The sequence below is a fragment of the Armigeres subalbatus genome, chromosome 3 (assembly GCF_024139115.2).
Source record: "Armigeres subalbatus isolate Guangzhou_Male chromosome 3, GZ_Asu_2, whole genome shotgun sequence".
Classification (NCBI taxonomy): Eukaryota; Metazoa; Arthropoda; class Insecta; order Diptera; family Culicidae; genus Armigeres; species Armigeres subalbatus.
The window spans coordinates 144,607,577-144,679,665 of record NC_085141.1 but is presented as its reverse complement, the minus strand read 5'-3'; the positions used below and the strand labels follow the sequence as shown (position 1 = coordinate 144,679,665).

Here is a 72,089-nt window from a genome sequence, read left to right as displayed (position 1 = left end):
GCTAATATCATCTTCCAAACCATATCATTTTAAGCCTTCCAAACAACTTTGTAGCATACGATACATCTCCATGTCTCTCAGATTTCGATAGAACTAGCTTAACTGGTAGTATCATGTACACTAAAGTCGCTAAGTTATACATTTCAAACTAAATTTATTTCAACCAAAATAAATGCTTCCATGACCCACCTTGGGATTTTCTAGTTTGTCAACTTTTTGACGTAGGACTACGTCTGTGTTTTCTATATTGGGGTACACTTTACGATTGCGAAAATCGGGGACCGTCACGAAAATATGATAGACTTTAAACTTTAATATCTCAGCCGTTTCTCGATGGGTTTTCAATTTTTTTGGGCCATTCGATCAAGGATGAGTCAACGCTTGTTTGTATTTATCTGAAAATACAGATTTTTAACTATTTATTATCAAAAATTGATAAAAAGTTTAGAAATAGGTCAACCAACCAATCACGTACATGCATCACTAGCACAGACATAAAAAATCAATCACTTGCGGGTTTGGATCTAATCCTCAGTTTGAACAAGATTTTACGCATAGCAGACGCATCAAAGCGATCGTAGCGGAGCGGACACAGCATCACGGAGGCGCTAATGACATTTTCAAAGGAAATCCATCGCATTGGTGGTGGTGCTCGATGTGTTGCTGCAGATCATTCAACCTCAACGAACCTGAATGTCATATGAAGAAAAGGTTGACCATAAAAATAGCATCTGTGGCGATCCCGCACCGCCAGTGCCGATGCTGAAAATGTATTACAAATTGTGGTGTCAGGTAGTTGGAAAGGAACATTGGGAAAAGAAATTGGGTCTTCACAAGACCAACATTTTACGAAAAGAAAGAGTTAATTGCGAAAAGGGGCTGTTTCTGTGGCATCGGGTTTGGCGTGGTAGTTTGGTTGTTGTTAGTGATTCCATCCATTCAAATTTACTACATCATCTCCCTCCGACGCGCTATCAAATTCGCTATTTAAGATTGAGTTTTGCACTTTGAAGAAAGTTTATTTTGGATAGTCGGATCAACCTTCTTTGTATAAAATGAATGAAGACGCCACCTCAGTGGAAACTTTCTACAGCAACCACCCATCGGTGAACGTCGCTCGGACAGACAGATGGCAAGAGATAATAATTGGTAATATGGAGAAACTTCGTCTTGAGTGAAATTTCTGCTGTTATTCCTCGTAACAATACACATCTAAGATAAACTAAATCATAACCAAATTCAGAATCGAGAAAATTTCATAGGATTCTTAGACTTTGTCATTCTCCGAACGGTCTGTTGTCTGCGAAATCCTGATCGAAATGGCTCGCGCGCTGAAAAGCAGCTTTCTTATATCTAATAGTATTTCTCATTAGCCCCGCCCCTTCATTAATCGTTATGAGTGCACATTATATTCACACCCATATCAGATCACAAAGTGGCGGGGCTAACGTTCTTAATTTATTAAATCCAAGAAAGCTGCTATTCGGCGCGCTCGAGTCGTTTTGATCGGGATTCGGTTCGACATTCGATGCAGCGGAGCGTATACAGCAGCACGAAGGCGGTCGGACAATTTCAACGCAAGGTGCTGTCAAGCATTTGGATGCAGTTAGTTATTGGAAAGACGCATTGGGAAAAGAAAATTGGTTCTTCTCAGGACCAGTATTTTATGGAAAGAAAGAGTTAATTGCGAAAATGGATTGTTTCGGCCGCATCGGGTTTAGCGTGGTAGCTTGGTTGCTGTTAGTGATTCCACCCGTTCAAATTAATTGCATCATCTCCTCCACTGCGCTATCAAATTTATTAGTTACGATTGAGTTTTGCACTTTGAAGAAAGTTCATATCGGATTGTCGGATCAACCTTCTTTGTATGCATAAAGACCTTTTTGGAGGACACCATCCTCAAAAATGGCCGAAATAAAGGAGAACTAAGCAGAATCAGAAGTGGCGTGAAACCAAACTCAAATATATTTATATGCAACGTTTGGTCTTCGCCCGCGATGTAAGCGTTCGTGGCAAAGTAAGGATTGTGATGTCCTGACTGAAAGCCAGTCGAGTGGCTTCAGCGGCCAATGTGTCATGTTAATTCCGCGGTTAGAGTCTCAAATTCCATCCAACTCGTAACAACTATTTGTCTTCTTTATTCAGTTGGCCTCCGAGCAGTTTGCTCAATGTTAATAAAACGACACAACTTATTATGGCAAATACTATCAATTTTGAATAGCTACGTAGTCCTACGTCACCTTTGCGTACAACCCGATTGGGCTGCACCTTTGAGTTTTTTTTTCTCGTCAGTCTCCCAGACACGCCTTATGGTATTGCAAACCACAAACCAGCGGTCTCTCATGCTTTGTGATTTTTCCAACCACAATCCATTTTCCAGCGGTCTTCCAGACGCGCTTTGTGGTTTTCCAAACCACAAACCATTTTCCAGCTCTTCCAGGTGCGCTTTGTGATTTTCCAAACCACAATCCACTTTCCAGCGGTCTTCCAGACGCGCTTTGTGATTTTCAAACCACAATCCTTTTTCCAGCGGTCTTCCAGACACGTTTTGTGATTTTCCAAACCACAATCCATTTTCCAGCTGTCTTCCAGACGCGCTTTGTGATTTTCAAACCATAATTCATTTTCCAGCGGTCTTCCAGACGCGCTTTGTGATTTTCCAAACCACAATCCATTTTCCAGCGGTCTTCCAGACGCGCTTTGTGATTTTCAAACCACAATCCATTTTCCAGCGGTCTTCCAGACGCGCTTTGTAATTTTCCAAACCACAATCCATTTTCCAGCGATCTTCAGCGTCGGTAACATGTTCGCAAGATGGTGGTAGAGAAGTTAGGCGATAGATTTTTCAGAAAAATGTTCAAGCTGTTACGTCTGTTTGTCTGTGGTTCAATCTTACGCGTATTATTGAATAATATTGTCAGATTTTCTGGATATGATACACTGCGCGGCGTTTGTAGTGTTCCCAAATGGGTACTTGCACAAAACTTCACGCGGCGAATGACTGTCGAAAGGTACGGCCGCGCCAAACGATACGCCGCAATGCTATTCACCCATAAGAATCAAGTAAACGGGGTGCAGAAAGCGCGGCGGTACCTTTCATGAAGGGTTCGCCGCGTGTAATTTTGAGAAAATCAGGCAATACGTCACTCAGAATTGACATGTTTGTTATGGTCCTACCTTGTTTTAGTTGCATTTTTGCTGCATCGCCAATAAGAGAAAACAAAGAATAGTAAATGGTAAGTAACTAAATTTTTATTACCTTTACAATAAATATGCAAACAAACCCTGTAACGTTAAAACCCTTCTTCTTCTTCTCTTCTTCATTGGCATTACATCCCCCACTGGGACATTGCTGCCTCGCAGCTTAGTGTTCATTAAGCACTTCCACAGTTATAAACTGCGAGGTTTCTAAGCCAAGCTACCATTTCTGCATTCGTATATCATGAGGCTAACACGATGATACTTTTATGCCCAGGGAAGTCGAGACAATTTCCAATCCGAAAATTGTCTAGACCGGCACCGGGAATCGAACCCAGCCACCCTCAGCATGGTCTTGCTTTGTAGTCGCGCATCTTACCGCACGGCTGAGGAGGGCCCCTTAAAACCCGTTAAACGATAAAACCCGAAAACCAAAAAAACATGCGCTTTGTCGACCAACCTAGATCAAGCTAACTTTTTTTTCCTTACGAAAATCGGTTTTTCTTTGAATATATTTTTATGTATTGATTTTTGAGGGATACTTTGTATGGGTCACACTTTTAAAGGCACATCTTTTTGTTGAAGGCCTATGGACCTATCTCGTTTATTTATCAAGTTAAAGCTGTTTTTTGATTAGAACATTTTTTTTTTCAAAATCAAATAAAATTCAAGCGCTCTTTCATTTTTCCTATCATAAATGAAAAAAAGTGAACCATAAGTAATAGAAAAATGGTTTCTTCGACAAAGTTGCTCAAAATTTAATGCTCTACAACTTTGTGGAACATTGCACAATGTTCCTATGAATTAAGAAGTTGATATCATGAACTCCTGAAATATAATTTCACTACATGGAGAAAAATCGTCAAAAATTATGTTTTTATTTTCCTGGGATACTATATATCTAAAACTAATAGTTTAGGCGCTGGGACCATTGTGCAGTAGTGGGAGCACCGGTATCGGTTGCCGGGAAGTTGGTATAGGGTACAGTATCCCCCCGCTTATCCGGACCTCGCTAGTCCGACGACTCGTTAGTCCGGATCTCGCTAATTCGGAATTTTCCGGATTAAAAAGTATCAACACCCATTTAAACACATTATGCTGTCAGTTTTCAAATTTGTGCTGTGATTTTGTTTTGATTCATTTGTATGGATTTGACAGTCGGATTAACGAGAGAAACCCCGCTAGTCCGGCCATACATTTGTCGGATCAGCGGGGGTATACTGTATATGGCTCAAACCTTAGCCTATTATGCTGTGGTTGAACATATTCATCGATTTAAATATTGATATATTGAAGATACAACCGAAATTATGCCACCAAACGATTTTCTTACTTTTGGTTACTACGCTAAGTAGTTAAAAACAACAATAATTGTTCACAATCTATTATTTAATCCAAAAAAGTTTCGTGTGAAATGGACTTTATGTTCGGCCAATTTTCCTAATCTCGGCTCTGGTGTTGGATGCTTTTTCGACCCATGAAATGTTGGTGCATTAATCACTGTAAATCGTTCGTATAAGGCGTGAGGTAGGCAATGTGCTGCTTCAAGTGAAAATCGTCAGCTATATTTTGGCAACGAGTGTTCTAATATTGTTCAAAAAAGTTTTGGTTAATTGTGTCACTATACTAATAAAAATAGTGAATTTAATATGAATGCTAAAATAGTGTGATTGTCATCCGTTCATCTAATGTGAGGAAATAGGTAAGTCCATTCCAAAAACTACTTAATTTGTCAAAAAAAAATCTTTTGCATTGCCTGCCTACTTAAGTGGTTGCTAACAAACCGAGTCAAAGCAGTTTTTCAGTTTATTGCGTTTATCAGTTGAAGAATTGCATGAATCTTGCGTTGCGTAGTATAAATAAAGTCGGCTTGATACACTTTTTCAAAGAAGCAATGATACATATCTCTCTTCAAAACGATGTATTATTGTTGAATTATTGCGTGATGAACCAACGTTGCATCCAGGCCTAACATTACCTCCCGTCACCCTAGTCGGAATGTTCAAGGTGGCACTGCTTCCCTCTTCGGCTGCTTTCTGGTTGATGTTATTTTCTGGATCAGTCCTTGGTCGTAGCTCAATTTTTCGCTCCGTAGTTGACACACTTCAGATCCAGTTCCTCTATCCGTTCGCTATCATCAGTGATGTGATTTCCACCATTCCAGCGGGAAGCCATGCTACAATTGCGGGTACCATGACCGAACTGAAAACATCGCCGTCACGATGCACAAAGTTGTACTTACATCACTCGATAATAGTACAGTACAGCATACGCAGGAGGTCGTGGGTTCAATCCCAGGTCCGTTCCATTCTACTACTTTGTATCTTTCTCTATATTTCCCATGTTCTAGCAATCGCTAGAACTGGAAATGGACTTCCATACCGTTTCCATTACTATTCCTATACCTTCAACTTGAGTATTCTAACAGTAATCTGCTAGAATTGGAAATGATCTATAGAGCTCATTTCCTACATCCAATTAGAAATTCCATCAGTTTCCTTCTCCTATCTATCACATTGGCAGCTCGTTAACCAAGACGGACCTCTGCCTCTCGAACCTAACCCAAAAAAATCCAACAAATTCCGCATGAACTCGTGGCAAGTGCAGAGGTATATACGGCTTGCAGTGGGCGAGTGATTGCATCATCATTTCCTCGCCCTTTCCTACATTGATTTGCATTCTGTACATTGTACATTGTACTTGTACAATTAGGAAAGCTTTGATCATCATGATTTTATCGAAGATTGTTAGCTATCGTTCAACGGTTGATAGACGTGGCGATCACTGTACCAAGACAGGCTTGTCTGTCTTGGTACAGTGATCACCACGTCACTATCCAAGCCGTTCCTGGGTGGACGTTAGGCAGAATAACAGCGATTTCAACAATGTTTGTTCTCTCATATGGCCCTCTGCTAATCTTCAGTTTCTATTCATTTCACACTTGCCGCTCGCTTGCGGTGTCAATCGAATCTGTATCTTCATTACTTTCATCTACTCCCTTTCGCTTTGAGTAGTATAATTATCACCGAAAAAAGCCAATAAATTAATTTCGATTGTACTTGTACATTGAAGATGTGAGCTAGTCCCAAGCAAACATCTGTTGGTTCCCTGTGCAAGAACAGCCGATCTGGTCATAATGGAGTAGCAACTACGAGCAGTCAATCAAGCTCAAGCTCAAGCTGTCATGAAAAGATATCTTGTGCACGTTGGTTGGCTTCAAACCGCGCAGCTAGAATTCCTCGACAAGGTATTTCCTTTTCATGTCGTCGAGGCCACGGAGTACCACCTTGAGAGATTTTGTTCCAAGTCATGAGGGAAATATTCCCATTCCTTTTACTCGCAGAACCCCACCGCGCTGTCGAATGAGGCCTTGCGGTCGACCGTTAGCTTCATGCCTTTGGCGCACAGCAGAAATGTGATGTAGTTATTCGTGATCATAACACGAATTATTAGGAAAAGATTCGATGTGTCTCCCTTGGTGTAGATCGGCGGACAACGCTCTTTCCGATCACGCAACTGGTCATTCTGCTGCTGTTGGGCTTCTTACCCTTACCTTATATTTTTGAAGGGGTCAACTGAAAGTTTAATTAAATCCATAGGCCATCCATAGAAACAAAAAGCATTCCGCGTGAAAAACGATCCAAGTGTAATGCTTTATGTCGGTAAACTACAAAGAAAATATGGATACCTATTAGATATTGTTACGAGCTCTTCTGGACTTTTAGTGATTGGCTTCATGTGGCCGATTCCATTGCCAGTGGTTGCCAGTTTTCAACACCATCCAATTAGAACGGTGAAACAATATCTTTGATTACGAACCTAATTTGCACTTCCATTGACTTATCAATCAAATCCTCCCTCGAAAAGTACCGCCGGAGTGCTCTACAAACAATCCCAAAACTTAGTAATTACACTTTCCTTACTCAACTTTGATGTAATTGATTATTCTTTTCACTTAAATCAACAGTCCCACTCGGAAAATAAAGTCCCAAGGCGACGACGTTGGCTGGCCACGATATCTCTGCGAGCATATTCCATCGGCACAGATGATGACACCGAAAACTGTTGGCGGAGGTGGTGGTTTGTTGTGCGGTGGCGTAATGTTTCAATTAGTAAACAGCCGCCAGAAATTAACACCAAGCCGCAAAATGCAGATGAGGCACACCAACTTTGTCAAAGTTTAATTTATAATCTAGACAAATTTGCTCCCAGGCTTCGGAAAGGGTTCAACTCTCCACACTAACCCGAATTGTGTGAGACCCAGCTAGAAGGTGGGACTATATCATTGGGAGTAGATTGTAACGTCGCTTGCCGCGAGCTCGACCGGCTAACCCCTTCCCTGGCAAGGACAACAAATTTTAATAGATTACACACAATGCTTCTTGTGCTTTTCCCCTGGGAGGCAGGACGGGTCCGTTCGGGTTCACTCGGAAGCAGCGCAACGATCCGAACGCGAGGTGACAGTGATAAATTAATAATTTAATACTTCCACCAGGGGAGGTAGCAGTTGTGGAAATTTTAAAATATGCTGATAATATTGTGTAACAAATCAGAATAGTTCTTCTTGTATTTATCGGCGTATTCTCAAAAAAAAAATGCATTAATTGAACTAGGGCAAACAAATGGTTTGCGGTTACCAATTAAAGTAAGCTTCCTTAACTGATTTAATGTTTATCAGTATTCGTGATTATCATTGCTAGAACGTCACTCAGGTCTACAGACTATAGATCGCTATTTGAGCCCTAAATCCTTTTAGAATTGTGTAAGTTATCGCTAGAGCAACACCTAGTCTGTTAACCGCCTTATCACGCCAGTGACTGCAACCTATCTCAGACAACCAACAAATAGCTACGATCGCTTTCTAACTAGCGCGACCAGCTTCCGAAGATTTATATGGATGGAACACGCACAATCACTGCGCCCCTGACGATGGTCTCCGATGCTGAACAATTGCCACTGACTTTCCACCGTGCTGCTTAATATTCCGATTCTAATTTATGAGCGGAATCAGTGAACATCCCTCGCATTGTAGCGTGGCAAGTGCGCTCGAAGGCATTTGATACTTACAAATATGCCCGATTTCCGCTTGGCAAATGGCTTCGCCGCGCGGGGCGTGAAAATTATCGCAGGAGTAGAAGAGGCACTTGAGGCACCCTCCCGTAACCGTGGTCGAAGGTTCAAGAGCGACAAATTTCCTCGCCATGATGACTGTCCTTGCAGTGCTTACCACAGGCTACACCAACAATAACGGTAATTCTTGAAATTTTCCGATGTGAAAAGAATCTCCTGCGAGGCGATGATTTGCATAATCAAATTTATTTAGCTAATTAAATATTCCGGTCGCTCGGGAAGAAGCCGTGGAGTGTTCTGTTTGAAAGGGAACGATATCCTTGATTTGCTCGCGGCGGTTGATTTGTAATCTCGGTGACAGGTTTGAATTGGTTGTTCGGATTTCTGATAATGGACATGGGGTTAAGTTACTGAGCTGCTTTATTACACAGAGCTGACGTCGGGCAGTTATTACTGTCTTATGCAAGATAATGAGATGATGCGAATCTTTTATTGTTCTTATAGTGCTGATAATAACAAATAATTCCATATTATCGTTACATGGTACACTCAATTTTATTGTAGCCGAACGTTGCAAACAAGAATAACGTACATGTTGGTAAAGAGCATGATAGAGATTATTCGGTGATGCGTTATCGGAACAGATTTCATTTTTAGTATTCTCGAAAATATGATCCTATGAAGCAATAGACCTGTCGATGGCGTCATTAAGTACTGACAGAACTTGAAAGCATTCTAAAATTTAATTTTCAATGTAAATCTGGCAATTCTGACCATTTGAACACTATTCTTGAATATAACAACCAGCTTCAATCTGGAGCTGCGACGACAAAGAGAAGGTTGTCAACTGGAACGAACGAAACGAATGCTACCGAACAAGAAAGTAAAAAAGCGTGTGGAGATCGATGTTGCCAATATGAACAGGAATGCAGCGAAGAAAACTCTTCAGATGCAGGGTGGAAAATCTATAATACTAGGTCTAAGAAGAAATTATTTGAATTGTAATGTTATGAAATATTAGACAGACATTATTCCACTTCCCCGAGTGTATTTTATACAGAATAGTTTTCATTATTTGAATGTAGTAAAACATGTCGCACTCATAATTTGAAACAAGCAACAAGATCCACTTTTCAAACTTGTAACGATTTTGTTCAAACGGGACCCCTATCCGTTTTACCCCCACATCACCTACATACATAACAAAAGACTTTAACATTTGTTCACATAAGAATAATTTCAAGATACTCCGGCCAATTTGTCTACTTGGGTTTAAAAGCTGGGTATGGAATTCTCTCCGGAGAAAACTGAGATGGTTGTCTTTTCAAAAAAACATAAGCCGACAAAGTTCCCGTTTGAATTGATGGGTAAGACAATCACTCACAGCATGTCTTCTAAATACCTTGGGGTCTGGGTCGATTCCAAATGCACATTCGGGAAGCATATTTTGTATCTGACATAATAATGCCAGAAACAAATCAACTTCATGCGAACGATAACGGGAACATGGTGGGGGACGCACCCAGAAGATCTTATCACGTTGTACCAAACAACCATCCTGTCGGTCCTCGAATACGGCAGCTTTTGCTTCCAGTCCGCGGCTAAAACACACATGCTGAAACTCCAACGGATTCAGTACCGCTGTCTCCGTATCGCGTTGGGTTGTATGAATTCGACTCGACTTCGTATGAATTCGAATTCGATGAGTCTGGAAGTACTTGCCTCTGATAGATCGTTTCGCGGAATTGTCGCTCCGGTTCCTCATACGTTGTGAGGTTCTCAATCCATTGATCATTGACAATTTCGAGAAGCTGCTCGAACAAAACCCTCAATCTCGATTCATGAGTATTTACCACTGGTATATGACGCTGGAGGTAAGCCCATCTTCGGTTGACACCAATCTACTAACTTCTCAGACTCTTACAGTTCTTCTGTTACTTTTGATCTGTCCATTAAGCAGGAGGTTCATGGAATACCAGATTTTCTTCGTGCGGAGGTTATACCTCCATTATTCGCAATTAAATACGGGCACGCCAGCGAGGAGAGAATCTTTTTCACAGACGGGTCAAAAATGGATGACTCCACTGGTTTCGGTGTTTTTAACGTTTTTCATAGCGCCTACTTTAAGCTGAAAGAGCCTAGTTCCGTGTATACCGCTGAGCTAGCAGCTGTACACTATTCACTTGAGCATATTGCATCCCTACCTCCTGACCACTTCTTTATCTTCACCGACAGTCTAAGTACCCTGGAGGCTGTTCGGTCAATGAAATCTGTAAAGCACTCAGCGTATCTTCTAACCGGGATACGGAAAGCTTTGAGTGCTTTTTCAAAACGGTCATTCTTGGGTCCCTTCTCATTGCTCGATCCCGGGAAAAGAGAAAGCGGACTTTTTGGCTAAGGTGGGCGCTGTGGAAGATGATATTTACGATCGGCAAATCAGCTTTTTCTCATTAGTTCGCCAGAATACCTTGATGAGCTGGTAGCAGAAATTGACAAATGGGGAGTTGGGTAGATGGCTGTATTCAATTCGCCCGCAGGTGTCGAAGCGTCCATGGTTCAAAAAATTGAATACAGGGCGAGACTTCATTCGAACCATGTGTTGTCTAATGTCCAATCACTATACTTTAAATGCACACAAGAATGCACATCTTTTTTGAGTATGGCTCTCAGAAATCAATCTCTGTGTTTGCGGTGCAGATTATCAGGACGTGCGAGGAGCATCGTGGCCCCAGTTCTACGCTATCTGAACATCATCGGGTCCGAGGAAAGCAGCCGAAGCCTATTAGGGAAGTGTTGGCGGGTCTTGATCTCGAATACATCTTCCTTTTCCACCAATTTTTGAAAGTTGCTGATGTTAGACTGTAATCATAGTCCATTCTCCCCTTTTTCTGTCGTTATATGGGCTTTTAAAAATGGCAATATTATATACAATTTAGCGTATTAAAATTGTGATTTACTTTCCATTCAAACTATTCCATTATTAAAATAGAATATTTCGAAAAAAAGTTTCGTCTGAGGGAGAAAAAGCATTAGACCACTAAATAATTAATATTTATTATTATCATACCAATGTCCGATACCTTCATATCGCTTCTTAATATTCCAGACTAATATTTGGTCGGAGTTCTGCTCAATCACACCAAGCACCAATAAAAAAACTCAAAGGTGCAGCCCAATCGGGTTGTACGCAAAGGTGACGTAGGACTACGTAGCTATTCAAAATTGATAGTATTTGCCATAATAATTTGTGTCGTTTTATTAACATTGAGCAAACTGCTCGGAGGCCAACTGAATAAAGAAGTCGAATAGTTGTTCCGAGTTGGATGGACTTTGAGTCTCTAACCGTGGAATTAACATGACTCATTGGCCGCTGAAGCCACTCGACTGGCTTTCAGTCGGGACATCACAATCCTTACTTTGCCACGAACGCTTACATCGCGGGCGAAGACCAAACGTTGCATATAAATATATTTGAGTTTGGTTTCACGCCACTTCTGATTCTGCTTATTTCTCCTTTATTTCGGCCATTTTTGAGGATGGTGTCCTCCAAAAAGGTCTTTATGCATACAAAAGAAGGTTGATCCGACAATCCGATATGAACTTTCTTCAAAGTGCAAAACTCAATCGTAACTAATAAATTTGATAGCGCAGTGGAGGGAGATGATGCAATTAATTTGAACGGGTGGAATCACTAACAGCAACCAAGCTACCACGCTAAACCCGATGCGGCCGAAACAATCCATTTTCGCAATTAACTCTTTCTTTCCATAAAATACTGGTCCTGAGAAGAACCAATTTTCTTTTCCCAATGCGTCTTTCCAATAACTAACTGCATCCAAATGCTTGACAGCACCTTGCGTTGAAATTGTCCGACCGCCTTCGTGAATCCCGATCAAAACGACTCGCGCGCGCCGAATAGCAGCTTTCTTGGATTTAATAAATTAAGAACGTTAGCTCCGCCACTTTGTGATCTGATATGGGTGTGAATATAATGTGCACTCATAACGATTAATGAAGGGGCGGGGCTAATGGAATTACTTTATTAGATATAAGAAAGCTGCTTTTCGGCGCGCGCGAGCCATTTCGATCGGGATTTCGCAGACAACGGACCGTTCGGAGAATGACAAAGTCTAAGAATCCTATGAAATTTTCTCGATTCTGAATTTGAATATGAGATTTAGTTTATCTTAGATGTGTATTGTTACGAGGAATAACAGCAGAAATTTCACTCAAGACGAAGTTTCTCCATATTACCAATTATTATCTCTTGCCATCTGTCTGTCCGAGCGACGTTCACCGATGGGTGGTTGCTGTAGAAAGTTTCCACTGAGGTGGCGTCTTCATTCATTTTATACAAAAGAAGGTTGATCCGACTATCCAAAATAAACTTTCTTCAAAGTGCAAAACTCAATCGTAAATAGCGAATTTGATAGCGCGTCGGAGGGAGATGATGTAGTAAATTTGAATGGATGGAATCACTAACAACAACCAAACTACCACGCCAAACCCGATGCCACAGAAACAGTCCATTTTCGCAATTAACTCTTTCTTTTCGTAAAATGTTGGTCTTGTGAAGAACCAATTTCTTTTCCCAATGTTCCTTTCCAACTAACTGACACCACAATTTGTAATACATTTTCAGCATCGGCACTGGCGGTGCGGGATCGCCACAGTGCTATTTTTATGGTCAACCTTTTCTTCATATGACATTCGGGTTCGTTGAGGTTGAATGATCTGCAGCAACACATCGAGCACCACCACCAATGCGATGGATTTCCTTTGAAAATGTCATTAGCGCCTCCGTGATGCTGTGTCCGCTCCGCTACGATCGCTTTGATGCGTCTGGTATGCGTAAAATCTTGTTCAAACTGAGGATTAGATCCAAACCCGCAAGTGATTGTTTTTTTATGTCTGTGCTAGTGATGCATGTACGTGATTGGTTGGTTGACCTATTTCTAAACTTTTTATCAATTTTTGATAATAAATAGTTAAAATTCAGTATTTTCATATAAATACAAAGAAGCGTTGACTCATCCTTGATCGAATGGCCCAAAAACATTGAAAATCCATCGAGAAACGGCTTAGATATTAAAGTTTAAAGTCTATCATATTTTTGTGACGGTCCCTGATTTTCGCAATCGTAAAGTGTACCCCAATATAGAAAACACAGACGTAGTCCTACGTCAAAAATCTAATTGTTTTGCCAAAGTTTTCGAGAATTTGATCAATTAATAACAAATCGCATCGGACATCGTTCAACTTCTTAACTGATGATATCCTACAACAAATGTACGCATGAATTGACATAAAATACTTTCCGTTTTCCTTCTCCGCACAAAATATCACAAGGCAGTCAGTGATCAGTTATAACTTGAATTTTACCATACCTAAGTTTCGACCATATTGATTAACAGGCTAACAAATTATTGCGGTGACACCAAAATGAATTTTTGGAAAAAAAAAAGGTTTTCAGATATATAAAAAACTACAACTCTTAGTGTATAAATGTCTTCAGCAAACTTTTTTTAAATATCAGAATTCGCATTTTTGCTGAACATGCCATTAGTCTACAATCTATAGAACTCAAGATATTAAAAATATATTTGTATGCCAAAAAAATCATAGTATATTTTGGTATGATGAAAATTACTTAAGTTTCAACATCATTGGTATGGCCAAGTTACAGCCGGGTTCTGGTCAAATTTTCAGCAAAATCGGTTCACGGGCAACCGAGTCTAGAGCTCCAAAGTTGGCCATTTTGTACAGAGAACGGTAAGTATGCACTTTATAACTCATTTTGACGTAGGATTACGTCTTTCCGGAACATTGTTTGTATTTATTTTCGTGCTCCAAATATGTGCATGAAAATAAACGTTAATTTACAGGAAAAATTATACTATGAATGTTCTTCCGGATTATGGTACGACAAGAATACATACAAAAAACTAGTGTATTATTTTTTGTCTTGATTTGCATTAACCCTCTACAACACAAATTTTCGAGCCAAGTCGAGTTAAGTACGAGACACTGAAGACGACCTTACTGTTGAGGTCAAAATACGTATCTGTCAAGGTACAATCAAGTGGTGGAATCAAAAGGGATGGTACAAACTCGTCTTATTACAAGTGACAAATTTTCGTTTTCGCTCAAAATCACTATTTTGCTTTCTAAAATCGATCTAAACACAGTTTGGGCATTAAATTTTTTTTATTTATTTCGTGTTTTTATCAATTTTACACTTTGATTTTTTAGAATTATTTTTTTTCAAGTTTTTTATCCAATCAAATATGTTTTTGAATCTAGTCTTCTTTTTTGATTTTTCAAAATATTTAGAGTTTGAAAATTCCTATTAAATGCTGACTAATTGCAATTTTTTTAATTTTTAGTGTTTATTTTTTATTTTTCGTGTAACGAGTTGGGTAAATATTTTAGAGTATATCATTCATCACTATAACATTGCATTGAATAAGGTCAGTTGTAGAAAAATATTAAACTCCAAATATTTCACTCTTCAGGTATACGAAGCGAAAATACGGAGGAACAAAATATTACTTAATTTTCAATATTTTTTTGGAGAGCTTTGAAAATTGACTCCAAAACCCATTTAAACATGCATTGAAGTTTATATTATTGATCAACATCAAAACTTCTCGAAATCTGGTCAATCAAAAATTACAAAAAATAATCAAAATACCCCGTCTATAGGCGGTCTTGGGCAGTAAAGGGTTAACATAGCTAACTTCTGGTTTTCAACCTTTCTCCAGCATGGTTTTCCGTTTAGCACCGATCAACTTTGGGAGTGTACCATCTTTGCTTGGAATAAAAAAAATCACCATCTAAACTTGTTCGCCAACTTCTCCCTTGAAGAATAAACAAACATCATCTTGACATCCATCCGCATACCAGCATCATCGCCATCAGATCTTCAATTAGCCCAACAGTGCAACCTCTGAACCGTTAATGTTCATCAGTTCAAACGGTCAACGGCAGCATCATTGCCACCGGAAAATCTTGTCCAACTGGTAAAAGATGACCGGACGTCGGGCGATGATATTCAAACGAAGAAGGGTCACTCGGCGGCGCATTTGCATCCCTCCTTGCATCTCAATGCTTATGATCTGGTCAGCTTGCGCAAATGTATATTTTTATTATGCAAGAGGGACAAGTCGTCATAATGCATCGGAATATGTGTGCGTTTAAAGAGCGATTAAAGGTCCTTCCCGGAGGAATAAGAAAACCAAAAGGAGCAGATGCTGAGGTCCTTCAAGGTGTGACGGGTGATAAATTTCGTGGAAAGTTCGTTGATCGTGTTGACCAGCATATTGTAATGAGCTGACCCTACTTGTTTATCGTGGCGAAAGGGACGAATGGAATAAATAAACAGAAACCGTTGTTATTCAATAGATTTTAAGAAAACTTGCAAGCACATAGACAGACATAATGAAAAAAATATTAATCTTAACTAGTCTATTAATTGTATTTTTTAAAGTCATTTTTTGGTAGCATTGGCAATTAATGGTTTTGTAGCAGTTTAATATAATAAAATCCGTCTAATAGAATCTTCCTCTCAATTTATTTAGTGATTCCGAATTCTATATCCTGACTTTCGTTGATTCTATGAACGACATTATAGGAGACAACAAATACGGAAGCAATACACTTGGGTAATTAAACATCCAATCGTCCTTTTCAGAGTATACAGCGGTGTAATTAGCAATCGATAACGACAACGATCTGTTGACTGCTTATTCTGCACACACTCCTTTGCGGTCCGCAATGCCAAACTAAAACGGCAAGAGTCAACCAAAGTGGATGGCTCTCCGTAGTTTCCAGCGTACTCGCCATGGTTCGGTTTCTAACATTATGTACGTATAGGAATAGGACATCCATCCACCATGCATGGTGTGGGCACAGATGATCCCAATCATCATCGGTACCAGCAGCAGCGCCATTCCACCCATTTGGGAAATGAGGAAATGAGATGCTATCAGAACGGTAATAAGCGGTAATTTGAACTGCTCTGCTTAGCTGGAGCCCTCCAGGCGCTCAATTGTAAGGACTCTCGCTCTTTTGTCTGCGAAAACCAGCGAATCCGCCTACCGTACGGCCCAAAGTTTCAGCAGTCAGTGTGCAGTTCATGAATAGTGATTATCGCAAAACGGGATGCCTGGTGGGGGAAGCAGTTCGAATGTCGGCAAAGACACGCAACATAGTTTTGGCTGGGATTGGTTTGGCGGTTTGGCAGTTTGGCTCAGCATACACGCAATCAACCCCTTTTTGACTTGTCGCTTCCCGACAAGTTCATAGGCAGAGTATAGTGCAGTGGGGTTGTACCGCATCCGTTGACACAACATCTGGTGCACATGTCATCAAATCATCCATCTCGTTTGCCGCGTGGCCGCGTAGAATGATTAGACGCGGAGTGGTGAAGAGGATTCGCAGCATTCGTGAATGGTTTGTCATTTCATTGGGGATTTGGCGAGTATTGGTTGACAAGGTTGATTGGTTGGCTGAGATGGGTATCTGTGGAAGCCGTAGTGGATCCGACAAAATGCAATGAACCAGATAAGTACGTTATTACTGTGATATAGAACATTGTTGACACAATTCGAACATATTCAAATACATATGGAATAAGGTTTATACATTGGTAGGAATACGAATAAATCAAATGGGCAATAATTACAACAGATATCGAAGTTAGATTACACAATTAAAACCAATTATAAACATGAACTCTAATTAATCCTTCAATGGGTGATGATGCCTCGTGCGTACGATGTGACTGAACCTAGTCGCACTGAGTGAGAAGCAGAGATACCAAGTATTCAGCCAGGCTCAGTAATATTATTTACAGGTGGGTAAAAATTAAATATTAATATAGGAGTTGTGTGCAACAAGTTGATTCAAAAGTATAAAATTGCTAATGTCGTTCCTGTTTGCGTGACTAACATCTACACGGAAGAAATAAACTACCCAATAGTGAGTTTAATTCACCCAACCTCGAACATCCGTACGGGAAGCCAAAATTTAGTAAGTAGGGTCGAAGTAGTTTGCCTTTACTCCCATGTTAAAAAGTACCCAACGGAAAATTTATTTACCCAAATGTAAGTTTAATTCACTCAATTTCGACCTCAGGTAATAAAACTCAAAATTGGCTTCCCGTATTGAACTGGCGTCGTTGGATTGTTTGGCTCTTTTGTTTTTGACAACAAAAGAAAGAGTGGATGAAAGAGAAGAGAAAAAAATAACTCAAAAGTAAGTTTAAAAATACTCAATTTTGGGTACTTTTTTTTCTTCCGTGTAGGTTACTTTGACCTGGCAGCCAAAGTACCGGTACTATAAGTGTCAAACCGATTTTGTTGATGGAATTAAATATGCACTACAACATGATGCATAAATTATGGCCAATCAATGCTTGTTGAAGCATAGTTTGGCAAAATAATTTAAATGACTACAGCGCCACTATCGTTCTAGTACTTATGCTTCTACTGTGTAACATGCCCTGGAGTTTTAATATTTATTCCTACGGGTAAATGGTCAACAGCGTTAAAAAATACAGGGAATTATTAACCTTTTATCTCTGCTCTGGAGTCAATATGACTCCAAGCCAATTTAAACAGCTGGTTTTTTTTTTCAAAAAGATTCTTTTTATTTCATTGTTTAACTTAATTGAACTTTAGTCTATCCACTCGGTAAAAACTAGCTTCACAGGCAAACAGACATAGCACTCAAAAAATTCTCATCGATCACTAATTTACTGGTCAATTTAAATAATCATTAGTTAGCCAATCGTTAACTCGGGGCTAGGCTGACCATACGTATTTAACGGGACAGTCCCGTTTTTCAGACCTGATTGGGCTGTCCAGTCGTAATCTAAAAAATCCTCAATTTGTCCTGTTTTTTATTGATTCTTCCAAAAAGCTCCAAAATATTTTTCAAACAACTTCAATATTTTAGGAAGAAATCTAAAATCAAATACGAAGAATAGTAATTTGTGCAACTACACGGAGAAAAAAATACGGTAGAATCAACCGAGTTCAAATCAACTATATTTTTGCATTGATTTATGAATAACAATATTTATTGTTGATAAAACCACAAATAGGATTGAATCAACCATACGCGATAGTTGATTCCATTCTCGAATATATTTGTTTCAACCATGCTTTCCAGCTGTCACTGTCAAATAATTGAAATAATTGAAATGCGATGCAAGATTGAAACAAAAATAATATTCAATTGAATAAAGCATGTGAACATGAATAAACAACAGCATTGAAGGTTGAAACGACAATATTCGCGTTGTTAGATGCAACAATCGGAATAGTTGTTTCAATTTTGCAAGATTCTTCTGCGTGTACAGTCAAAAAATTAGAGACCAAATGGTATATTCGACCAAACAACTTTGGGCCTAGTGGCATTCCGCCAAACGAACCTTCCCGACAAACCAAACTAAGTACAAGCCTATCCAGCATACCCTGTTTAAAAATAACTTTAACGAATTGGGCCTTTTAGGATTTAAGATAAGGTAACTGAAATGAATTATTAGACCTTTCTGCACATATTACGACTCGGACACAATGTTCAAAAATGAGCTAACCGCGGTGGATGTTGGTACTCGGATTCTGATGGCTTTTCCGCAAATGTGACCTTCAAGTAGTCTTGTTGTGTAGGGGTTATCACGACTATCTAGAGAGTAGGAGGTTGCGGGTTCGAGACACGTGGATTCTTTTTCGCAAATTTCATATCAATTTGTCCATTTCGAAACATGTGCAAAAATGTATCATCTTGTTAGTCTTATGATATTTATTTATTACCAGACTAAGGCTGGAGTGGTCTTTGCAATACATAAAAGTCTTCTCCATTCAGCTCGGTCCATGGCTGCACTTCGCCAACCACGCAGTCTGCGGAGGGTCCGGAAATCGTCCTCCACCTGATCGATCCACCTTGCCCGCTTTGCACCTCGCCTTCTTGTTCCCGTCGGTTCGTTGTCGGGAACCATTTTCACCAGATTACTGTCCGATATTCTGGCTACGTGCCCGACCCACCGCAGTCTCCCGATATTCGCGATGTGAACGATGGATGGTTCTCCCAACAGCTGATGCAACTGCACCCCACCATAGATGGTACGCAGCACTTTCCTTTAGAAAATTCCCAGTGCGCGTTGGTCCTCCACGAGCGGTCTAATGAGCGTTTTGTAGATTGTCAGTTTGGTACAGCGGTGAACTCTATTCGATCGGAGCGTTTTTCGGAGTCCAAAGTACGTACGTTTTCCTGTCATGATGCGTCTCCGAATTTCTCTGCTGGTATCGTAATCGGCGGTCACCAGTGAGCCCAAGTACACGAATTCTTCAACCACCTCGATTTCCTCACCACCGATAAAAACTCGAGGTGGGTGGCCTACGTTGACTTCTCTTGAACCTCTTCCTATCATGTACTTCGTCTTCGACGTGTTGATGACTAGTCCAATCCGTTTAGCTTTGCTATTCAGTCTGATGTAGGTTTCCTCCATCCTCTCAAAGTTACGTGCCATGATATCAATGTCGTCGGCGAAACCAAATAACTGGACGGACTTCGTGAAAACCGTACCACTCGTGTCAATCTCTGCCCTTCGTATTACTCCCTGCGAAGCGATGTTGAATAGCAGACACGAAAGACCATCACCTTGTCGTAACCCTCTGTGCGTTTCGAAGGGACTCGAGAATGCCCCTGAAACTCGAACTACGCACATCACCCGATCCATCGTCGCTTTGATCAACCGTATCAGATTATCCGGAAATCCGTTTTCGTGCACTAGCTGCCATAGCTGGTCCCGATCGATTGTATCATAAGCGGCTTTGAAGTCGATAAATTGATGATGTGTGGGCACGTTGTATTCGCGGCATTTCTGCGAACACCTGGTCTGTGGTTGAGCGTTTACCCATAAATCCCGCCCGGTACTGCCCCACGAACTCTCTTGCAATTGGTGTTAGTCGGCTGCATAACATTTGGGAGAGTATCTTGTAGGCGGCGTTCAGCAATGTGATTGCGCGGTAGTTGCTACAATCCAGCTTATCGCCCTTTTTGTAGATTGGACACACGACACCTTACATCCACTCCTGCGGCAGAACCTCATCCTCCCAAACCTTGGTAATTACCCAGTGCAGCGCTCTAGCCAGTGCCTCACCACCTTGTTTAAATAGCTCTCCTGGTTGTTGGTCAACTCCAGGGGCTTTGCTGTTTTTCAGCCGGACGATCTCCTCCTGGATTTCATGGAGATTCGGAGCCGGAAGTCACCACCTTTGGATCACCTCACGCTCGTTTGTAAGAAGGTTCTTGTTTATGTTCTTACACATATCGGCCCTTACGTGAACGGTTTAACTTCTCCCCTTGAAGAAGACTCGAAATAGAGTCGAAACGTCGGGAAAAATCTAAAACATTCGTTTTGATTATCCAAGACTGCAACGCCGTTAGAAGTAGCTCCGATAACTTCTCACAGAACTTTCGTGCGTTATTAACGCGGTACAGTTAATAATATTTCATTTATTTATCATTTGATAATATACATAAACACTTAACATTAATTCATCTTCTTATTCACCTATGTCTAACTTTAATCCACAATGAACAATTCTTTTTAAATTCCGAAATATTTCTTGCACTTTTTTTTTTGACTAATTTTATTTGCTAATTATCTAATACATGCATTCATCTCTTAGACTAGGTGTTCCGTGTTTTCTTAACACTATCATCCTTATTTGCTATGTTATATTTTTAGTTATTATTAATACATTTCAATTGCCTCTGGCAGTTAGAATTTTTCCTCTGGTTGAATTGAACCATGTTGGAATTACAATGTTTTCAACTTAAACTAATCTTAACCTATTTTATACTAAGAGTTCAAGGAGTTAATCGTTGCAATAGAAGATTTCAACGATTTTTGTCTAAAATTGGAAATTATTTTGCTGGACATTTGTTGCAATGTCTCAATATTAGAAATTCTATGAAGTTCATTGGTACTATACCACGGAGGCAACATCAGAATAATTTTCAGAATTTTATTTTGAATCCTCTGAAGTGCCTTCTTTCTGGTATTGCAGCAACTAGTACATATTGGCACAGCATACAACATGGCAGGTCTAAACATTTGTTTGTAAATCAAAAGTTTGTTCTTAAGACAAAGTTTTGATTTTCTGTTTATAAGTGGATATAGACACTTAATATATTTGTTACATTTGGCTTGAAGGCATTCAATGTGATTTTTAAAGTTAATTTTGATCTAGCAGAAGTCCTAAATATTTAGCTTCGCTAGACCAATTAATTGGAACCCCATTCATAGTGACAATATGTCTGCTGGATGGTTTCAAATAAGAAGCTCTCGGCTTATGTGGGAAAATTATAAGCTGAGTTTTGGAAGCATTCGGGGAAATTTTCCATTTTTGTAAGTAAGTAGAGAAAATATCCAAACTTTTTTGCAATCTACTAAAAATGACACGAAGGCTTCGCTCTTTGGCTGAGAGCCCGTGTCATCTGCAAACAAAGATTTTTGACACCCTGGTGGTAAATCAGGTAAGTCAGAAGTAAAAATGTTAAACAATATGGGTCCCAGTATGCTGGCTTGGGGGACACCAGTTCTTAGATTATATCAGATTTGGAATTCTGATAGTTTACCTGAAGTGAGCGATCTGATAAATAATTTTGGATCAGTTTGATAATGTACAGAGGAAAATTAAAATTCATCAATTTCACAATCAATCCTTCATGCCAAACACTGTCAAATGCTTTCTCTATATCAAGAAGAGCAACTCCAGTCGAATATCCTTCGGATTTGTTGAGCCGAATTAAGTTCGTAACTCTTAATAACTGATGAGTGGTTGAATGCCCATGGCGAAAACCAAATTGCTCATCAGCAAAAATAGAATTGTCATTAATATGAACCATCATTCTATTTAAAATAATCTTTTCAAACAGTTTGCTTATTGAAGAAAGCAAACTGATTGGGCGATAACTAGAAGCCTCAGCTGGATTTTTGTCCGGCTTCAAAATTGGAACAACTTTGGCATTTTCCATTTATCTGGGAAGTATGCTAATTGAAAACATTTGTTAAATAAATTAACAAAAAAGGATAAAGAGCTCTCAGGAAGTTTTTTTAATAAGTATGTAGAAAATACCATCATCACCCGGGGCTTTCATATTTTTAAATTTTCTAGTAATAGATCTCACTTCATCCAAATTAGTTCCCAACGAAGGGTCAAAAACATTATCTTGGTTGAAAATGTCTTCGAAGCTTCGTGTAACCTGATTGGACTAGTGAAACTTAGACTAAAATTATTGGCACTCTCGAACTGCTGAGCAAGTTTTTGAGCCTTTTCGCCATTTGTTAATAAAATTTTATTTCCCTCTGGAATTGGCTTTGGAGGTTGTTTTTAAAAGAATTTTCGTTCAAAAGGGTTTCGAACTGGGTTCCAACTTCGAGACATTATTCTCAAAGTTGGTATTTCTCAAAATAGCGAAACGTCTTTAATTTCATTTTGCAAATCTCGCCAAATAACTTTCAACGCGGGATCGCGAGTTCTTTGGTATTGCCTTCGCCTCACATTTTTAAGACGGATCAGTAGCTGAAGATCGTCGTCAATAATAATGGAGTTGAATTTAATTTCACATTTAGGAATTGCAATGCCTCTGGCTTCGACAATTAAATTTGTCAAAGATACGAGCGCATTGTCAATATCACTTTTGGTATCCAAAGGAATATTAACATCAAAATTCCTATCGATATATGTTTTATATAAATCCCAATCAGCTCTATGATAATTAAAAGTAGAGCTGATTGGATTATAAATGGCTTCTTGTGAGATTTCAAACGTCACAGGAAGGTGATCAGAGTCAAAGTCAGCATGAGTTACCAATTGGCCACACAGCTGACTTGAATCCGTTAAAACTAAATCAATTGTAGAAGGATTTCGACTGAAAGAAAAACAAGTAGGGCCATTGGGATATTGAATAGTATAATATCCCGCAGAACAATCTTCAAATAAAATTTTGCCGTTGGAATTGCTTTGAGCATTATTCCATGAACGGTGTTTGGCATTGAAGTCACCAATTACGAAGAATTTTGATTTGTTGCGAGTCAGAATTTGAAGATCAGCTTTCAACAAATTCTTTTGCTGCCCATTGCATTGAAAAGGCAAATAGGCTGCAATGAAGGAAAATTGACCAAAATTTGTTTCAACAGAAACTCCCAAGGTTTCAAAAACTTTAGTTTCAAACGAAGAAAATAATTTATGTTTGATACGTCTATTAATGACAATGGCGACCCCACCACAGGCGCTGTCAAGACGATCATTTCTGTAGATGAAATAGTTTGGATCTCTTTTAATGGAGAGTCCTGGTTTTAAATACGTTTCAGTAATAATGGCAATATGCACATTATGAACTGTTAGGAAGTTGAATAATTCATCTTCCTTACCCTTTAGAGAGCGGGCATTCCAATTTAGAACTTTCACACAATTATTTAGATCCATTGAAACGGAGTCCGATAACAATTTTTTGTGTGTACTTTATACCAACCTGAACAGCTTCAGGAATGGTATTTGCTTTGAACATTGCATCAATCATGTGATGCAATTGTTCAGTTAAAAAATCAAAATCGGAAGCAGTCATGCTATCTGAATCGGCAACATGACCGTTATTTTCCGTTGGGACATGGGTATAAACCTCATTTTGAGAAGAGAAATTTTGTCTACCAGCAGCGATATTTGCATACGTAGGTACATTCGAAAAATTGGAATTTACTGAAGTGCTTGCTACCCGTTGACGAGCGGCAAAATTTGTTTGTGAATTGTGGTGGGTATGAATGGATCTACCGGTAACTGGTTTCGAAATTTGAGCGTTTGAAAATTTCTACCCGTCGAATCTGGGATCCGATTGGAATTTCCCGTCATCAATTTTGCACGGGAATTCAAAACTTTTGCGTGAAGGGCATTCCCAGAAATTGGATTTATGATTGCCCCCACAGTTTGCGCACTTAAATTTATTGGAATCTTCGCTCACAGGACATGCGTCTTTGGCGTGAGAGGTTCCACCACAAATCATGCATTTAGCATCCATGTGACAATGTTTGGTTCCATGACCCCACTTTTGGCACTTACAGCACTGGGTAGGGTTTTGAAATTTCCCCAGGCCTGCGGAAATGTTCCCATGTAACTCGGACATGAGACATAATACAGGCCTTTTCCAAACTTTTCATATTATTTAGTTCACTTTTGTTAAAATGAACTAAATAAAATTCTTGAGAAATGCCCCTCTGGGAAGTACCAGAGTGTGATTTCTTTTTCATCTTAATTACTTGGACTGGTGAAAATCCAAGTAATTGAGAAATTTCATAAGAAAATTATTTTGAGCTTTTTAGTGGAATGTTTTCACCTGTCATAAGACGAGTTTAAACAATCCCATTGAATTCCACCACTTAATTGTATCCTGACAGATACGTATTTCGACCTCAACAGTAAGGCCGTCTTCAGTGTCTTGTACTTGACTCGACTCGAGTCGAGTCGAGTCAAGTACAAGACACTGAAGACGGCCTTACTGTTGAGGTCGAAATACGTATCTGTCAGGATACAATTAAGTGGTGGAATTCAATGGGATTGTTCAAACTCGTCTTATGACAGGTGAGAAATTTCAATTTTAATCTCATCCAGTGATTTATCATCACTGGGGAGACCTTTCAAGACGACTTTGAACAATCGCTCAGTTTTGTCGTCGTATGTGAAGAATATATGCCGCTTCTGAGTTCAATACTGAAGAAGATGCTTGCGATCGCCAAAGGACCCCTGCAAAACGCGGCAGTCACCCTCCCTGGCAATCTGAAATGAAACCTTGATCCCCTGAAGGTTACTTAAAATCTTATTCCTGAAGCGAGAAAACTCGGTAACAGATACCACAATTGGCGGAATCCTTTGGTTTTTCGCATGAATCGAATCACCTGGGTTAGAGGTATATTCGATTTGCTCAATTTCATCAATTATCAAATCGAACTGATTGCTCAGTTCGATTGGAGAAGAATTATTTCCGATATTAGAGTTAGAAGGAATATCTGAATTCTCCAGCTTCCTTCTATGTTTTCCGCGCTTTGGCAGGACGGTCTTGAAACCTTGTTTCTTTGAAGGAAGTGGAGAATTCAGAGACTCCCCCTTCCTCTTGTTTTTATTAATGCTCATGGCTGAGCGTGGAGACGTGACCTTCTAAGAGGTTTTTCCCAGAACGGTGTCCCTGCAGGATTACCACCGCTTGTCGGAATTTTACTTCAGCAAACGGGTCCAACGTAAAACGAAGGCACGGGTCCTTGCAAAGATCGTAACGGGATCAGTGGGTACAAATAGCGCTAAGAAGCACCGTTGAAATTAAAATAGCTTCGGGTAGTATTAAAAACTTCCTTCCGCAAAGAGAGAAAGAACCGCACAGCACGAAAGCACGATGCGGTCTGATTTCTTGCACTTTTAATTTCATCTGGTAGCTGATTATGCATCTTTATTCCATTATAATAAACCGATTTTTGTGTACTTGTCATTGTGAATGGAACAACTCGTAGATCGTCAATCTGTCTAGTGCTATATGTATGTATATTTCTTCCACATGTAATAATATTCGTCAGGTATTCTGGCAAGAGATTGAATTTTAATTTATAAACCATTGTCAGTACGTTAAATATAATTCTTTCTTTGATCGAAAGCCATTGTAAGGCATCTAACATGCACAAGACAGGAGTGTATTTATTACAGTTGAGAATGTGCCGCATAAATTTGTTTTGTAATCTCTGTAATCTCTTCAGATGTGTATCATGAATAATACGGAAGAACAATAGTCAATATGTGGTGCCACCAGAGTCTTGTAAAGAAATATCTTACTCCAAAATATCAACTGGCTTTTCAAACGGACTAACATTCCATATTTTTTAGCAACTTTTTTAATTAACTTGTCAATGTGTTCTTTAAATATTAATTTGTTGTCAATGTAAACTTCTAGATATTTAAAAATTTCAACTTGTTCAATTTCTGATTCGGAATAGTTCAATTTTAATTCGGAATAGTTCAATTGTTTTCTGTTACTTATAATCATCACTTTTGTTTTTTGCACATTTAATTTAAGTTTTTTAATTTTCAGCCACTTGCTTAGCAATTTAATATCTTCCCTTATTTTTCTTATTGCCACCTTCTCATCTTTTTCTCCAATGAACAGAACTGTGTCGTCAGCAAACAAATTAATGTCACAATGACGGATGGCTTTCTTCATGTCATTAATATATAAAATAAATAAAATTGGTCCTAGAACGCTGCCTTGTGGAACACCAAGAGGTACCAGTTTCGGTGCTGAAGAAGCCTTCCCATATTGGCATACTTGAGTCCGTTTGGATAAATAGGATTCAAACCACTTGAGAACGTTTCCTCCAATTCCATATTTTCTCATTGTTTTTAACATTATCGATCTAGATATGGTTTTAATGGTTTTCTTCTCTTCTATCATTCGCTTCCATTTGTACAATAATAAATTCAAGGCAGATTCACAAGAATGGTTTTGTCTAAATCCTGATTGCTCACTTATTAAAATGTTATGTTCGTTCAAATATTCAAGCAGTTGCTCTTTTACAATAATTTCCAACAATTTTTCATAAACGGGTAGCATATTAATAGGCCTAAATTCCTCCGCTTTTGTAGTTCCATTCACTTTAGGTATCGGTATTACTATTGATTGTTTCCAACTACTAGGGAACTTACCCTGAATGAGAGACTCATTAATTATGTCCAGTAGATATTGTCCCGTTATTTCTAAAGAATCTTTGAGTACTTGTAAATTGACATTATCTATGCTTGAAGAACTACCTATTTTTCCTATAGCCTCACAAAGATGTTCATACGATATCTGATGGAACATATTCCAACTCTCAGGAAACTGGTTGCAATCATTCTCAAAACAGTCTTGCAAATCTTCTATAGTATTATTAATTATTTGAATACTATCTAAGAAATAGTCGTTGAATTTTTTACAAATTTGTTCCTCATTGGCTTCATTTTCTCCGTTAAAACTTATATTATTCGCATTTTCCCTGCTTTTTCACAATGATTTCAGTGTTTTCTATAGCAATTTGCTGTTACCTTTATTTACCTCAATTTTCCTTTGTATATACTCTGCCTTTGCTTTCCTAATCGAGTACGAATATTCGTTCCTTACAACTTTATAATGTTGCCAGTCTACTTCCTCCCAACTCTCACATGCTTTTTTGTATGCTTCATTCCTTGCCATTTGCAAACCTTTCAACTCTATCGTATACCATTTTTTTCTGTTGCTGCACTTTATGCTTTTAACCATAACAAGTTTATTTACACATTCTTTCAATACAATACTCAGTACATCTGCTTTTTCGTCTAGCTGTCTTTCAGTGTTGCTTGGCATACTACTTCTAAGAAGCGATATGAGTGCAGCCTTCGAATAGTTTTTCCAACTCTTTATGGTCAGATAGGTATCTACTGTTTCTGAGATTTCATTAAAGCTAACCTGAAGCGTTTCATGATCAGAGATTTTATTGTCTGTATCAATAGATACGTGTATCTCATCAAGATTGCAGAATACTAAATCAATTATAGTTTCTGATCTTACAGTACGACGCGTAAATTCTTTTACCTTCTGATCTAAATCAAACGATTGCATTACATTGCGAAGATTTCTGCTACCATTGTTGTTATTCCAATTTATATTAAAATCTCCTGCAATTAGATTCATTCCACTATCATCAAGTATTTTCTCTAGCCAGTTTTGCTCCAAGTGATCTAAAAACTCTTGGTCATTCACACTATGTGAATGATAAAGAAGTCCATATACACCAGCTTTTAGTCCCTTGCCTACTTTTATAGCCATGAACCAATTGAGGTCGCACGATGAATTGTCAAGAACAATATATTTCACTGAATCGTGAACATACATTATTAAGCCTCCCGTATGTCTAGAAAAAGAGTAACAGCATAGCATGGTATAGCTTTTAATACTGTACTCACTTGCTTCAATGTCCATAGTTAAATGTGTTTCAGTAAGCATTACAATCTTAGGTCTCCTCCTGCTGATCATTATTTCCAACTCTTCGAAATGTGATGTGATGCCAGCAATGTTAGTTATAATGACATCTACCACACCCTGTGGTTGCTATGCATCATAATTTATCCAAGTTTTCGAAATCGAGACTTTTCTCAAATAAATCGGACAATCAATGCTCCATGACGAATGGTAACATCAAATTTAGATCTTCTTTCTCTATTAGAAGTAATACAATTAATACAAAATTCTTGTTCAGACGAACACTCTTTTACATCGTGATCTTCGGAACATTTGGCACAGTGAAGATTACTTTTACAATCACTTGCTCTATGTCCATATCCGCAGCATTTGTAACATCTCATAACCTCTATACTCTCAAGAACTCGACACCTTTCAAAGTCAATATTAATCTTATCTTTGAGTATCATTTTCTCAAAAGTGACTGCATCAACTTCGCAAATAAGCGAAAACTCATTTTCCGTTTTTCTCTTTGATTGAATACACTTCAGAACTTTTAAAAATTGAACATCTTCAATATCATTTTGATCTCTCAACATGTCAATCAATTCATTCGAATTATACTCACCATCAACACCTAAGATTTTAATTCTTGGTCTTTTGGGTTGCTCCGTCTCTTCACGGTTTCGATCTTTCTGCTGGCGCTTTTTCCTCCGGAAAATCGAGTTTTGTCTGTTCCGCGCCCGTTTGTATCGTGCCTCGTTCGTCCTCATTCGGTGTTGCAGCAATCTCGCCCATGCAGCATTCTTCTCCTCAACTAACTGTTCACATTCGCCGTCATACCAGTCGTTTCTCTGATCCGGAGTCACCGTGCCTAGTGCAGCGGTTGCGGTGCTTCCAATGGCGGATCGAATATCTCTCCAACCATCTTCAAGAGACGTTGCGCCTAGATGCTCTTCCGTTGGGAGTGCCACATCTAGCTGATGCGCGTAGTCTTGGGCTAGTCTACCGTATTGTAGTCGCCCAATGTTTAGCCGCGGCGGACGACTCCGACGCGTGTTGTACACCGTCGAGAGTTTTGAGCGCAGACATACTGCAACTCGCATTTAACAACTGTGAAATGCTTAAGGAATACTATGCTACGAGGCGGGAATGTCCCAGTGGGCGATGTAATGTCAATAAGAAAAAGCAGATATATATTGCCGAGCATAACAGTATGGTCCTCACATGATCTTACGGGTCGAAATCCAGCTTGCTGCCGTCTGATAATTGTCAACCTTTTCCTACGACCAAATTAGGATAACTTTGCGCTGAACTTTGAAAACTATGTACGATAATATGATGTCTCTCCAGTTGTTGCACTCAGACAGATCGCCTTTACTCAAAACTTTCACTAAGCACGGTACGAATCATTTACTCGTGAGGTCCTGCTTAACGGTGCTTTGTCTGATCCCATTCGGATATATGCTGATGTGAGTGTAGGACGCATTTTATTGGAAATTGACCATTTACCATTCCCTGATCTGCTTTGGAGGTTAATTCGAACGTCTGGATTTCGAAAGTAACATAAATGCCATCAAATACAGACAAATAGATGTTCGAGAACATGGAGCTATTACGAGGCAGCTTAGATAAAATCTGTATGCAATAGTCCTTTCAATATTCGTGACCAGATAGGATATATGTAGACTATTTATGCAGGTACAGAGATATATGATCGTATTTTCATTAACAATTCTTTTGAAGATAAATTACATGTGTCGTGCCGAGATAGCGTGAAGCGTAATGTTCAAAAAATAATAAAAATAAAAATTGTTCAAAAAATTTGTACCCCCCTCCCTCCCTCGAATATTTTTGGAAAGCTTAAGAGGGCGAGGTGAGGGGGAGATGACATAAAAAAATATTTCTATTTTTATATTTGTATAAAAAAATATTTGTATTACAGGATTTCAATTCGAATTGATCAACACTTGGGTTCAAACACGCCCAAACAACTTTGGTCAGAAATGCATTTTTCGCATGCACCTTTGAGCTTGAGCTTGAGCTTGAGCTTGATTGACTGCTCGTAGTTGCTACTCCATTATGACCAGATCAGCTGTTTTTGCACAGGGAACCAACAGATGTTTGCTTGGGACTAGCACACATCTTCAATGTACAAGTACTGGTGATCTCATTTGTTAGGTCATACTGGCGCCTGCCACGTCAGAATGCAAGTCAATGTAGGGAAAGGGGGAGGAAATGATGATGCAATCACTCGCCCACTGCAAGCCGAATATACCTCTGCACTTGCCACGAGTTCATGCGGAATTTGTTGGAATTTTTGGGTTAGGTTCGGAGGCAGAGGTCCGTCTTGGTTAACGAGCTGCCAATGTGATAGATAGGAGAAAGCAACTGATGGAATTTCTAATTGGATGTAGGAAACGTTATTAGTTCATTTCCAATTCCAGCAGATTACTGTTAGAATACTCAAGTTGAACGTATAGGAATAGTAATGGAAACGGTATGGAAGTCCATTTCCAGTTCTAGCGATTGCTAGAACATGAGAAATATAGAGAAAGATACAAAGTAGGAGAATGGAACGGACCTGGGATTGAACCCACGACCTCCTGCGTATGAGGCAGAAGCAGTAGCCATATGACTACCAAGCCCGCTTACATTTTTCGCATGCACCTTTGATTAAATAAAGTAGTCATTGAACTACAATTATTGTATTACAGCCACTAGCTGAAAATTATTTTACCAACGCAAACGCATTCCTTCAAACGCAGAAGATTATAATCGAACCGAAAACGAAGACTAAATGCGAAAACAACAGCACCAAAAGCGTAAACAATTCCCCCTCATCGAATGCGATTGACCATCGGCTAGTTTTGTTATCCTTTGCTGCTGGCCGAGCAAGAAACCGTTGTTTAGTTGTTGCGTCAAAACGCATACAGCTCGGTACCGTCTTTTTCTTCGGCGGTTGGTTCCCTTTCTCTAATGCACAGAGCATACAATCTCGTTCTGATGCGCCGGACTCGTGAGAAAATTCCTTCACCATTTCGGGACCGGTCAGCGTCGAAATCGAACACACAAACCTTTCCACAGTCCGTTGTGGTGAATGTAGATTTCGGATTAGGACATTGCGCGGCTACTAAGGACAAACACAACTAGGAAGGGGGAACATAAGGGAGGTTCTCGCATTTTCAATGGTCTAGGAAATCCGACGCGGCTTGTCTTTATGCCGAAGAGATTTTAAGACCCTGATTTTGTGGATGTTTATTGATTTGCGTTGCAGAATGGCGGAACTGATCGGTGACTGATTGCAGCGGATTTTAATCTGATGGCCATTGAATGATGATGCGTGAGAATGTGGACTAAAGATAATGTGCCTCAGAATGGAGAATAAGATGACCATCTGGTTATAATGCACAACCATTCAAAATGTTCAACTCCAAGACCCATTAGAAATGCAATATAACACTTTATAATTATTTTTTTTTATTTCTGCAACTGTGAAAATATGCTAAGCAAAGTTAACCATGTGGAACCATTTCGTATAGCTCCCATAAAACAAGAAAAAGTTGCATTTAAAAAAGAAATATGTATTCACAACAAACAGGAACATGTATCAAGTCTTTTAACAATCAGAACTTTTAACTCTGGTTTGCATCAATCCATTCTTTGAACTCGGACATCCGAGTGAACACGTCTGGAGATCCGATACCGCAGAATCGCGTTCCGTACGATACCACTCCGACAAGCTCATCGTCGCAAGCCAACGGCCCACCTGAATCACCCTATAAATAAAGTATAGTAAGTTTAGGCAAAAATTTCCATCTGATGAAATTAAATTACCCCACAGGCACCTTGTCCAGCTCTTGTGAACGTACAAATCTCCGTAGGATTCACGGGGAACCCACGACTGCGGCACTCTTCATTAGTAATCGTCTTCACGTAAGCCTCTTGTAAATCCTGCGGTGTTCTACCGATCCGAATTGGCATTGTGTAGCCCCATCCAGTTAGAAGGCATTCTACTCCACCGCCTACCTGTTTTTCGGAGAACGATATCGGTTGAACCTTGGCACCAAATGTGAAAGGTTCCACCACCCGGATTAGTCCGATATCACTTCGATTCAGCTCGATATAGTCCGGATGAATCAGCGTCCAGTCAACCAAATGACGCGTTCCTTTGTTTCCGTTATTGCGAAGGTCGTTTGTTCCGGATACCACCGAAAGCCGGGCAGGATCAATACCATCTAGGCAATGAGCTGCCGACACCACATATTTTTCGGAAACAACAGAGCCTCCGCAATTATGCATCCACTCCAACGGTCCGAGCCCATAATACGATCTGGTCATAATCTGCAGAGATATTTGATATGGAACGCGACTCTGGGATGACTGCCCTCCAACAACTTTGGCATCATTTCCTGAAATAAAAAAAAATCATTCCAGAAATCCGGAAACAGTTCGCTGGATAAGCCTTGAATACGAACCACTAACAATCACTACCGTCAGACTATAAAGCAGTAGAACGCCAAATAGCGCTAAACTTTGCGATAGACCTATCATCGCTGTGGAATACGACTTGTAGTTCGCCCAGTTTTAGTTGATGCGTGACAATTACTCTCCACTATTCACGGACTATAAAACACTGAAAAACTCAAAGCACGGGATTGGCGTCGGGAATCCGTCAACCAGCTGGCCGTCAACAAATCTCCAAATGACCGGCTCGGAGCCAACCCTAATGGCATTTATATTGTTTTACAATCGGCCAGCAATAATTATTATAGGTATGCAAAGTACGTGAACGAATCGGTTCGCCAAACTGTGTTATCATTCCAGACTGTCAACCGGCGTCTCGCCTTCGATTTATAGCGGAAGACGGAAGGTGGCGAGATTGCTTCCAGTGGAATTTCCTTACCAAACACTACTGCTGCCGGCACAGTTGGATGCATTTTGCGCACCGCTGGGCTTTTTACGACTGCCTACCCAGAACGAAGACGGCACCTGGCCTGGTCTGGAGCGAGCACCAACACTGGTTCTGTCGATGCTTCACTTAGTGCGAGCGATTTTTAGCATACGAACGTGTCGAATACGCAAGGTTAAGGGTGCCGTTGCGTTGGACGTATGACTTACGCGATGCGGGTGTCGCTGTTTGGCATAGAAATTCACCGAAGGCGGAAACAAATTCACGCGACAATTTGTGATAAGCATGTCGGTTCGAATTAATTGTGCGTTATGAATAATTGATTTGTTCGTTGTTTCATGCATCTGATGGGAAGAATAAGGGGAATTGGTAGCATGTCGATAACATTATGGAATATCGAGGTTTGCTACCATACATAGCTAATATTTTACTGTGCTACGATGCTGTAGGAGTTGGGTTTATATAGCTTCTGTCTGAGTAAAATCAAATTCTAAACAGGGGTTGTATAACTTACTTGATACTGAATGGGCTACAGCTCCTTGACGAGCTTACGCCGAATGGACGCCAACAGGACTCAATCCTGGGCCAATCGCTTCCAGTCGCCCTGAACGTTTAGCGCCCTCAGGTCCTCTTCAACTGTAAAAAGTAGTCGCGTCGCGTACGCGGCCTTTCTACAGCCTCTTCTGGGTTTTCTACTGAATATTATCTTCGTTTGACGCTTTGGAATCGTTCAAAAATTACGTCCATCGTTTTTCGGCATTTTCAACCCCCCTCCCCCCTCCTGTCACAATCTGTCACAAATCACTAACTCCCCATCTGTACGTACAACTGTAAATTGATTAATGGTTCGTCTTCTTTGTACACTACTTTTACATGAAATTTAGTGAGAACTAACTCCCTTAACAGCAAATAAAAATATTTTTACCGTCTAAGACGAGTTGAATACGGTTGAATACATTCCACTAAAAAGAGCTTCAAATATTTTTTCTAAAATATTCTGTAATGAGAAATTTTTTCTTGTAGAACGTAACACAAGACGTGACCCCCCCTCTCCCCGTGCCACAAACTGCTATTTCTGACCCCTCTCCCCCCTCAAATATTGGACGTAAATTTGAACGATCTCTTTCCCGGCATACGAACAACAATTTAGCGCCAATTTTGTCCTCGTTCGCAGACAACTTACCCTTAGCTGGTTACGTGGTCCGCAATAAGCCCTATTCGTAGATGAAACCATGGACTGCGACCATGTACTTCGTTTTGCTGATATTGATTGCGAGTCCAATCCTCGCTGTATCTTTCCTCAAAGGCACAAAAGCCTCTTCCATGGTACGGCGATCAATCCCTATAACAACGATATCATCCGCAAAGCCCAAGAGCATATGCCATCTAATTTATGATGGGGAAGGACCGTTTGGCCGAATATCGTTCGTTCGGATGCCATTTTGCCGAAAGCCACTAGGTCGAACGTTGTTTGGCTGAATATACCATTTGGCCGTGCTGACCATTAGGCCGAATGGGTCATATAGCCGAATAGATCATTAGGCCGAGTAGGTCATTTGGCTGAATAGAACATTTGGCCGAATAGGACATTTGACCGAATAGGACATTTGGCCGAAAAGGTCATTTGGCCGAATAGGTCATTTGGCCGAATAAGTCAATTGGCCGAATTGGTCGTTGTGCCGAATGTGTCATGTGACGTCTCACATCTCACTTCACACTATGGAAAGTTAGAAGTGATGATTGAGAAGTGAGGCGTCTCTCTTCTCACTTTGCTCTTCTCACTTCACGCAGTGAGTAGTGATAAATGAAAAATGATGGGTGACACGTGAGAAGTAAGACGTCTCACTACTCACTTCTCATTTCAAGCATCTCGCTGTGAAAAGTGAGAAGTGAGGCGTCTCACTACTCACTTTACACTTCTCACTTTTTATAGTAACAGGTGAGAAATGAGGAGTGAAAATGAGACTTCTCATTTCTCACTACTCATTTCCCATTTTCCACTTTGCACGTCTCACTACTCGCTTCTCACTTCTCATTTTTCATAGTGAGAAGTGAGAAATGCGTAGTGCGAAGTGAGAAGTGAGATGTCTCATTACTCATTACACGCTTCTTAATTTTTACAGTGAGGTGAGAAAAATGAAGAGTAGCGGGCTCGGTAGTCATATGGCTACTGCTTCTGCCTCATACGCAGGAGGTCGTGGGTTCAATCCCAGGTCCGTTCCATTCTCCTACTTTGTATCTTTCTCTTTATTTCTCATGTTCTAGCAATCGCTAGAACTGGAAATGGACTTCCATACCGTTTCCATTACTATTCCTATACCTTCAACTTGAGTATTCTAACAGTAATCTGCTAGAATTGGAAATGAACTATAGAGCTCGTTTCCTACATCCAATTAGAAATTCCATCAGTTACCTTCTCCTATCTATCACATTGGCAGCTCGTTAACCAAGACGGACCTCTGCCTCTCCAACCTAACTCCAAATTCCAACAAATTCCGCATGAACTCGTGGCAAGTGCAGAGGTATATTCGGCTTGCAGTGGGCGAGTGATTGCATCATCATTTCCTCCCCCTTCCCTACATTGACTTGCATTCTAACGTGGCAGGCGCCAGTATGACCTAACAAATGAGATCACCAGTACTTGTACATTGAAGATGTGTGCTAGTCCCAAGCAAACATCTGTTGGTTCCCTGTGCAAGAACAGCTGATCTGGTCATAATGGAGTAGCAACTACGAGCAGTCAATCAAGCTCAAGCTGAGGTGAGAAAAATGAAGAGTGAAAAGTGAAACATCTTACCTCTCACTCAGATGTCCTATTCGGCCAAATGTCCCATTCAGCCAAATGTTCTATTCGATCAAGTGTCCTATTCGGCCAAATGTCCTATTCGGCCAAATGTCCTATTCGGCCAAATGTCCTATTCGGTCAAATGTTCTAATCGGCCAAATGTCCTATTCGGCTAAATGTCCTATTCGGTCAAATGACCTTTTCGGCCAAGTGACCTTTTCGGCGAAGTGACCTTTTCGGCCAAGTGACCTTTTCGGCCAAGTGACCTTTTCGGCCAAGTGACCTTTTCGGCCAAGTGACCTTTTCGGCCAAATGACCTACTCGGCCGGAGTACTTTCGGTCATATGGGTTTCGGTTGAATGGGTTTCGGCCAAGCGATCCTTCCTCCGTCTATCAGATATGCTTTACTGTGGGTGCACTTTAAACTATTGTAAACGCGTGTGCCATTTATAATCACAAATAATGAAGAAGAGTAGAAGAGAAGTAGAAGAGTGAAAAAGGAAAGGAAAGTGAATTAAACCATATTCTTCGATTATGCAGCGGTGTGTAGTTAAATAGGGGCCTTCCTTAGCCGTGCGGTAAGATGCGTGGCAAAGCAAGACCATGCTGAAGCTGAAGGTGGCTGGGTGCAATTCCATTGTATATCGTTAGCCTCATGATATACGAATATAAAAATAGTAACTTGGCTTAGAAACCTTGCAGTCAATAACTGTGGGAATGCTGAATGAACACTAAGCTGCAAGGCGGCAATGTCTCAGTGAGGATGTAATGCCAGTAAAAAGAAGATGAAGTGTAGTTAGATCATCAGGCATCAACATAATGTTACAATAATGTTACCACCGGAGACCATTTTGTGTTTAACCCCAGTCTGTTTGTTGGGACCTCCACAAGCATTCTTCTCAGTAGAAACCTCCTCCATAGGTGGCAGCACTGATGAAGGAATCGCCCCCATGTTCTGAAAACTCAGATGTGAATATGTACGTTATGTGGAATATTATGACTTGAAAAATGTATTGGAGGTAACCACTTCCCTTCGAAGGGACTCGAACCCACGACTCTCAGTACGCTAGACTGGTGCTTTTAATCAACTGAGTTACGAAGGACCTTCGTCGGCCTTCGCAACATAGCGGCTACTGTATGAGCCCGAGCTTCTTCTTCCCGAGTGGCGCTCATAAATCTTATGTACCAAAACCAACCTTTTTTGTACATTTTATTCTATTCTCTTAGTAAGGCCGGGTGACACCGACCTGAAACGGAGAATCGGCTAATGGCCAGGCTGTCTTCCGTCCCCTAAAACCGTGGCGGGCCTTGTAGCACGCTGTACAATCCTGTGGCGCAGCTGGTAGCTGAGTGAGAGTAGGCTCAGGTGCTCCTTCCTGACTAGCGCTGATCTGGCTCTGAACACGAAAGTGTCAACCCTCGCATGGCCTCCCTGCATGCCGCAAGGTATGTATAGATAACCATGGGATCGCGAAAGCGACTACACCAACAGGATTCGACAGCAGCCGCAAGGGGACCCAATAGAAATGAGTAATCCAACTAAAATAAAATCTACGAAGGAGGGAGGTGAGGCGAATGGCGACAAGGAGAACCCTTTCGCCAGGCGCAGTGGCCTTGATCGGTCACCCCAAAGGTCGCCGGGGGGAGGCGATGGCGGAGCACGTGGTGGGTCGGAAGAGGTGCCGGTGGATGTTAAGATGGACGGCCCCACTCTGACCAAAGTCATTAACTCGGTGATGACTAACCACGGGGAGGATGGAGTCCAGACGATGGAAGTGATTACGGACGTTTCGGACGTAATCATGTCCTTCCTGGACAACCGAGTAAATTATAGTAAGGACTTGAAACAGGCCGTACTGACCCTCTGTGCTCTAGTCGTGGAGGCGAAGTCGGAGTGGAAGTCCTTGCTGGAAGCCAGTAAGGAGGCGGAGCACAAGATCCGTCTTCTTACTGAGGAGAAGGAATTGGCGGTTAGCCAAGCAGAGAAGGCCTCGAAGGAGGCTGAATCGAAGATTCAGCTCCTTACAGAGGGGAAGCAGCTGGTGGAGAGCCAGACTGCAGAACTTAAAACAGCGTAAGGCTAACAGCGGAGCAACTCCTAAGCTAAGTAGGGTCACGCAGGAGGCGGACCTGAAAGTAGCTAATAAAGCCTCGGCACGGACCGTAGAAAAGGTCCGAGTGGAGACCGAGAGGAAAATGGTACCTCCACCTAGGAAGATACCAGAGGACAGCCGGGAGGAAGACCGGATTCACGTCTTGAAGCGGGATGCTACTCGGAAGAGTTCCGAGTATAAAAAGTTGACGGAAGAGGTCCTGGGTGACAGAGTCCAGGTTAGAGCTCTGTGCCCAGTCCTGAACATCCAGTGCAAAGTCATGGATGAAATAATCGAAGCCGGATACCTGGTAAACGCACTGAAGGATCAGTGCAATGTCGAGATCCAGGAATCCGCGATTCGGTTACGCAAAGGCTTTGCGGGAATGCAGGTTGCCTCATTCCAAGTACCTATGGCTGAGGCCAAGAAGGTGCTGGATAAGGTAAAACTGAAGGTGGGTTGGTCGGTGTGCTCGCTAAGCACAAGCCAACCCAATCAGGCCTGTTATAGGTGCCTTGGCCACGGTCATAAGTCCTATAACTGTAAGGGACCTGACCGTAGTAAGCTGTGCCGTAGGTGCGGAGCCGAAAACCACCAGGCTCGCATCTGCCAGGCTGCACCGAGATGTCTGATCTGTCCTCCGGGGGCAGACAACAGGCATCTCACCGGTGCGCAGGCCTGTCCGGCCTCTAGAAGGGTCCAGACATGCAAGTAACACAGCTAAACTTGAACCACTGCGAGGCGGCCCAGCTGCTGCTACAACAGTCGGTTATCGAGTGTAATGCTGATGTTGCCTTGCTGTCCGACCCATACCGCATCCCTGCTGGAAACGGCAGCTGGATTGCGGACAAGTCCGGTATAGTGGGAATCTGGACTTGTGGGCGATACCCCATCCAGAAGATAATATCTTCTCCCGACAATGAGGGTTTCGTCATAGCAAAAGTAAACGGTGTTTACCTTTGTAGCTGCTACTGTCCTCCTAGATGGAGTATAGAGCAGTACACTAGGGTAGTTGATATTCTTGCGGCGAAACTAACTGGCCTTAAACCAGTAGTTGAAGCGGGTGACTTCAATGCGTGGGCAGTGGACTGGGGTTCCCGGTTTATTAACGCTAGAGGTTATATCCTGCTAGAGTCACTAGCGGTATTGAACGTAGTAGGTCGTAGATAGAACGTAGAAGGTCAAGTGCCAACGTTTAGAGGACCGAGCGGTGATTCATGTATCGACGTCACCTTCTGCAGCGCAGGATGGACTGAAGAATCAGGATGGATGGTCCACGAGGGTCATACTTCTAGCGACCATCAGGAAGTACGTTTTATGGTCGAGTATACCCGGAAAACTACGACGGGAAGAGGTGGTGCAACAGATCCCGGATGGCGCACTTCACAGTTCAATCAAGAGCTGCTGGAGGAGACGCTGCGCTGGGAGAGTAGGACTACAGGACTGAGCGGTAATGAACTGACGGAGGTACTTACACATGCCTGCGACGTGGCGATGCCAAGGAAGACCCAGCCCCCAGGAAATCTACAACCAGTGTACTGGTGGTCTGACACGATTGCAGATCTTCGTAGAACCTGTCTTAAAGCGTAAAGAAGGTTGCGACGTGCTAGAACAGACGCTGAGTGACTCGATAGACGTGAGGTATTCCAGACAGCGAGCAGAGCTCTGAACTACGAGATTAAATGTAGCAAGCGAGCCTGCTTCGAACAGCTGTGCAGGATGGCGAATGACACCCCGTGGGGAGATGCATACAGGATAGTGATGTCTAGGACCAATAGCACACCTCCTGAAAGATCCCCAGAGATGTTAGCCGGTATAGTAGAGGGATTGTTCCCGAAACATGAGCCATTGGACTGGCCCGCTACAACCTACGAGGCAGTCAACGTGGTACCGCTAGTGAATAACGAAGAGCTTATTGTAGCTGCAAGAAAACTTAAGCTCAATAAGGCGCCAGGCACGGATGGTATTCCAAATCTGGCCCTTAAACACGCCATTCTTGCCAATCCAGATATGTTCAGGAGCTGCCTCCAGAGATGCATGGACGAAGGAAACTCCCCAGATCGATGGAAACGGCAGAAATTGGTGCTATTACCGAAGCCTGGCAAACAGCCGGGGGATCCTTCGGCATACAGACCAATTTGCCTACTCGACTCAGCTGGAAAGCTGCTAGAGAGGGTCATTCTGAATAGATTGTCGGCTTATACAGAGTGTGCTGGTGGCTTATCCAGCAACCAGTATGGCTTCCGTAAGGGCCATTCTATCATCGAAGCAATTCGAGCGGTAACGGATACGGCCAAGAAAGCGAGAGGTTTAAACAGAAGAGGTATCAGGTACTGCGCGTTGATTACACTTGATGTAAAAAACGCGTTTAACAATGCTAGCTGGGCAGCAATTGCTGACTCCCTGCACCGATTGAGAGTTCCGGATTACCTGTGCAGGATACTGAAAAGCTATTTTCAGAATAGGGTGCTGTTATACGACACTGATGCTGGTCAAAAGTCGATCGTAGTGTCCGCGGGTGTTCCACAGGGATCGATCCTCGGACCGGTTCTGTGGAATATTATGTACGATGGAGTATTACGCCTAAGTCTCCCGGCCGGTGTGAAGATAGAAGGCTTCGCGGATGACGTAATGCTAGAAGTAGCAGGTGACACTCTCGACGAAGTTAGACTGAAGGCTTCATACGCGATTGACAGAGTGGAGGAATGGCTCAACTCTAGACGGTTATCCCTTGCACACCACAAGACGGAAGTCGTGGTAGTGCATAACCGTCATGGGTTGCAACAAATGAGGATAAGAGTAGGGACCTGCACAGTTAACTCCGTGAGGTCTCTCAAGCATCTGAGCGTGATGATCGATGATAAGCTCAATTTTACGAGCCACGTCGATTATGCATGTCAGCGGGCTTCATTGGCGATAAAATCTTTATCACGAATGATGTCCAACAGATCGGCGGTGCATAGTCAAGTGCGTAGGCTGATAGCTGGCGTAGCATTGTCTATCATCCGTTATGGCGTGCCGGCATGGGCCGTAGCACTAAAAGCCGAGTACAATGTAAAGAAATTGATCAGAGTACACCGGCTGATGTGTCTACGTGTCGCGAGCGCATATCGCACCATATCATATGAGGCGGTGTGCGTTATAGCTGGAATGATGCCGATCGACATACTCTTAGAGGAAGATGTGGAGTGCTACAACGAAAGGGACTCGGTGCAAGTGCGACGTGTCAAGAGAGCAGCTTCGTTGCTTAAATGGCAAAGAGCATGGGACACCGCAGTCAAAGGTCGTTGGACCCACAGACTGATTCCAGATGTGTCCAACTGGGTTGATAGGAAGCATGGTCAAGTCAACTTCCACCTAACACAGGTGTTGTCTGAACATGGCTGCTTTAGAAAATTCCTACACAGGTTTGGCTTCGCAGATTCTGCGGAGTGTCCTGAATGTGTAGGTGAGGTAGAATCGGCAGAGCATGTGATGTTCGCATGCCCACGATTCAAGGTAGAACGCAATGCCATGCTGCTTATTAGTGGTATGGGATGGATGATGCCGGAGGAAGCTATATGGAATGCGGTGAACACAGCATCTCAACAGATTATGTCGAAACTGCAGCGGTGGTGGCGTCTTGAACAAAACCAACGAGTGCAGTAAGGGCACCTGTGATGCAGTGAACACTTTGCTCACCCCGACAACCAACATGTCGCGGGTGGGCTGCGGGGACCTCAGTATGTAGATATAGAGGTCATTGCGGTTCACGCGCGGTGATTGTTGTCGGGGTGCTCGTCTCCAACGTGAGATTATGATACGGACCGCTAGGTTACTATCATAGCTTGCGATCGACGGGTGGTGGTGAGGTAGCCACCATTGAAGTCGATGGTGTGTGTATTGACGTCAAGTGCGTTAGCATAGGCGTGAGCGTTCTCGATAGTCCCCCCTGATGTATTGCTTAATTGCGGGCCGGGGTTACGGACTGGCAAAAGGTTTTGGTTTTAGTGGGTCGGGTAAGAGTTACATGACATACCCATCCCCACACTACCTGAGTACCTCCTCAGGTGTCTGGTTGCAGATTTCCGTTTACCCTTGCTCAAGAAAAAAAAACAGACTGTCGGCGAATATTGAATCCGACCACCAACTCGTTCCAGTATGCCTGCGCTCAAAACTCTCGACGGTGTACAACACGCGTCGAAGTCGGACGCCACGGCTTTATAGGGAAGACTGGGTAGACTTGATCCCTTTTTCTGATTTCCGATGTATAACAACCTAAAATAAATAAACATACGCGATTTCCACACAGACTATCTAGAAATATAGTATTTAACTTTACTGATGTGTGGCAGTCCTTAAATTATTGTTGTTATTGATACACAATCGATTTTTTGGAGTGCTGTCAAAAATCGACTTTGAAAATATTCCCTCAGATTTTTTAAATATTTTCCCTTCAAAATACGCGGAATTATCGAATTGCTGTGCGTATACATGAGCGATTTTTGTTATTGAATTCGACAGCACATGCAATTTTAAAATTTGGGGAGACTTGATCCCCTTTCTATGAGATCTACGCAATAAATATTTTTTCCTGCCAACCCTTCATCAAATCCGTCAAATCTACAAAAATTAGAAGCCTAAGAACAGATCTATATTTTTTAAATTTTTTCGCCAAATTTTTGTATGGGTGACTAACGAGGGATCAAGTGTCCCCATATTGAGGCAATAACTTCAAATCCAAATATCCTATAATTTTGATGGAATGTTGACATTTTCATCAGTACAGATCATTCAGCATATTTATGGCTTTGTGCTGTGAAAAAACGAAAGCATTTGGTCATTAATATGAAAAGTTGTTCAAATTTTGCGTGGCCAATAAAAAAATCTTTAGGAAGGTCAAAACATACAAATCGCCCTGCAGAATAAATAAGGTTGTCAATCCAAAAAATAACTCACCACATAAAGGTCATTTGTCTAGAGGATCTATACTAAAAAATACGCTAGGAAAAAACTACTTTAGTTCTCGATAAAACAGAGAGTGATCAAGTCTCCCCGAGGATCAAGTATCCTCACCTTCCCCTATTGGGCAGCTACCAGACGGTAGACAAGCCCAAGGATACTCGCAGCAGCTGGAAGTGGCACTTCCAACGGAAGAGCAGCTATGCGCAGCGTCTCTTGAAGATGGCTGGAGAGATATTCGCAACCGCTACACTTGGCACGGTGGCTCCGGATCAGAGAAACGACTGGTATGACAGCGAATGTAAGCAGTAAGTGGAAGAGAAGAATGCAGCATGGGCGAGATTGCTGCAACACCGCACGAGAGCGAACGAGGCACGACATAAACGGTCGCGGGACAGATAAGCTTTATTGTAGCAACTACCGTGCAATCACATTGCTGAACGACACCTACAAGGTACTCTCCCAAATTTTATACCGCCGACTAACACCAATTGTAAGAGAGTTCTGGGGCAGTACCAGTCGGGATTCAGAGGGTGAACCCTCTACCACAGGCCAGGTGTTCGCCGTACGTCAGGTATTGCAGAAATGCCGCGAAAACAACGTGCCCACACATCATCAATTTATCGACTTCAAAGCCGCATATGATACAATCGATCGGGACCAGCTATGGCAGCTAGTGCACGAAAACGGATTTCCGGATAAACTGATCCGGTTGATCAAGGCGACGATGGATCGGGTGATGTGCGAGTAATTCGAGTTTTTCGAGCATTTTCGAGTCCCTTCGAGATGCGCAGATATTTACGGCAAGGTGATGGTCTTACGTGTCTGCCATTCAACATCGCCACTAGTGGTACGATTTTCACGAAGTCCGTCCAGTTATTTGGTTTCGCCGACGACATTGATATTGTGGCACGTAACTTTGAGAGGATGGAGGAAGCCTACATCAGACTGAAGAGGGAAGCTAAACGGATTGGACTTGTCATCAACACGTCCAAGACGAAGTACATGATAGAAAGAGGCTTAAGAGAGGACAATGTAAGCCACCAACTACGAATTAGTTTTGGTGGTGTATTAAATAAGCAAAGAAATTGTACGTACTTTGGACTCCGCAAGACGCTCCGATCGAAACCAAACCAAACCAGGCCAAACTGAGAATCTACAAAACGCTTATTAGACCGGTACTCCTCTACGGACACGAGACCCGGACGATGCTCAAGGAGGACCAACGCGCACTGGGAGTTTTCGAAAGGAAAGTGCTGCATACCATCTATGGTGGGGTGCAGAGGGCGGACGGTACGTGGAGGAGGCGAATGAACCACGAGTTACATCAGCTGTTGGGCGAACCATCCATCATCCAAACCGCGAAAATCGAAAGACTGTGGTGGGCCGGGCTAGCTACGTAGCATTAGACTGGCCCAAAATGCATGAAATCCTGAATTTCAAACCTTGCACCCTTAAATGACAGTTTGGGGGTCCCAGAAGCTCCCCTGAAAATTTCAGCTCATTCGGTTCAGTGGTTGGCGTGCGCAAATGGCTCAAAGTTTGTATGGGAAAAGTGATCCAAATGTATGGGGAAACGCAACCGTTTCAGTTTTTTGCTTCTAGGTGGCGCTGTAGTCGACGGATTCCTGTTGTGGACAAAATGTAGAACCTTTTTTATATAAGGAAGCGACTGGTGAAGACCGGATGTAAATCCCTTTGAAATTGGCCAAGTTAGAAGCATCCAAAGTCGAGCGTGTCCCCCAGGGGTGTTTAAAATGAGAGCAACGTACCACCGACCATTGCGGCGGCGATGCAGGCGTTTTCGATGCCGTGCGAAATTAAATGCATGATTATCACGCAATCTCACGGAGAATCGTAGCAATCATTGCCCGCTGATAGACGTGTTTTTCGTGACAGCAAGTTTTTCCATTGGCAAACCGGTAAATCGTGTAAAAGCCAAAATTTAGTTGGCGCTGAGAACCGCTGCTTACCAAGATCAAGCCTCCCGGGAGCCCATTGAATAAATCAGGAACTGGGGGAGCCAAACCTCAGAATTCTTGATCCTGTGATGACTGATCGGTTCCTACTGGATATCCGCTGCTGATCATTGGACCTTTCATATCATTTGCCGTAGCTGCCGTGCCCTGATGAATATTGAAGCCAATTTATGATGGACTCAAGAATGGACGAATTAATTTGGTGAGCATGTTCCAATTATATTATTGATGATGCCCCATACATAAAAACTATATACGCACAGGGCATCGTTTGCTGCTATTGCCGCGGATATTGTGGGAGTCCCAGATATCCGGTTCAAGCTTTAGTGGGCAACGGTGGCTCTTCTCGACCTTCTACTCCCTGAGTAGTTACTACGAATAAGGGCGTCCTTGTGAAGTTTTGCTGTACCTGTTATGAAGAACTAGTGCATCCCATTCCCTACACTTTCTGAAGAAATCTTTCTTCAGAAGTGAATCCTTTTTGTAGTGCTACTCCTCGTAACAAAAAAGGGCACCATTACGTAGCTTGAGATTTGATCAAATTATTCGTAGTACTACTTAGCCAACGCCCCCAGATGGGTGAGGGATAGAGGATGAAGCACACACACACACACATGATTATCACGCAATCTCACGAATTTTTATCCGATTGGTAAATACTTTCCGTATTCTGTACAGTAGTGTAGCTAGAGAGGGAGGGGGAGAATAAGTGGGGGGGCAATGGGGGGAACTTTTTTTTTAGTAGACTTTGGATGCTTATAACTTGGCCAATTTCAAAGGGATTTACATCCGGTCTTCACCAGTCGCTTCCTTATATAAAAAAGGTTCTACATTTTCTCCACAGCAGAAATCCGTCGACTACAGCGCCACCTAGAAGCAAAAAACTGAAACGGTTGCGTTTCCCCATACATTTGGATCACTTTTCCCATACAAACTTTGAGCCATTTGCGCACGCCAACCACTGAACCGAATGAGCTGAAATTTTCAGGGCAGCTTCTGGGACTCCCAAACTGTCATTTAAGGGCGCAAGGTTTGAAATTTCAGACTTTTCAATTTTTCCATATAAGCTTGGGCCACTCTAACGTAGCATGTTGGACAGTAATCCGGTGAAAATGGTTCTCGACAACGATCCGACGGGAACAAGAAGGCGATGTGCACAGCGGGAAAGGTGGATCGATCAGGTGGAGGGCTATTTGCGGACCCTCCCAAGACTGCGTGGTTGGCGACGTGCAGCCTTGGACCGAGCTGAATGGAGAAGACTTTTATGTATTGCACAGGCCACTCCGGCCTTAATCTGGTGAACCCGAACATATACCAAACTCCAAAGTAATTTGATTTTCATGTCATGCTGGTATCATTTTTTTATTATTTACCTAGATGAAGTCTTGCATCTTTCGAGGGTTTTTAACCTTCGCAACATTTTTGCAACCACTTCTAGACGTTAAGATTAACATTTCTATACACTTCCAATGGAAATTCAACTGATCTAATAGCTCTACTTTTTTTCTAGGTAATTTTTCGAAAAAGGCACCCTAAAAGTGGTTAATTTGTGCAAAGCAATTTTTCTGACCCAAAATAGAACTTAAATATTTTGTAAATTGGACAAAAGTTTTCAGAAAAATTACATCATGTTTACATCGCACTACTTTTCAGTGTGCTCATAATTTCTGGAACAGTCTATAAGGTCAATCATGACAGAGTTCAAAAATTGTTGCCGTAAAGGCAGTCCTGGCCCTATCCTCACGTTTTTTCTCTCTCCCAAATATCAATTTATAGGCGTTTAGCATATCTTAAAATCATTTTTTCGTACATGCCGCAACTGAGCAAATATGGAAAACTTCATTTCGTTGTTGCCCGTCGCAAACTTTTACAATTATATGGCACTGAAAGCGTTATGTAGTTTTAAATTTGAATTTCTACGCGATTCACCTTAAAGAATTATTGAAATGCACTCCACTTTATTGCAATGAGCATAACATAGAGGCCATAAAACAATCGTTTTCCGACAACTTACTGTGTCTCTTATCAGTGAACAAACCATCCAAACGACGAACGACGTGCTCATTTTTATTGCAGCACCACCAAACCGATCACAACCGCCCAGCTACTGTACCTATGACACAGTTATTTAAATTGAATCCGCACAGTTTCAACATAAAACTCATTTTTTGAATCGGTCGGTCGGTCGGTCCCTTTTCTCACGCATTTGAGGCAATCATCGAACGAAAATGTAGTTACTTTTCAGCGATTCAAACAGAAAACGTTCCTTCAATCAAGTTCTGGAAATCGTCCTCAAGACAAAATTCAGGAAAAACCAGAAATCTTTCCCCGAGAAACCAAATATTGGTCAACACTCCCAGTATCAGAGAAAAACTAAGTTTGTGTCGCTCAAGGGATGGAAACCCAAAGCAAGAAACCGGTGCAGCAGGAAATGTGGCATGGATCGTCATTTTTCAAATTGCACCTTTTTGCCTCAATGTTCGTCAAAATTGCCCATGAGCTGGTAGGACAGGTTTGGTTTTAATTTTTTGGGGTAATGTTTGGTCGATTTATCATTTTTGTAGATTTTTTTAACTCACATAATAGTGCGCTTGGTGAAAGGATTGCGCAAAAGGATTACAATCCCTTTGATAATGTATGCGACGATTTTTTTTCCTTTACTCAAGGAGGAGGTCATCAGTGTCACCACTGGTCATTTTTGAATACCCTCTAAGGTTGCAGAGGCTAAAGAAGGAAAAAGGGTCGATGCGTTGGTTTTTTTTCTCTATTCCGTTGGTAAGCAATTATTAAGCGGGTCTCAACTCTTTTCTTCATTGAGGATTGATGTAAGAAAAAGCCGCCGAAAGAGTTTAGTCACAACATGCGGCTCGATTCTTTTGGCAGCTTTTTCAGGTTTCATCGATTCGATTGAAACGCAAAAAGGTATATTTCCCATGAAAGCGCGCCGGTTCGGGGTTCGGATAATGGATGAAAGTAGCATGTAGGCATTTTTCATATCAAACGTGCCGTCCCGTTGTGGGGTGTCCCATCCATATGAAGTGCGGTGGAAACCTTTTAGCATTTGGATGGTGGAAATCGTGTGAATTTTATGTCACAGCAAAAAGGTGGCTATAGACGCATATGGAATTTTAAATAGGCTCCTGAAATGAACAGATTTTGTTACTTATGCTTGAACATTTCGTTGACATTGATATGGGAGTGAAGGCTATTCGCGAAATAAGTTATGACACAGGAAAATTTACCCTTGGATTTTAAAGCTCACCTTCTGCTTCTGGCGTTCATTTCTTCAGGGCAAATGTGTTGAACTGGACAAAATATTAATACTATCAATTTCTTCCGGAAGCTTGTACTCTTGAATGCGATAATTACCAGCTTTTACAGATTCACCTACTTTATTAGCTAGTAAATTTTCTTGTTGAGAATAGAAGATAAAGCATGTTGATGCTAAATTTTAGTTTCTAAAAATTCCAGACCACTTGTTCCTCGCTTGCTTCAATGATTTCATTCTGCTTCTAGTAAAACTACATCGTATAACAATATTTCCGCCTACGCCATATTTTTTGAAACTTTACATAGGATTTTTAAAAGAATATCTCAATTACATACACACTTATCTTCAAAAAATCTTCCTCGTATTTTCATTACAACCCCCACTTGTACATTGCCGCCTCAGAGATTAGTGTTCATTCAGCATTTCCACAGTTATAAATTTTTAGGATTCTAAGGCACATTTCCTATGATTCCTGGATTCCCTAGGAATAAAAGTATCATCGTGTCAGCCTCAGTCATGACATACGAATGCAAAACGGTAGCTTCTAACCCGAAAATGTCCTATACCGGACAAGGAATCAAACCTTACCAGTTTCAGCATGGTATTGCTTTGTTGCCGTGCATTTTATCGCACGGCTAAGCCCAATATCTAAAAATAGGTAAAATTGATTTAAATATGTTTATGTTTAAATAAATATGTTTCAAGTTGTCAGGTAGGTACTTCACTTTCCTGATGAATGCCTAGTTAATGATGATCATTCAAACATTCAATCTACCACCTTCTTTGAGGTATGCTGCCTTTTCCCAAACCAATGAACTCATGATGCAACCTGATTCGACCAACCGCTCAAAAAACCACAACACAATGAGTGCGTGCTCAACACATGTTTCCCCCGGCAAACAAATAACAATCAACCCCTTTTTTCACCCGGTTCCAGCATCAGTCCCAAAATGAGATGAACACGCGCGTGCCAACCCGGTCTCTTCATTCACATTCTCTAATAAGGACAACCGAATCTGGCGAGTCGGTAATCTCCAGACCACTTTATTGTGACGACAATAGCGACGCTCCATGCTACAGCCATGCGAAGCAAGTTGGAAAATCAATAAAAAATCATTTCTTCTTTTCCGGTTTTCCAGAACAGCATCAAGCAGCGGCAGCAGCAGCACGCGCACACCGTTTCATGAATGGGTTATCTCATTCTCGATGCGAGGAAAAATAACAATGGAGAGGATGCGGCAAAAAACGGGAACCAAAGCGGACCCGATTCGAAGTCTGTCAAAGTGTGACAGGCCTCTTTGACATCTGTAACATTTAATCTAGTCGATTGTTGGCTGGGTGATCTGTTCATGGTCTTCTAAAATTTGGAAAATTTGTTGCAATGAACGCAAGGGGTTCTACGGGTTGGAGATGATGCGTTGATGACAACTTTAAATCTGAATGTGTAACAATAATGTCATTAAGAACGAAAGAATGTGGATCGAATAAGTATTTGAAAAGGCAGAAATTAAAGAGAGACACATTAAAACAGCTAGCGGTTAGCCTGTATGTTTTTTAATTGCCCAGAAAATACTTTTGAAGATTAAAAGAAAATTCTACAGAAATTCCCCGTCTGAATTTACTAAATTTAAAAAAGATTTTTTTTTTTTGGGAATTTCATATTAATTCATTTTCATTTTCTATTCATCTGCACTCCAACAGGATGTTTTTTAGTTGCATCTAGAAATTCTTCTGAATTTCTCCCTTTTCAAGGGAAATAAAACAGTTCAATTTTAAACTGGCGCTTATTGTGAATGTTTTTCTAATTTAAAAAGCAAATGGCAGCCACTTCGGTTTTATCGGTCAGCAAATTTCCTTCTTGGTCATTGCACATGACGGGAGATGGCGCTGTCTTTCTCCGCACGCCATTATCAGTCTCATAAAACCTCCGCATATCATTCTGCTCCATTCTTTCTTACGCCTCACTTATTACGTGTTCTTCGTACTCTTTTTTCTTCATGCGGTGGGTTCGTTTTTCGGTTGCTCTTGGTTCCACGTACCGATCTCTATTTGATCAGGTACCTGACACCAACATCCGGCTTCTGGCAACGTTCTTCTCGTCTGTCACTGTTTGACACTCGAAATCGAAACAACCCGACCTGGATCGCTTCTGTGCTGTGTCTACCACTTCTTGTGCTGTTGTGCTCACCGCACCATGGATCGACTCGATAGATCGTTGATGTTGTGGCGGAAAAGTGGCGGTCCCTCCGCCAAACATTAACTACGTCTTCAGTACTTACGCCAACACCCACCACCCTGCTGCCTCCAACGTGCCAAAAACAACACACACTGCTACAACCCTTGAGCCGTTGCCTGATCCAGACAGTCGGGCGCCTTAGGACCGGACGCCATACCCCAACCGGAACCTTTGGACCGACCCCGGCGTTTGAGGATGGCATTGGACGAACAAATCATCCACGGTGCCCTGTGTAGTCGGGGCGCCGGTAGACCGGACGTCATGACCCCACCGGAACGACCAGGTTGACCCCGGCACCCTGTGGAAGAAGACTCGCCAAACATGAAGAACCTGTCCAGATCCCCCGGTAGTCGTCCCCCCCCTCAGTGCGAACGTCTTTCCCACACCGGATCTAAGGAACACCCCCCGGCGCCGGGAGATAGACGGAATAGAGACGCTTTATCCCCCTGCAAGCATTCCGGCAAGCGCAAGGTTTTAAAACGCTGTTTCTCCGAAGGACTCCGTGGAAAGCGTGGACGAGGGACGCAAGCCACCGAGTAGCAGCAAGCTAATCAACCAAGACCATCGAGAAGTTATTATGGATGCTATGAGTATGTGCTGCTTAGGGCACCCTGGGGCCTCTATCCCTGGAAATAAGTCCCTTTGGCCGCTTCCCGGGCATCCCGGGAACACCAACCCGAGTGATAAGTCCTACCACTCCCAGCATGTCACCAAATCCAATCGAGCTCCTTACGTCAACCCTGTCTACGGGTCTAGAGATCATCCAGGCTCGACCACCCAAGACACTCCTTTTACAATAGTACCCTTCCGGATACCTCCAAGGATATGCTCTCCAACTCCCAAAGCGCTCTCTTTCCTTCTGATAGGCGCAACACAACTGATACAACGCCATCATCGCCCCTACCTGCGATACACTTCTGCCTCTTTTCCGACCCCTACGCTCCCACTAGAGGTCAAGCTTTGTCTTCAGTGGAATATTACCGGCCTTTGGAACAACCTGCCAAACCTGAAACAAACGATAGTTCGCCCTGGATTATAGCCTTCCAGGAGGTCAATCGCATCTCACCAGCCTCCATGGACAGCTCCCTTGGAGGCAAACATAAATGGATTTGCAAGGTAGGTACAAATATCCGGCATTCCGTGGGAGATCCCCTTTGACGTTCTTCAGTTTCGTGAAGACCTCCCAGTTGTTGGAGTCCGTCTCCGAGGCAGCATTCCTATTAGCATTGTGAATGTCTATCTCCCTTGTGAAACGCTTCCCGCCATCAAACAAAATGTGAGTGACATCATCAGTGAGACCCCGTCTCACCTTCTTCTCTTGGGAGATATGAATGCCCATCACCCGACCTGGGGAGGCACATGGTCGGACCCCCATGGTGTTGCCCTACTCGAAGCTTTCGAGGAGGCAGATCTAGTTTCCCTGAACGATGGTTTGCAAGCCTTTTTAAATGGCCATTCAGCCACCAACATCGACGTGACCACCATCAGTTGTCCCCTCCTTTCTATGTTAAATTGGGAGGTTGCTTCCGACCTCTATGGGACCTAGTTTCCCGGGATATTTCTAAGGCGTTTAACCGCACTTGGACTCCACTAGTGCTGGTGGACTGGGGTTTCACTGGTTACATCCTAGCTTTTGTGCACAACTTCCTCACCCACCGGTCCTTCCGGGTCTTTATCGGCAATTCCGCCTCCAGAACCTTCCCAGAGGAGACTGGGGTCCCGCAGGGGTCTGTTCTGGCAGTAACCCTGTTTCTGGTTGCCATGAATGGGGTCTTCAATGGCCTCCCCAAGAACATCTACATCTTCGTCTACGCGGACGACATCCTGCTTGTGGTAGTCGGTGACACTCCGGCGCGAACGCGTATCCGAACCCAAGCAGCGGTTAGTGCAGTTCATCGGTGGGCCTCGTCGGTTGGCTTCACCATGTCGGCCGGAAAAAGCGTCCGCGGACATGTGTGCAATGGACGGCACCGTCTCTCCGGCCCTAGTCTCAAGATTAACGGGCAGCCGATTCCAAACCGGAAACTCGTCAAGGTCCTCGGAGTCTCCATCGATCAAGGACTGACCTTCGTTCCTCATTTCCAAGCAGTCAAAGTCGGCTGCAAATCAAGGATCAATGTCATAGAAACATTATCAAGACCGCATAGGACGAACAACAGGGCCACTCGGTATCGTATCGGCCAAGCGCTGTTTTACAGCAGACTTCTTGAGCTTGTCAACATACTCTCCCCAGTCTTCAACCAATACCTCCGCATAGCTTTCGGACTTCTTCCTTCCACACCCGCTGAGGTTGCCTGCGTCGAAGCAAGTGTCCTCCCATTTCGCCGTCCTGTGCAAGTGGCTATTTGTCTAAAAGCCACCGCATACGCTTCCGCCACATCCGGAAACCATGAAACCCTCTTCTTGTTCAAGAGGATCGGAGCATGGACATGATAGCCGGCGTCAATCTCCACCCGGTGGCTAGGGTTCACTGGCATGGAGCGAGGAGCTGGCACTCCTCCACAACCAACATAAATAGCTCCATTGCGGGGCGCTTTAAAAGAGGGGACAACACGGAAGCTCTTCGAAGATCGGTCGCCGAGTTGCTAAACACTGAGATTAGGGACCATGAACATCGATAACCTGACGGTTTTCTTTCGAGAGAAGGGGTCGGCTTAGGCGTTACCGTGAGCAACCTAACGGTCTCGGACAGCCTTCCTGAACAATGCAGCGTCTTCTCGGCGGAAACCGCAGCTCTGTTGATGGCTGCAACTATCCCCTCCTACAAACCAGTCCTAGTTCTGACTGATTCCGCTAGTGCCATCGCTGGGCTAGTGCCATAAAGTGACTACCCGAGACATCTATGGATCCACGCCATCCTCGCTAGTGAACAACAATCGACAACCTTCGCCTGGATTCCTGGGCACTGCGGGGTGCCAGGATTAGGAAAACCAATGGGCTAACTCCAGAACCACGCAATTACGGAAGGTCAAGGGATCCACGGCACCCTGGAATGACATGCCCAGTCTCAAGGACCAGCAAGTAATCTCCCTCCTTCACACCGGCCACACCCGATTCTCACATAATTTCGGCGGAAGGTCCTTTCCGTTTGTGACATCTGTGGAGTACAAAACTCAGTGGAACATGCGATCTGCCGATGTCCAAAGTTTGACATTCCTCGCTCCCTGATGCTCTAGCTAACGATACCTCCAGCCTATCTGTCCTCATCTGCTTCCTCAAAGATGGAGGACTGTACCATCAGCTCTAGATCCAGCTTGACTTTCCGGGCACCCTAACCCAGAAATAATGGAGTTGTGCGAGCCTCCCTGGTCTTCCCAGGGCTGTAAGTCCCCACGCTCCTCCACAGTCCCCATGGCTGCGTATCCTCCCCAACTTAGCTAACATCGTATCCTCATCTTGATACCAACCGACCAAGTCCTGTTTAGCAGGAATACGATAGCGGTTGCTCTAAGAGTGAGCCACGCTTGCTTCGAAGTTTTTTGTTTTTAGTGAATGAGTTCGTGGGAAGTTATCAAGCTGGCTTCGTCGACGGCCGCTCGACAACGGACCAGATCTTTACTGTACGGCAAATCCTTCAAAAATTCCGTGAATACCAGGTCCCAACGCACCATCTGTTCATTGATTTCAAGGCGGCGAATCTATGACAAAAGGTCGAAAGACAAAAGGTCGAAAGGACAAAAGGTCGAAAGACAAAAGATCGAAAAGACAAAAGGTCGAAAGGACAAAAAGTCGAAAAGACAAAACGTCGAAAGGGACAAAAGGTCGAAAGGACAAAAGGTCGAAAGGCACAAAAGGTCGAACGGGACAAAAAGTCGAAAGAGCAAAAGGTCGAAACAAGTTGATAACAAGTTAGGTGTATTCCAAAAGAATTTATAAAATGCATTTAACTTAAGGCAGAAATAACGCACTAATCTAATTAATCAAAGTTGAAGAATGAGCAATTTTCAAAGAAGGAGTAATTACTATAAGACAACATTGTGAATATCTAGATAGTTCTGAAAGAGATAAAAACGATTGTTAATAAGAAATGAATAAAGCTTGTATTTCGCGAGACAGAGTTGTCCTATACAGTTGGCAATAATGCTCTTTTATTTTTCACTATTTTTAACAATTAAATAAAATTCATCAAATTAGTGCAATAATACATGAATATCTAAGTTTTCTGAATGTCACATCGATCTATCAAAATAGTGCACGCCGCAGCCACGCATGCGCACGCATTGAAAATACACCGGCGTATAATACACGACGATATATTTGATCGAAGTAACATTTAGAAAACTCAAACATCCATCTATTAGTGGTACTTATTGAATGAATTTTGTTTGATTGTTAAAAATTGTAAAAACAAAAGAGCAGAGTTTTTGCTAACTTTGTAGGGCAACTTAGGTGCGAGATTGATTCTCGTCGTTTCAGTTTCTTGTGAATTTCAAATGTATGTCCCTTTCGACCTTTTGTCCCGTTCGACGTTTTGTCCTTTCGACCTTTTGTCCTTTTCGACCTTTTGTCCTTTTCGACCTTTTGTCTTTCGACGTTTTGTCTTTCGACATTTTGTCCTTTCGACCTTTTGTCTTTCGACCTTTTGTCCCTAACCCCAAGGCGGCATACAACAGTATAGACCGCGTAGAGCTATGGAAAATTATGGACGAGAACAGCTTCCCTGGGAAGCTTACCAGACTGATCGAAGCAACGGTGGATGGTGTGCAAAACTGTGTGAAGATTTCGGGCAAACACTCCAGTTCGTTCGAATCGCGCCGAGGACTAAGACAAGGTGATGGACTTTCGTGCATGTTGTTCAACATGCTGTTTAGATGTAGACTAAATAAACGAAATGAATGAATGATCTATGGACCTTCGTACTGTGTGGCAGACTACGTGTAGCTATGGACCGTGAAAAGGGAATAGCTTAGATGTTTCGACAAATAAAAATAAATATCGAGCTCTGAAAAAGGACATTATTTTGGCTAGCTTCGTGTTCCATCTTGATCCGATACATTCTGAACAAGACACAGTAAGCTAGTAATCGACCTCGATGAACTTTCGAATCTATATAATAAAACCCAGATTAATCCACCTAGCGGTGATGGTGCCTTTCTCGTTTAATTCGAGTTAGTAATTTCTACGCACTTTTGGTATGAAAAAAAGTGTTTTGTCCATAGCTCTTGAGTCCATAGTCCGATCCGGCAAATTTTCAATAGGAAACAATGGGACAGGATTCTTCGTCAAACGCAACTTGTTATGAGTAAATCGGTTAAGAATAAGTGCTCAAAAAATGAGCTATACTTTTTAATGTACTTTTATATAAAAAAAAGTATTTTGGCCATAACTTCTACGCCCATAGTCCGATCGGGTCAATTTTCAATAGGAAACAATGGGACAGGATTCTGCGTCGAATGCAACTTGTTGCCAGCAAATCCGTTAAGGGTAAGTGCCTGAAAAATGGGCTAGACTTTTCCGCTCGTTGTTGTCTAAACAAAAAGTATTTTGACCATAACTTCTGAGCCCATTGTCCGATCCGGCCAATTTTCAATAGGAAACAATGGGACAGGATTCTGCGTCGAATGAAACTTGTTGCAAGCAAATCAGTCAAGGGTAAGTGCCTGAAAAATGGGCTAGACTTTTCTTCTCGTTGTTGTCTAAACAAAAAGTATTTTGTCCATAACTTCTGAGCCCATAGTCCGATCCGGCCAATTTTCAATAGGAAACAATGGGACAGGATTCTGCGTCGAATGCAACTTGTTGCAAGCAAATCCGTTAAGGGTAAGTGCCTGAAAAGTGGGCTAGACTTTTTGCAAACTTTTGCGCACATACACACACATACACACACACAGACATCACCGGGGGCAGCAGGGACTTTGTCCAAGGGCTTGACGACCCCTCCCCATGGCCACTGCGAGTTAGACCGGGACCATCGTCCCTAACCCCTAATCCCAAGGCGTCAAGCGACCCGTGCCGAAGGGATGCATGGCCAGGGGGGTGAAATAATAAGCTAGGCCTTTAACGGAGCCTGTGGGGTACCTGGGCACCCTCCACAGTAATTGTCCCTTACCGCGTTATGCTGGGCTCTGGCGTGGTGGACCTCTTTTCCCGAGCAACTCGTGGGACCAAAAAGGAAAACCAAGTCAATTCTTCAATTAGTGGTAGTAGTGTAGGCGACAACCCCTTCGCAAGAGGTGGGTTGTTCAGGTCTCCGCCTAGGAGGCCAGAGGCAATAGTCGGCAGCTCAGTGCGCAGCGCCAGCGTGGGTCACTCAACCTTCCTCTCGGCTATAAAAACGCCGGAAGGGGTTATTGACGGCCCATGGCTTGTGAAGGCGATGAACCGCAAACGCGATGGGCTTTCGGCCTTCGAGGTGGCGACGGAACAGCTGGACGCCATCATCGACTTTGCGTCATCGAAGCATAATATCAGCAAGGACCTCAAGAGGAGCTTGCAGAAACTTCGAAAGTCGATGCTGGACGCCAAGCTGGAGAGGGCGGTCGGGACGGCCAAGTGTAAACCCGTGAAATCGGTGGAGTCGAGGTCTACCCAGACTGCGGCCCAAGGATTCGCGGACTCGGGCAAGGTCGAGTCGACCGAAGCCGTGCCAGCTAAGACGGTGGTGCCAAAGTCTACCCAGACTGAGGCTCAAGTATTTGCGGGTACGTCGGGGGGACTACTCCAACGGAGCAGACACAAAACGGGGAGACAGTCTCCAGGGGATGAGCTCCTGGGGCCGCTCCAAAACGCGGAGGTTACTACCCCGAACAAGGGTAGTGGGGCTGGGAAGCTGAACCCCGGTCAGGTACCTCCAAAACCGGGGAGGAAGGACCTGGAAAGGTCCGTCCACTCAGGCAAGACGGTGGTAAGGGGTTACGGCAGGCTGAAAGTTCTCAGCCGCACCAGACCAGGGAAATAGAGGGGAATGACGCCTCCTGGACCCTGGTCAAGAACAAGAGGAAACCGAAGACGTCAAGGGCCGAAAAGAAGGCCCAGGCGAATGAGGGTAGCAAGAAGTCTAGGGTAGGCGCCAATCACTCCAGGGGCGATGCCCTAGTCATCACGGCGGACGAGGCTAAGTACTCGGACGTCTTGAAGGCGATGAGGAGTGACGTCAAGCTCGGTGAACTCGGCGCCGACGTACGTCGAATAAGACGTACCCGGATGGGCGAGATGATACTCGAGCTGAAGCGGGGCGTCTCGCAAAAGGGCGCCGCCTACAAGAAGTTGGCGGAGGAGGTCCTAGGCGAGACGGTCAAGGTGAGGGCACTCACGACGGAGGTGAATCTAAGGGTTAAAGACCTGGACGAGATCACTGAAGTCGAAGAGCTCGTCACGGCACTGCGGCGACGCCTCCAAGGTAGTCAAGTTAGGGAGCGTCAAGGTGGGATGGTCGGTATGCCCTGTGCGCATATACGAGCAACCCGAAGTTTGCTTCAAGTGCCTGGAACCGGGGCACAAGCAATGGGACTGCAAAGGCCCTGACAGAAGCAATCTCTGCCGACGCTGCGGATTGGAGGGACATAAGGCACAATGCTGCACGAACCCTCCCAATTGTTTGATTTGTTCCAGCAAAGCTGTGAACAGCAAGCACCCCATGGGGGGCTCGATGTGCCCGGCGTTTAAGCGTGCTGCAAAATCAAAGTGCAGGTAAAGCAGCTGGCTTGCTCGGTTTCGCCCGAGTGTTTGGTGTGCGCAGGTTTAGAGGAAACGGCGGAACACGTGTTGTTCGTGTGCTCACGTTTTCGCGCTTGCCACATGTGGTCTGGACACTACCCCGGACAACCTAGTTCGGAGGATGTGTAAAGATGAAGTTGGCTGGAACGCCGTTTTATCGGCTATCGCCCAAATCGTCTCGGAGCTACACAGAAGGTGGCGCGTGGACTCAAGGATGGCTAGTTCAGGCGCAAATAAGAGGTGGTCCAAGGGATCGGAGTCGGCTTCATGGGTCATACCGGTGGTCATGCTCTGTGGTCGAACTCGATCCTTTTATCGAACAAGTGGCCGCGCGAAGAACAACATGGTATCGTCGCTTTCGCGGCGTCGGTCAACCGGGCGGGTTCCGAGCCCGAGGACGGAAAGGGGTCCTCGTCAAGGCTGGGGCAGGCGTAGGCCTCGCGTCGGCAAATCCCTCTGTGTGCTGGCGAATAGGCCCTATCGCAGAAAGGTCAATTTGGGGTGCACGCGGCATCATCATTCTTGATACCAGTCGTGCAGAGGGAAGCAGGCGCGAAGTCGACCCTGCCCACCTTCCGAGGACATAGGGCGTGGTAAGGCCACCTGGAAAGCCGGCAATGCGCTGGCACGATACCATGGTGTTCTTCTAAAAAAGCGAGTCACGATGTTCGATGCTGCAAGGACACGCAGCTAACCTCGAGGGTGCGTCATGCACTGGCCCCCCTTTGAAGCATTACTTTCTGGTTGTACCGAAAGGACGATGGGCTTGGCGGCAATGGAAACGGTTTAGCTGGTCGGGGATGCAGCCCTGCCTCCCTCATTGGAGGTGGCCCCTAACCCAGCACTTCCTGGTCAACCCAGGATGTCTGTTGAGCAGATTCCCCCTCCATTGTTTAGGAAGAAAAAAAAAAACACACAGACATCACCTCAATTCGTCGAGCTGAGTCGATCGGTATATAACACTATGGGTCTCCGGGCCTTCTATAAAAAGTTTGTTTTTGGAGCGATCATATAGCCTTTACGAGAAAGGCAAAATGAAATGGTCTGTGTTCGTTTCCGCATAACTCGAAAACGACTGGATGGATTTTCTTTATTCCTTCAGTAGATATGTTCGTTACAGTTTCCAACGGGTTTATATGACATTTCCTCATGTGAAATTAAGGTTAAGTAAATCATGAAAAACTAAAATTAACATTCGTATGGAAATTTCACATGAGCAGTTCACAACACACGTATTTCCGCCCACTATGCAGGACAACGTCTGCCGGGTCGACTAGTAATAAATAGTAATCATTTTTTTCCCAACATATAGTGGTAATATGGCATAGAGTCTTTACGTTAATCTATAAATCCATGGCGGAACGAATAATAAGATAATTAGTTCATCGTAATTTTTCCAATTACAGCAAAATGCTCAACCCAAATAAAAAAGCACTCCGCATTTCCCCGTAAATCCTATTGTGCATCAATCTCAACAGCATCCGCTCCGCTCGCATACCCGTAAATCTTTCCAATTTTAGGAAATGGATTAACCCCTTGAAAGCAGAGCAAAGCGAATCCTATTCGGTTTCGGTTAACCACCGCCATTCAATTCAATTTTTCTTCACGCAATGAGGTCCTTGGGTTTGTCGCGAGACAAGCAGCATCAAACAATCCCCCTGAACGAGAACACGATGCTGATGATGATGTTGATGCAGACGAGAAAAATGGAAAACATGAATGGGTTCCAGCGCCAGACCAGAATCCAATCACCCCGAGGCCAAATTAAATGAGCGCGGTCTTGTAACTTTTGCACTCCCATTAAACCGAGAGCAAGAGGGGACACAATCCTTGAGTACATCACAACATCCACTCGATGGGAGCGATGCGATGTGACGTTTGCGCGATGATCTTTTGGTCTGCAGGATGACTGACATTGTGTAACCGATTGTGTTGGGATGTGTTAATAATCTGGTTCGTTGCCTCGGAGCCATGCATACCAAGCGAACCCCAACCCCTTTTGCCAGACAGGATGAATTTTCCGATTTTATCCTGCTTTGTTGTTTAGGGATGATGCAATTGAGCCGGTGTCAGATGTTGAAAAGCATTCAGAGTTGAAGAGCGTAGTTGAACGTCTTCAGTTTCTGTGAGGTAAAAGACGAATAATTAAAAATCGTGGTTTGTAGTACGTTAGTAGAAAAGATTATTCTTCCATAGCACTTTGAAATAGATTTTTGAAATAAACATTTCACCAAAGCTGCAACTTGCTGCATCGCAAATTCGAGATAGGCAAAAAAATGGCTAATCATTCCACCTGTTTTGATCAAATTTCGAACCATTTCATTTGGTTTTAACTCGTGATTGAGTAACAAAATCTGCTTTACTTTATAAGCTACGCAAATTAAACATTTTGTTGGGTATTGTAAAAAATAATAGGGAAATACGATTTACAACTTTTGCATTTTGAAAAAAATCTAGTCAGTAGTTAAACTATTGTAACACAATTTAAGATCTTTTAGAAATAGGAAATAGTTCAAATCCTTTATCATGAACTTCTGTTTTTTGAGCGATCATTAAAGGTCGTATGAAGGATAAGTTCAAAATTTGTGATGACAAAAATCTTCTCATTCCAACTTCCATGCATCTATTGGTATCCAATATGTTAACAAATATTCATAACCATCCATCCCACCCATCTCGCTAACTTTAAAAGCAGCAAACCCTGTGGGTTGAGAGCAATCAAAAGCAGTCGATTTTATTACATCGCCGTGGAACATATGCATAACTTTGGGACAATGAAATTCGACCACTGCCATATCGACAATGCGGACACTTCGATCCTAAGCACAAGTTCCCACATCCCAAAAACGCCACACTTCGAGGCATGAAGCACACACGGAGAAGGCAGGCTCTATCCGTTTCTCATTCGATGACGGTACCCTTAGTGGTGCGAGAAGAGCTGTACGTGTACCGAACAAACGAGGCCGAGTAATAAATGACCAGCAATTTTAAACTTTAATCTGGAAGAAAATATTTTTCCTTCGTTCTATCATCGAGAGCTGCGAAAGGCAAACATTATCACTTCCTTTGGCTTCGAACTTCGAGCTTCGGAAGGACATCCGTCAGGTAGACCCGGTGCGATGGCGGGACGGCGCGGAAGGGCAGGAGGAAAACTTTGTCCTGTTGGACGAGTTTGTCGATTATCCTTGCCCATGTGTGTCCCTGTCGGTCAGTTGAGGCTTGTAAGAAAGAGGGGTCTTCCAAGTGGACAGTGGCCGGTTTGAGACGTTGGATTTTTTTCCTCTCTGGCTGCCTTCTGTGAGGATAGGATATTTGAAGGTAAAGGATGAGAACAGTTTGAAGGAATGTAATGCGAGGATATGCGACTGGTAGATATTTGGTCGGCCGTAATTTATGTGAATGGATGAGTTTGAAGTTTTCGGCTAGGCAAGTTTTGCAAACGGGGTTGTTTAGGAATGAATCTGGTGAATCGTGTGGATAATTAATTCCGAGCCGAACGAAGTATGAGCCATTGGCTTGTTTAGTTTTGGGGTTGTCATCGGTGGAGGGTAGCTCGAGTAGGACGGAATGTTGTCTTTCCGAGGGGAAAGGGTCAGTCCAGATGGTTGGGCCAATGTTTCGGTGATCATAAATTATGTTTTCAAATAGAAAACCGTTGCTAATGTTTGTCCTGTTTATGGGAAATCGGCTTTTGTTTAACGAAAATCAGATCATTTTTTGAAGCTGTGTTTATGAAAAATTCACTAGGGTCGGTGTACCAATTGTCGCCATACATAAGAACAACTATTTTAAAAAAAAATGAGTAAAAGACATGTGGGTGGACTTTATATATCAAGCGAAAGGTTTTACTTCCTGCTCCTTAGAACAGCTGTGAAAGCCAGAATAAAATATGTTTTAATCCTCAAAATTGATTAATCCATAATAGGAACGCATGCACCAGTTGTGGCACTATTCTTAATTTTGGTTCTTTATTTGGCAAATCACATTGTTTTCTTATAGCACTGGCCAATGCCACAACTGGTGCAAAGGACGTTGAAAATTAAGCAAAATCATTTTTTACAATTATGCTTTGCTTGTTTTGGAGGAAATCAAAGGTGTTATCGATTCATATGAATATGCTTTATCGATATGAACTTAGTTTGCGGTGATTTGATTGGTCATTTGGCATATAAAGCACTAGTACGACAACTGGTGCTATAGCCACAACTGTTACACCTAGCCTATTGCAAAACAAATTTAATACAGCAGAATGTTAAAAAGAAGGACTATTTGAAACAATCATTATGTTAATTATAGCAAAGGAGGAACAATCGCACAGGCAGTTACTTTGTCTTTTTATTTGTGAATAAAATTTTGTTATAACATTTAAAACTGATTTTGTAGCGACCTCGTGACAATCTCTAGAGTGCGGTATTGGGTAACTTGCAGCACTACGTATACTTACTTGAAAAACTTTACTGAAAGTACCGATGAATAAACTGAAAAACGTGCCTACAGTCAAACCTCCATGAGTCGATGTTCTATGACTCGATATCGACTCATGGAAACAAATTATGCCATATTAAATAGTAGTTTGTGCAACAAGTTGCAAAAAGATGGTTTTTTAGCACGAGTTGTACGTTTATCCAACGAGACTTGCACCCATTTCGTTGGTATGGAAAAGTAGGCCGTTTTATCACTCAAAGACGAAGTGTAAACCAGATATTATGAACAGAAATTCCAACAAAAAAATATTTTTTGGGATACTGTGATAGTCCCTACGCACTATGGGGCGGCTCCATACAATAATATTTTTTTGGTTTTTCTGTATTTTTATAGCATTCTAATAAGATTAGCATAAGATTAATCATATTTATGTATTTTCATCGCATCCGGAAGTTGTAACTGGTATTTAACCCAGTAATGAGCTACGTATTCTTGAACGATAAACTTGAACGATTGTTTTTAACTTTAGGGGCAGTTCAAATGCAAATCAAAACTAGAATAAGGTTGCTGTGCATAAGATTAAATAGGATAGGAACCCCAGCACCCCAGTGAGATATAGTCCAACTTAGGCATAATATAATTTTTTCCGATATTTACCCAATTTTTGCTAATTTTAATCAGCAGTGTAACCTCAACAACATACCTATTTTGAAGTTTAGACAATTCTGTTTCCAACGGTGAATCAAGTTCGAATATTCGCTGAAAAAATGCATTTGTTTAAAATGCATTTTTTTGCAATTTTCACCATTTTTCTAAGTCTGATGTCTGTGGCGCAATGAGTTTTCATTTCATCACAGAGGGCTGAAATTTTGGAAATCTAGGTTTGAACTATCCATCTTTCAAATGGTATGCAAGACACGGCATTCAAAGCAAGTCAATTTTTCGATTTTTGGCCACCACTTTCCCCATAGTGCTACGATGAGCTATCCAAGAACCCTAGCAGCACAATCCAGCACGATTTGGTTGCAGCAACTCAAATGTGACTGAATTCGGTTGCATATGGGTCACAGAAACTTTTATGCAACATGTGTGCTGCTCGGGAAGTTTCTATTCCACATCTCGATATTTCCATGAGTCGATGGTCCCTTAAATACCGACTCATGGAGATTTAACTGTATTAAAAATTGCACCGCAATCTACTGCTTGAAATGTTTTTGTAATTCCGGATCATAATACTTGGTAACAGTTCTTGTAAAAGTGATAAAATGACCAACTTTTCCATACCAAAGAAATGAGTTTTTAATTACCATTGAATCCAAATGAGCCATTAATTCCAAGAAATTGGTTTCGGAAGCCTCCTTTCAAGAGGCTCGGAAGCCTTCTTTCAAGAGGAGGGCTTGGAAGTCCCCTTCGAGAGGCTCGGAAGCCTCCTTTCAAGAGGCTCAGGAGTCTCCTTTCAAGAGGCTCGGGAGCCTCCTTTCAAGAGGCTCGGGAGCCTCCTTTCAAAAGGCTCGGGAGCCTCCTTTCAAGAGGCTCGGGAGCCTCCTTTCAAGAGGCTCGGAAGCCTCCTTTCAAGAGGCTCGGAAGCCTCCTTTCAAGAGGCTCGGAAGCCTCCTTTTAAGAGGCTCGGAAGCCTCCTTTTAAGAGGCTCGGAAGCCTCCTTTCAAGAGGCTCGGAAGCCTCCTTTCAAGAATCTCGGAAGCCTCCTTTCAAGAGACTCGGGAGCCTCCTTTCAAGAGGCTTGGAAGCCTTATTTCAAGAGGCTTGGAAGCTTCCTTTCAAGAGGCTCGGAAGCCTCCTTTCAAAAGGCTCGGAAGCCTCCTTTCAAGAGGTTCGTAAGCCTCCTTTCAAGAGGCTCGGAAGCCTCCTTTCAAGAGGCTCGGAAGCCTTCTTTCAAGAGGTTCGGAAGCTTTTCAAGAGGCTCAGAAGCTTTCTTTCAAGAGGAGGGCTTGGAAGTCCCCTTCAAGAGGCTCGGAAGACTCATTTCAAGAGGCTCAGAAGCCTTCTTTCAAGAGGTTCGAAAGCCTCTTTTCAAAAGGCTCAAAGTTTGCTTTCAACAGGCTCGAAAGTTTCTTTTCAAAAGGTTCGAAAATTTCCTTTCAAGAAGCTCGGAAGTTTTTTTTTCAAGAGGCTCGGAAGCCTCCTTCCAAGAGGCTCGGAAGCCTCCTTTCAAGCAGGCTCGGAAGCCTCCTTTCCAGCAGGCTCGGAAGCCTCCTTTCAAGCAGGCTCGGAAGCCTCCTTTCAAGCAGGCTCGGAAGTCTCCTTTCAAGCAGGCTCAGGCCTCCCTTTCAAGTAGGCTCGGAAGCCTCCTTTCAAGCAGGCTCGGAAGCCTCCTTTCAAGTAGGCTCGGAAGCCTCCTTTCAAGTAGGCTCGGAAGCCTCCTTTCAAGCAGGCTCGGAAGCCTCCTTTCAAGAGGCTCGGAAGCCTCCTTTCAAGAGGCTCGGAAGCCTCCTTTCAAGAGCCTTGGAAGCCTCCTTTCAAGAAGCTCGGAAGCCTCTTTTCAAGAGGCTCGGAAGCCTCCTTTCAAGAGTTCCGTGCCTCTTGAAAGGAGGTCCTTTTTCCCCCGGTTTTGGAGGTACCTGGCCGGGGTTCAGCTTCCCAGCCCTCCGCATTTTGGAGCGGCCCCCATGGAGCTCATCCCCTGGATACTGTCTCCCACGTTTTTGTGTCTGCTTCGTTGGAGCAGGGGTTCCTCCAGAAACTCCTCCGGGGGTTCCTTCAGGATCTCCTCTGAGGGTTCCCGCAGGAACTTCTCCTCCGGGTTCCTCCAGGAATTCATTCGGAGATTCCTACAGGAATTTCTCCTAAGGTTCATCCAGAAATTCCTTCGGAGGTTCCTTTTTAAATTCCTTCCTAGGTTCCTCCAGGAATACCTTCGAAAGTTCCTCCAAGAATTACTACGAAAGTTTTTGCGGAAGTTGCTTCGAAGGTTTCTCAAGGAATTTTTCCGGAAGTTCCTCCAGGAATTCTTTCGAAGGTTTCTCCGGGAATTCCTCCGGAGGTTCCTCCAGAAATTCCTCTGGAGGGTTTTCCGAAAGTTCCCACAGGAATTTCTCCGGAGGTTCCTCCAAAAGTTTCTCCAAGAATTCCTCCTGAAGTTGCTCCAAGAATTGCTACGGAAGCTGCATGACTTCCTTTAGAAGTTGTTCCAGGAGTTCTTTCGGAAGTGCTTCCAAAAAAATGTGCCGAAGGTTCCACCAGAAATTAGTTGGGTAGTTTCTCAAGGAATTTCTCAGAAGGTTCCTCTAAGAGTTCTTCCCTGAATTAAGGACTGTTTAGTTTACAAAGAGGACACTTTGAATTGTCGATGTTTTTTAAGCCATCAATCTTTTTAAAAATCTGTTTGTTTTCGTCTAATATATTATCTGACCTTCTAGAAATGAAATTCAATTATCAACGAAACAATTTTAACTCAAGAAAAATGCGATATTCATAACAATCTCAATTTATTGGATTTTCAACAGCTCTAACCATTTATATTCCATTTCCGGGCTACCACAGGCTCTACTGTTTCTGGAAATTGACAAATCATTGACAGTGTGTTTCTTTCCGGTCTTCTTGATGATTTTGTTGCCATACGATTTAAATTTTTTTTTTACAAACTGTCAATTTTGATTATAAAAAAAATCTGCTGGGAAACTTCTTTTTTGTCTTTATTAGCGAGACTTTCAGCCCCGAGCTGGCTCGTCTCGAAGTGGGAAACTTATGTTTACTCGAAATTCGATAAGCTTTGACAAAAAGCGCCATTTTGATGGATTGAAACCGTTTTATCTCTTTTTAAAAATTACAGTTGATGGACAGTGTATTATAATATACGATAAAGCAAACTCTTTTAAAATTGACCAATCTTTCTGTTAAATGTCGTCATGTAATAAAAGTGTCCTCTCAATAAACTGAACAGTCCTTATTACAAAATTTCTATTAAAATTCCTCCAGGAATTCCTTCAAGAATTTCTTCGGATTTTTAAGGAGTTCCTCCGGAAGTTTGTCAGGTATTTCCTGCAGGATTTTTTCTCGGAAATTCCTGAAGCAATTCCTCCAAATTTCCTTTGGAAAATTTCTGCAGAGTCCAGAAATTCCACAGGAGCTATTACAAAATTTTAACGTAAATTCCCTCAGAAACTTACATCGGGATTATTGAGAATTTTACAGTTTAGATTTATTTAGATTTACCAGTTTTATCCTAGGAATTTCTCCTGAATTTCTCCCTGGAGTTGCTCCAGAAATCCCTCCACAAAACTCTTCATAAATTACTTAGAGAACTCTCCATACATTTCCACTGTACTCCTTTCGAATCTCACATAGAATTTCAAACCAAACTCCCCCGCAAATTCTTCCGGAAATATCTTATGGAAATATCTTCTCTTCTTCGAGTTTCTCCAGGAGTTGACGCTGAAATTACTTAAAGAATCCTCCTATACATCCCTCAATAGTTTCCCAAAGAGATTTCTCGAAAAACTGTTTTGTTTTGAAAATTTCCCAGGAATTCCTTAAAGTGTATTCCACAAAAACCTTAAAGGAACTGCTCCGATATATTCCTCAGATGGAACTCACGATGGAATTTTTGTGAAAATATTCTTAAAAAGTATCATGAAAGTATCATGCCTCATTGCCGTATTCAAACAGTTCTTTTGGTATTTGTTCAACCCCAGGGGCTATGTTGTTTTTCAGGCGGCCAATTTCCCCTGGATTTCCTGGAGATTCAAAGCCGGTAAACGTATATCCTGCGCGCATTCTCCCAGGTTTGTCACCATACCGCCATCCTTTTCACATATTTTGAGAACAGTGTGTAATTGTATCCACTGTGGAAATTTTATCTATTTTATTTAAAAAGAAACTATATTCTTCTACAGCAAGCAATTAATACATATTACGCTTCTGTGGAGTTTGTTCCGTTAATATTCAAGCGAGAGTCTTCATGAAAACTTTTTGCCTTCGACAGTGCAGCACATGTGACTGACATCCAAGTGTAGAGGCTGCTTCGATCATTGTTTATTCGGTTATTGGTATCAGGCCTACTTCGATGGTTTCAAAGCCATTGAATATTTACTTATGGGGCCGTACACATATTACGTAAGCACTTATGGGGGGAGGGGGGTTTCATTTGTATGAAAAAAATCTTACAGGGGGGGAGGGGGGTCGAAAAACCTAGAAAAATTGCTTACGTAATAAGTGTACGACCCCTATATAGTCAACGGCAAATGGCACTATCACACAGCTTCCATATTTAATAAGCACAAGATACTTATTCAGTTTTTTCGTATAAATATAAGAAATATGAGTAAAATCAGCAGTGATTCAAATCGTTCGGGGCTGTCAGTTTGAATATAAATCTGAAACATTGAATTTTCCAGCAGCTGTTCTGGATTCAGTTTTTATACCAGTCAACTGTCAAAAAAATAAAACTGGTATAACGCTCCGTTTTATTTTCTGCAGATTTGAACCACGATGGAATCACGAGATTCAAATATTTTTCAATTGTTTTGGTGTATGGATGCGCCATTTTATCTACGGATCAATCCACTTTGCAATTTCGGCGCCTTTCTTGGCAGTAACATAATGATTTCAATTAATTGAAAATTTGAAAAACATGAATAGAACACTGCTGGGGAAACCAGCGAGTTTGTTCTATTTTGCTCCAGATGCAAACTAGAATAGTGGTCGAAAATTTAGAATCAAACTGAATCACTCCTGATTTCACCCTTAGCATTTCATGGTCTGATGTATAATTTAGGTGATTCCTGTCCTGTTGATCTCCATATTTTATTTAAAGATGGTAATTCCCTGGGAGGGAGCTCTCGATACTACACATTAAAATAAATATACACTATCGTCATGCAACAAGTAAATTTTCAACAAGAAAAAAAAGTCAACGTAAGCGCCAACTAAATTGTCTAAATTTTGTTTTACGTGTTATTGTTGTTATATAGAGATGAGTGACGTTTGACGCTCGCACACTGATGTGCAATAGACCAATGCAAGATCTTGATCTAACCTCACTTATTTGACAGTTCACAGAGCTTGTTTACAAGGTGTTAGAAGAAAAATCAATGAGGAGAAAATTAAAATTCATATTTTTAGTTTAAAATTGCTGCGATCCGAATATTTCAATGATATTCTTTGCATTCAGCATGAAATCAATCGCAAAGGACATCTACATGCGAATAAAATGACGAAACAATTTTATCGGAAGCTTCGCCAGAGGCTAAGTCCCGGTGAAAAAGCTCTGTAAACTGTCAACCTACGATAGTTTCGTTTTCGGCTCGCACTGACAGCTAGATTTCGGCTCTGCTTTACACACATATTTTTCGAATCTGTTTCTGACATTGATATTCGGCTCATCTATTCAATATTTATATTGACTCGTCATACTACACAAGTCATAGATAATTACTTGAAGAGTTGGTCTTCCAACATAATAAGTTGTTGTCGCGAAAAATCAGTCATATTTTGTTTAAATTTAAATTATAGTGAAAAATTTAAGAATAGAAGATAAAGAAATTTGTTTTTTTTTTGTTCAACATAATTCATTGTTTTATTTATATTTTGTCGACATCTATTTTTCGACCTCTGTTTTGTTCTAGACTCGACTGTTTCTATTTCTGAAAATTTATTTTGTATTTTATGACCTAATCGAGTATTTTCTCTATAATAATATATTATAATTTAAATGATTTGGGGGCCCTCCTTAGCCGTGCGGTAAGATGCGCGGCTACAAAGCAAGACCATGCTGAGGGTGGCTGGGTTCGATTCCGGATTGGAATTGTATTGTCTCGACTTCCCTGGGCATAACAGTATTATCGTGTTAGCCTCATGATATACGAATGCAGAAATGGTAATTTGGCTTAGAAACCTTGCAGTTAATAATTGTATTTGTATTTGTATTTATTGATTACATTCAACTGACCGTAGAGGTCTTATTGAACTACTTAAAACTAGACATGACACAACAGATGGTAAACAAAACACATAATCATAATTGCACATTTAAGGAAGATTTCATTTTAAAGCAAGCTAATTACAAAATAAATAGGTACAAACATTTTTCCTCTTAATTTCAACAAAACGCAATTTAAATTCAACAAACAACCTTGAACTATGAACTAACAAACAATCAATTATACATCATTAAGGTTTCCACGTTGCATTCAAGTCACATATGAATTCCCTAAATTTTATTTCGTTTGGCCAAATCGAGTCTTTTAATGCTAGCGGTTTTAATTTTACGTCTAATTCAATTTTGAATGAAATGTATTCCATTTTTTCAATATCCTTCCATTTCGGTATTAGCATTTTAATTTTATCACTTGCCAATAGTGGAATTCCAAGCGAGCGTGATACCAATACTCTCACATCATTTTCGGTCGCACTTCTGTCGATGTTCGATAGAAAAAGTGAGAATTCCTCACTTGTTTTCTCAACTTGATGCGATGGGCTACTATCAATTTCATCGGAGTTGTCAAGGAGATTCGATAAATTAACAGGCGTGGAATGTAGATACGGAGCAGGGGTTCGGGTTGTTTAACGATGCTTGCAAGTGTTTTAACAATGTTCGCAACGGATCGCTTCAAATCGTCTATCTCGTCCTCCATTGATCGCGACGGTTCGGTGCTGTTGGCTTCAGTAATTTGCGTCCTATCTCGTTCCTTGTAAAATACATCCATGCATAAGTCGCACATCCAGATGGTATTGCGGGATAACACACACAGAGCAGCTTTAGTAACTCCAACACAGCTTGCGTGAAACATTTTGGCGCACTTTGTTCACAAACCGTACGGTCATCGTTATTGTTGATGACCAGTTTGCATTTATCACAATGGTTTGGCATTATAATTAAACGAATTACCAAAGAGCCCAAGCAGCACAAATTGTTTCACTACTGAACATTTCACTGTGTTGCAACTATTTGGAAAGAAACAATCTTTGCGTATGTGCCATCAAATATAACTCTCTTGTAATCTAAAAAGCGCAAGAGGTGGAGCCTACGGAAACATCCTTCGATTGCAGTAGAATTGCAATAATGTTGCAAAATACTACAGCGGAAAAAAATAAAATAAAAATATAAAACTGGATTCGATTTATGGATCTTGTGATTGATAGTCCTTCACTCTACCACAACACCATTCAACACTTCGAAGATTCTGCATGTTGACTCACAATAAAAACCATACGATTATGAAGTTTTGTACTCGAGTTTCCTGTTACTTGATTGCACCATCACAGGAAAAAAATGTGAGTTGTCGAAACGTTGAACGATGCAAAATTAAACATGAAGACACATTCAACTTTTATGCAACTTAAATTTAATAAACAATTAAATTTTGAAAGACGCATCGAAGTTTCATGGTAAAAAATATGCAACTTAATGATTTTGTTTCGTGTTTGCAACATGAAGTGCAGTATTCTTTGTTTGTTTGTTCCCAAATGTCAAACACGTACTGCATTGCAATTTTAATAAAACATTGATCTCAATTCGAACGTTTTTGACATCTTGATGCAACTTTTTCGTGCTTTGATGTTTTTCCAATGCCTTTAATGAAACTGAATAGAAACAAGGTGCTTTTAGGAAGATGTTGCGTGTACTACTTGGGAGGCTGAGCTACCGCGATCGATTTTTATGCACCGTTGGGGAATTCTACAAATCGCTTTCGAGTGTACACCCGTTTTACACTTTTAGAACAGCTATATCACGTACAAATCAGCAGAAACGGAGCGGTTAACAGCAAGGAAGTGGAAGTGCTTAATGAACACTAAGCTGCGAGGCGGCAACCCAGTGGTTTCTTCGATACAGATCAATAGTTTTTGGCAAAACTCAACACCCTGGGGCACTTTCAGTGCAAAAAATGTAAGCACTACTCCTCAATTGCTCTTCAAAGTACGTGGACATATGTAGTTTCTCAAACAAACGAAAAAAATTTCATACATTCCTGAACAAAATTTTTTTATCGTATTTTTTGCCAGAATACGTATTTTTGGACGACGATTCAGAATATATAAAAATCTCATTTTGGCCAAAAATGTTACATATGCAGTTTCTCAAACAAACGGTTCAATTTTCTTCACAACTTTTAAACGCAATGACCGATCGATGATATTCAATAGTGATCAACGAGGCTTTGTCCCCTGTCGAATAAAACTTGTTGCGAGAAAATCGGTTAAGGATTACTATACGAAAAGTAGTCTAATGTTTTTATAGCTTTTGTGCACACACATACACACACACACATACACACGGACAGACAGACATGTGCTCAGCTCGTCGAGCTGAGTCGATTGGTATATAATACTATGGGTCTCAGAGGCGTTTTCGGAGTGAAATGATAGCCTTTCGGTACAACTTTGTTGTACGAGAAAGGCAAAACCATGTCAAACATAAGGAATTTATTATGTTAGTGACTTGTCCTCTCAGCATTGTCCTCAAAATTCATTTGGAAGGAAGTTCACGATCATAAACTTTCTTAAATTCAAAGTAGGGGAACTGCTCCTAGAATTCAATCA

The 72,089-nt window shown here is 42.1% G+C and overlaps 1 protein-coding gene across 1 annotated transcript; it reads right to left on the bottom strand.

The window, feature by feature from the left end:
* Positions 1–31,856: 31,856 nt before the first annotated feature.
* On the bottom strand, positions 31,857–33,027 carry LOC134219576 (chymotrypsin-1-like). Its single transcript, XM_062698351.1, has 3 exons — positions 32,772–33,027; positions 32,131–32,705; positions 31,857–32,072 (listed from the first exon to the last, which is right to left on the bottom strand). Exons 1-3 carry the CDS (start codon positions 32,845–32,847, stop codon positions 31,929–31,931), a joined length of 795 nt encoding a protein of 264 aa, XP_062554335.1. The 5' UTR covers positions 32,848–33,027; the 3' UTR covers positions 31,857–31,928.
* Between the last annotated feature and the right edge of the window lie 39,062 nt (positions 33,028–72,089).

Bases quoted from the DNA above. Each gene is read 5' to 3' on its own strand.
- LOC134219576 (XM_062698351.1), bottom strand. From the start codon at position 32,847: ATGATAGGTCTATCGCAAAGTTTAGCGCTATTTGGCGTTCTACTGCTT. The intron at 32,706-32,771 runs GTTCGTATTCAA...TTTTTATTTCAG, and splicing joins GACGGTAGTGATTGTTAGTG to GAAATGATGCCAAAGTTGTT. The intron at 32,073-32,130 runs GTAATTTAATTT...CTTTATTTATAG, and splicing joins CTGGACAAGGTGCCTGTGGG to GGTGATTCAGGTGGGCCGTT.